At 45.0% G+C, this 72,089-nt stretch overlaps 1 protein-coding gene across 2 annotated transcripts; it reads left to right on the top strand.

Annotated features, from left to right (window-relative positions):
• The first annotated feature begins 12,690 nt into the window (after positions 1-12,690).
• HRH3 (histamine receptor H3) lies at positions 12,691-60,061 on the top strand. Of its 2 annotated transcripts, none has more exons than XM_053313293.1 (3): positions 12,691-13,628; positions 29,055-29,221; positions 56,304-60,061. In XM_053313293.1, the coding sequence occupies exons 1-3, from the start codon at positions 13,382-13,384 to the stop codon at positions 57,192-57,194; spliced, it is 1,305 nt and encodes a 434-aa protein (XP_053169268.1). In that variant the 5' UTR covers positions 12,691-13,381; the 3' UTR covers positions 57,195-60,061. The 2 variants fall into 2 exon arrangements, with proteins under 2 accessions (XP_053169268.1, XP_053169270.1); XM_053313295.1 differs by having other exon boundaries at positions 12,691-13,624.
• The last annotated feature ends 12,028 nt before the right edge of the window (positions 60,062-72,089 follow it).

The raw sequence follows: 72,089 nt of genomic DNA on the forward strand, positions 1-72,089 counted from the left end.
CTCCTTCACTCTGAGGGGCCACCGGAGAGAGGGGCAAGCACAGGCCCTCTCTCCCCTAGCTATGCCCTTGCTCAAAAGGTCCCCTCTGTGGAGCATCACAACAGTTTTAGTTTCCCCCCTGATGTATTCTATTTCAAAATCAAACTCTTGAAGGGCCAGGTTCCAGCGCACAATTTTTCCCCTTTTTGTGCTGTGCTTCCTACAACCATTGAGGGGAAGCATGATCTCTGGGCAGTTTGAACTTCTGGCCCAATAAATACTGTTGCAATTTCTCCAGGGCATAGACAAGTGCATAACACTCCTTTTCTAGGATGTTCCAATGTGCCTTTGCACCAGATCGCTTCTTACTTAGGAAAACAATGGGATGCTGCATTTTATCCGGTCTAATCTGAGTTAGGACAGCACTAATACCTCACTCAAAAGCATCAGTGGTTAAAATGAAAGGCTTAGTGTAACCAGCTGCTTGAAACATAGGGCAGCTACTGATGGCAGGTTTTAGTTGGTCATAAGCTGCCTGACGTTCCTCTGTCCACCTCACATCATTGGGGCTAGAAAGCTTTGTGAGGTCAGAAAGTGGGGTAATTACTCTACCATAATGAGGCACAAATGTACAGTAGTACCCTGCTAAACCCAAGAAGGACCACACTTGATGCTTTGTCTTTAGGGTGGGCCAGTCTAGAATGGCTTCAACCTTTGCCTCTAAAGGGAGATAGTTGCCTGTCCCATTTTATGTCCTAAGTAAGTCACTTAACTGAGTCCAGTCTGGCATTTCTTGGTCTTGATGGTAAGTCCAGCATCCTTAATGTGCTGTAGCACCACTTCAATATTTTATTTATTTGATTTTTTTTTAATGTCTTGGGTGATCATCCCAGGTATTAGAAAATAATAACTGGGCTAATGCAAAGTCCCCCAGTCCCCCAAGGAGTTGATTAAGCAGTCTTTGGAGATCTTTGAGTGATTAACCAGTCTTTGGAAGGTTGCTGGAGCATTCCTGAGTCCAAATGGCAAAAACAGAAATTCATATAGGCCTCAGCGGGTGATGAAAGCTGAGCGCTCCTGAGCTCCTTCATCCAATGGCACTTGCCAACAACCCTTGGTCAAGTCCAATGTGCTGATGAACTTAGCCTTCCCCAGGTGCTCCAGCAGATCATCAACCCTAAGCATTGCGTAGCTGTTGGGGAAAGTATTTTTATTCAGTTCCCTATAGTCCACACAAAACCTGATTTCACCCGCAGGTTTTTCTGCTAGAACTACAGGGGAGGCCCAGGCACTCTGAGAAGGTCTAATTATGTCTAGAGTTAACATGTATTCAATTTCCTTCTCTATGGCCTTGCATTTCCAATAGGGAGTATGGTAAGGACCTTTGTGCACAGGAAGTCCATCTCGAATGTTGATGGAGTGAGTTACCAGGGTTGTACACCTGGGTAAAGTGGGAAACTGAGTGGCAAACCGGGTACACAGCTGCCAGGCTTCCATTCTCTGTGACTTTTTGAGTTGTACGTATGTATATATTTCTCTGGTCAGCGACTGTAAATAAACTGAACTGAACATTCTCTGTGACTCAGATAGGGTAGGGGTCCAGGGCATTCCTTCCACTCCTCCCTGCTTTCGGTCCCCCAAGCACATATAATCAGGGACACTCATTCTATCCATTAGCTCAAAACTGACGTTGAACAAAATAACTTCCCGGGTGAAATATGGTTTAAGGATATTTGCATGATACATTCTTGGTTTAAGCTGGGACCCTGGGAACTCAACCAAATAGTTCACAGTCCCCAGTTTCTGCTTAATCTGGTAAGGCCCTTGCCATTCTGCCTGTGTTTTGTTAGTATGAACTGGTCAGAATACTTGATCCCCTGGCTCAAGTGTTCATTCCCTGGCATGTTCTCACCCTACCAGGCATTTTGTTCCTTTTGTGCCTTCTGGAGAGTTTCATGAGTGAGCTGTAAAGTCTCCCGCAGGGTGTTCTGTAGTTGGTCCATGAAGTCAAGGATGTTGTCCTTCATGGGAGTTCCTCCTCCTTCCCACTGGTGATGGATTAACTTGAGAGGGCCCTAGACTTCCTGCACATAAATAAGTTCAAAGGGGGAGAATCTGAGGCCGGGATGTGGTACAGCCCTGTATGCAAAAAAACAGTTGGGGCAGCACTGGGTCCCAATTATAAGAATGTTCATTGATAAACCTCCACACTATGGTTCCCAGTGTTCCATTAAATTTTTCAACCAGGCCATTTGGTGCTGGTACGGAACTGACACCAACTGCTCAATGCCATGAACAGCCCATAACTTCTTCATGACCCCGGCCATAAAGTTAGTGTTGGCATCAGAAAGGATCTCTAGGGGCCACCCTATTCTGGCAAAAAGGTCTATTAATGCTTGACTTACAATCTTGGCATCACTTACAGGTGACTTACAGGTGGCTCAGGGCGACCGCCTCTGGCCACCTGGTGGCATAGTCGACCAACATAAAGATGTACTGTTTGCTGTGGGGTGTCTTTGTGCTTGTTTGGGGGTGTCTGCCACTCTCATTCACTCAGGGTTGCCCTAGTGTTGTTCTTGTTTCTTTCCAACAAAAATCCCATTGCACTGCCAGTGTTGTCAACAATTCAGCTGAAACACAGGCCAGCCAGGAAAAAGGTAGCATATTATGGAGCCATTTGACATAAGAAATTGCCTTGTACAAAGTCAGACCACTGGTCCATCTAGCTCAGAACTGTCTGTTCCAGAGCTGGACAGACTTCAGGCTTGTGGGGTCCATTCTGAGTTTTACTAAACCTTGAGATTCATCAATCAGAGCCAGGTGCAGAGTTGTGGATGATGGAGCAGAGCCAGTTAACTTGCATATGAGATAAGCTGCCTATACAAATCCATATCTGAGTAACTACAGATCAGAGATTCACAACATCCTGAAAATGGCCAACAATCTGGTCAATGGCAGCTAATTAATACTCCTATTTTACAGATAAGGAACAGGTGAGGTTGAGAAAGCAGCAATTAGCACAAGGCCATCTATGATGGAAATCTTTTTTAAAATGCAATTTTACTTGCTATTGTTAAACAACTGGGGGTCAAAAACTACCTGTAAATTGCAAAGCTATCTTGCAGGAAATCCCACTCTACCTTTTGCCCACCTGGTCCACTCCGAATAGCGGCAGCTTCCCAAGGTCTCAGGCTAGGCCACTTAGTAGCACATGTCATGAACTCCTTACTCCACCAAGCAGGCAAAATTAAGTCAGTCACAAGACAGTAACGTTGGTTCCATAGCCATGTTCTTAAACTTTTCAAAACGTGAAGCAGTCTTGCAAATGCAAGCAGCTGTCAAGTCAGACATGAGCTGACCACTCACAGTTCGGTTTTCACAACTTTTGGTGGGGCCAGGAGCAGAAATTTTATTTTGGCTCATTTTGTGTTGCTTTTCCTTTCAGTACAATGTGACTAGGTAGAAATTGGCTAGATGAACTGCATATTCCCCACTCATTTTGATTGATGGGGATGTGAATCCAGATGATTGCCATGGAACAGGAAGCTGCCTTCTACCGAGTTAGGCCATTGGTCCATCTAACTCACTATGGTCTACATGGGCCTCTCCAGATAGGGCTGAGAGAGACTCCTGCCTGTAACTTTGGAGAAGCCACTGCCAATCTGTGAAGACAATACTGAGCTAGATGGACTAATGATCTGACTTGGTATAAGACAGCTTCCTATGTTCTTCCCGAGTAGGACAGGTATGAGAAGACTTATACTGCCAGACAGGCACTGGGCCTTTTGGTCTGGCTTCACCAAGACCTGGCAATGGCTTAAGAATGGCAACTTGAAGAAAGAAACAGAGGGTTTAATATTGTCTGCACAAGAACAGGCACTAAGAACAAATGCAACAAGAGCAAAAGTCGAAAAAATCAACAACAAACAGCAAGTGCCGCCTTTGTAAGGAAGCAGATGAAACTGTGGACCACCTAATCAGCTGTTGTAAAAAGATGGCACAGACTGACTACAAACAAAGGCATGACAAGGTAGCAGGGATGATACAATGGAACATCTGCAAAAAATACAAGCTACCTGTAGCCAAAAATTGGTGAGACCATAAAATTGAAAAAGTGGTAGAAAATGAAGACGCAAAAATATTATGGGGCTTCCGACTACAAACAGATAAACATCTGTCAAACAATACACCAGATATAACTGTAGTCAAGAAGACAAAAAAAAATTAAAATATTTGACATAGCAATACCAGGTGATAGCAGAATAGAAGAAAAAGAAATAGAAACAATCACAAAATACAAAGATCTACAAATTGAAATTGAAAGGCTGTGGCAGAAAAAGACCAAAATAATCCCAGTGGTAATTGGTGCCCTAGGTGCAATTCCAAAACAACTTGAAGAGCACCTCAGCACCATAGGGGCCACAGAAATGACCATCAGCCAATTACAAAAAGCAACTTTACTGAGAACAGCCTATATGCTGTGACAATAGGTACAATAATAACAGTAACAACATTGATAATAAAATTCAGCCATCCCAGGTCCTTGGGAAGGACTCGATGTCTGTATAAAACAAACCAGTCAATAACACCTGTCTGACTGTGTAAACAAAAATAATAATAGATAAGACACAGAAACACAGTAAGTGTTCGTTATGCAAGGAAGCAGATGAAACAGTTGAGCACCTTGTATGTTGCTGTAAGAAAATCATGCAGATTGATGATAAGGAAAGACACAATAAAGTTGCTGTGATGATCCACTGGAAATTTTGCAAGAATTACAAATTACCAGCAAGCAAGAATTGGTGGAATCATCTGATTGAGAAGGTCACAGAAAATGAGGAGGCAAAAATCCTTTGGGATTTTTGAATACAAACTGATAGGCATTTAGTGCACAATACGCCGGATCTAACAGTCATAGAGAATAATCGGATTCTGATAATTGATTTTGCAATCCCAGGGGATAGACGAGTTGATGAAAAACAATTGGAGAAAATAACAAGGACCTTCAGATTGAAATTGAGTGACTCTGGAAAAAGAAAACAATAGTAGTGCCAATAGGTGTTCGTGCCCTTGGTGCAGTACCAAAAGAACTTGAACACCATCTTGACACCTTGGGCATCAATAAAATCACAACACATCAACTACAGAAGGCCACACTACTCGGGACAGCACAAATACTCCTGCTAATCTGGCAAAGAGGCACCTTGTAACGTGGTGATACCCTTTATTTAGCAGGAGGAGAGTAACTGGCCCTCTCCACCCCCAGCACAGTACCTCCAGTGACTGTTGCTGGTGTCTATCTTGTGTTTTGTTTTAGATTGTGAGCCCTTTGGGGACAGGGATCCATCTTATTTGTTTGCTATTTCTCTGTATAAACCTTTTTTGAAGGGCAGTATAGAAATTGAACAAACAAACAAACAAACAAATAAAAAATGATGCTATCTTTAATTTTTCTTTGGTTATCCTAGACCCTTGGAAAGGGCCCGATAATTAAAGTACCAAATCCAGTCAATAACATCTGGTAGACTGTGTGTAAATAGCATACTACTACTACCACCACCACTACTACTACTACTACTAATAATAATAATTATTATTATTATAAGCAGCAGCAGCACCCCAAACAGCTAAATTCTGTGTTTTACGGATTGTGCAATTGTGCATCATTTATTCTGTTTCTGGCCATCATGAAGAGGAGCAAAGGCCAGAGAGGCAACCCCAAGACATGTCTGCCTAGTCTTTCCTTGATGAGAATTTAATGCTTGATACTTTTGTGAGTGTGTGTGAGAAAGAGAAAACTCAGGACCTTTCTCTGTCACTCCTAGTAACGTTTTGGGGGCGAAGATTTTTTCAACAAAGTTGAAAAATCCATCACTGTCACCACTAGTAATAGATTCTTTTTGGAGGGGGATAAAACATAGTTGAAAATCCATTACTGTCACTCCTGGTGTGTGATCTGATACTCTTGTATAGTTAATTCTATCAGTTCAAAGTTGGGCTGTCTTGACTTGTATGAGAAAAACGAAGCCTATAGCACTGAATCACTGGAATGTGCTGCTAACTGAGCTAAGAGGCACCTTTTAAAAGTGGTGATTCTCTTTATTTAGCAGAAGGAGAGCAACTGGCCCTCTCCAACCCCAGCACAACATCCCCCCAGTGGCTGTTGCTGGGGTCTATCTCATGTTTCTTTTTTTTAGACTGTGAGCCCTTTGGGGACAGGGAGCTTTATCTATCTATCTATCTATCTATCTATCTATCTATCTATCTATCTATCTATCTACTGCTTTGAGAACCTTTCTTGAAAACTGGTTTATAAATAATTGTCATCTTCATCTTTTCAGGTGTTCAGAGCAATATAAGTAACATAATAGCACAGGGAGAGAGTGTACAAGTTTTGCAGGAAGAGAAGGAAGAGTGAGGTCTACAAATCTGCACAGGGGCATGGGTCTCACTCCCTGCTTGCTGTGGGACCATTGACCAAGAGGTTTTAGCACTGACTGGTAACGAGCACAATCGAGAGATGGTGATATTTATATACTGATACTATTTCTATCCTGCCTTTACGGAGCTCATAACGTTGCACATGGTTCTCCCCCTGTCAGTGGCGGCTGCTGGTTTTGGGGCCGGGGCTGGGGGTTGCAGGAGCCAGGGGTAGCCATAGGCAGGGCTAAGAGAGCGTCTTCTTCGCTATGAGCCCCACCGGCCGCTGAGGTCACTTGAGGAGGTCCGTCTCCAGTTGCCACCAACTCGTTTTCGGCTGCTGCCCCGAGATTGTGGAATGCACTCCCTGCTGAGATACGATCCTCCCCATCTCTTGCAATTTTCAGAAAACACCTGAAAACACATCTCTTCAGCCAGGCTTTCTCAGCTTTTTAAAAATTTGTTTTTAAATTGTTTGATTGTTTAATTGTAGTTTTATGATGTTTTTAATTGTTAATCATTGTTATGTTTTATAGTTTTTATTTTAATTATTAACTGATTTTAAGGTGTTTTAATGTAAACCGCCCTGAGCCTTTTGGAAGGGCGGTATAAAAGTTTTAATAAATAATAATAATAATAATAATAATAATAATAATAATAATAATAATAGCATGCTGGTCCAACTCTAAGTAAAAAAAGAAGTGAATCACCAGCCCATGATTTTCTCCATGATCTGTAAAATTGTTTACTTGTCTCAACCAAAATCTCTATCATTCATACCAACACTTGGCAGCTAGCTATTTAGTGCTGATTTAGTGCTAAGTTCATCCCTTGGTTGTCACTGAGTAAAGGAATCGTGCCCTTAGAGTGGTTCATGGTGGGTGTCCATGTGGAAAGCCTTCTCTCTCTCTCTTGCTCTCTCTCTAAAGAGCAAGATGAGGGATAACAAACTGAGGTTGAATCCAAATAAGACGGAGGTACTGACTGTGGGGGGTCGGGACCCTAGAGATGGTTTAGATCTGCCTGTTCTGGATGGGGTTACATTCCCTCTGAAAGATCAGGTATGTAGCTTGGGAATGCTGCTGGACCCAAAGCTCTCCCTGGTTTCTCAGGTTGAGGCAGTGGCCAGGAGCACTTTTTCTCAGCTTTGGCTGATACATCAGCTAAGTCCATTTCTAGAGGTGAATGGCCTTAAAACAGTGGTACAAATGCTGGTAACCCCTGGACTTGACTGCTATAATGCACTCTACATGGGGCTGCCCTTGTACGTAGTCCAGAAACTACAATTGGTACAGAATGTGGCAGCCAGATTGGTCTCTGGGACAACACGAAGGGACTATATAACACCGGTTTTGAAAGAACTGCACTGACTGCCAGTATGTTTCCAGATGAAATAAAAAGTGCTGGTTATTACCTATAAAGCCCTTAACGGCTTGGGACCAGGGTATTTAAGACAGCACCTCCTTTGTCATGCACCTGCTCGCCTTTTACGATCTTCTAGAGAGGTCTGGTTACAGTTGCCACCAGCTCGTCTGGTGGCAACTCAGGACTGGGCTTTCTCTGTGGCTGCCCCAGGGCTTTGGAATATGCTCCCCGCTGAAATAAGAGCATCTCCTTCTCTGTTTGTTTTCAAGAAGACCCCCAAAACTGTCCTGTTCTCGCAAGCTTTTAATTAGAAATTTTAATAATTTGTTTTATATTGTTGTTATTGTGTTTTATGTATTTTAACCCGTGATTTTTAATATTAAAATTTGTACACCGCCTAGAGATGTACATATCAGATGGTATAAAATATGATATCAATGATATATTAAAATCAATAATAATAATAAAGTCCCCATGCCTCTTCTTCCCCTCAGTAGCTCCATCCTTTCTTCTATCAGCATTGTCTCCATTTATCCCACTCCTTGAAATCTCAGCCTCTCCTCCTCACCCATGCAGGACTGGTCTTGTGGTAGCATGTTTATCTCTGGGCTTCATGGAGGAAGGGCTCCACACAGGACTGGTCTTGTGGTCTTGTGGTCTTGAGAGCTGGTCTTGTAGTAGCAAGCATGACTTGTCCCCTTAGCTAAGCAGGGTCCGCCCTGGCTGCTTATAAATGGGAGACTAGAAGTGTGAGCACTGTAAGATATTCCCATCAGGGAATGGAGCCGCTCTGGGAAGAGAAGAAGGTTTCAAGTTTCCTCCCTGACCTGCAACCTTGGAGACTCCTGCCTGCAACCTTGGAGAAGCCACTGCCAGTCTGTGAAGACAATACTGAGCTAGATAGAGCAATGGTCTGACTCAGTATATATCGCAGCTTCCTATGTTCCTATGACTAGGCTAAGAAGATTAACTCAGTAGGACTGTGGGGAGGTTTTGAATCTTGGGTGCTGATTTGCAGGTAGCACCTGCTTATACAAGTTTTCCATAGCGTGAAAATACCACAGTCTATTTGGCCTGCCACAGACAGAGCTTACATTTGTGCCCGCCTCACAAGGAGCCCACTAGTTTCCTTTCTCCTCACAAATATGGACATGCAGACCTTTTTAAAAAGGCAAGCTTTATTTATCCCTTTCTCACAATATATTTCACCCTTTTGCACACTGAGGCTGTTCACACGTGTAGCCAAGAGCAGGTTAAGACAGCCAAGCCCACTCAAACCCGCCTGTGCAGCCACCCTCTTAAATGAGGTTAAGTGAGCGCTCATAGGAACATAGGAAGCTGCCATAACTGAGTCAGACCATTGGTCTATCTAGCTCAGCATTGTTTTCACAGACTGGCAGCAGCTTCTCCAAGGTTGCAAGCAGGAATCTTCTCTCAGCCCTATCTTGGAGATGCCAGGGAGGAAACTTAAAACCTTCTGCTCTTCCCAGAGCGGTTCCATCCCCGAGGGGAATGTCTTATAGCGCTCACACTTCTAGTCTCCCATTCAAATGCAACCAGGGTAGACCCTGCTTAGTTAAGGGGACAAGTCATGCTTGCTACCACAAGGCCAGCTCACTCCCTTAAAACCCCATTTGCCTGCTCATGTGCAGCGCCAGCTGCTTTTAGCTGGCACTGCAGCAGTGCCCATCGCTGCTGGGATACCCATAATGCATTGCTCACTCACGTAGTGCATTATGGGAGTTCGGAGGGCTGGGAGGACGCATCCCGTCCCCTGACCCTTCACGCTGCTGGGTGCTGCTGGCGATTGTCTGGGTGGGCGATCTGCCCTGCCCAGGGAGCAACGAGGGATCGTCTGCAGGGAAAGTGAGTTTGAGCAGCCTTCTTTGCCTCCCTCCACCAAGCCCTTTCCACTGATTGTGTGAAATGGCTCAATTTGTCCTTGGGCAGCAATCCCATGCACACAGCCGTTACTTGGAAGTAAGCCCCAAAAGGCTTTACTCGGAATAAACTGTATAGGATTGGCTGCAGTTCTAGGCAACATTTGCTTGAGAGAATCCAGTGGCGGTCCGTGAACGCGCCTCCGGGGGAGCAGCAGGAGGCACCTTGAAGAGTAAATTAATTCGGTGCTCACCTCTGCCGCTGCGGGTGTTCGAAGACGCAACATGATGCCCAGCAGCCCCTACGGCAGGGAAATGCCTCTGCCACTCACCTGGCTTCCAGGGAGCCGAGCCCCCGCCAACAGCCAGGTGAGTGTCGTGTTGCAGCTCTGAAGAGCATTCAGGTGCTGCAGAGGTGAGCACCGAATTAATTTACTCTTAAAGGTGCCTCCTGCCCCCCAACCAGAGGTGCGTTCACAGGCTGCCACTGAGAGAATCCTTTATCAGATTTGAAAATCAATCCATATAAAGCACAAAACTGGCCAAAGAACTCATGTTGAAGACCTCTCCTTTCAGTATTACTACCTTCCACCCTCCCTCCCTCCCTCCTCCTCCCTCCCACCCTCTCTCACACACATACTCTCACAGAGGTAAAACAGAAAATAACCAACCAACAGCAAACAAAAGCTAGTGTAAGGACCACAGCTGGTGGGGCTACTTGATTATTTTGGACTGGCCTGGTTTCCAAGCTGTGCCTGACAGATTGCTCATGAAGAGAAGGCAATAATCTCAGAAGTCTTTAAAAAAAAAAAAGATATAGAAACATATTTCTGCATTAAAGACACACACACATTTCAAACAGGATAAGTTTGAAGTTGTCCAATTAGTAATTTCAATTAAAATACCTTGTTTTATTTGGAAGCTATAACCCCCCTCCCTCTCTTTCATGCTCAGGTGAGAGAGTAAGAGAGAGATAGAGGAGCTAGGAAGAGGCTTTGCTTAAAGTCTCAGGAGAAAAGGGAAGGTGGGGAGGCTGCTGGCTTGTTTGCTTTTTAGTAAACAAACTACCTAGAGGAAGTGCCAGTCCACCATATCCCCCACTTTCCCCCTCATTCTTTAGATCTATGAATTTTGCCAAGATTTGCTAGTGGCATTTTAAAAAGGAAAAGAAAAGGGCTCTCAGCAAATGCAGCAGAAATCCAGTGCCTCCTGAGGCCTTGGTCGAGGTGCTGAGAGAAGAGAAAGGGGCTGATGAAGGGAGGACTGGAGAAAGGTAGCCAAGGCTCCTTCCTGTTTGAACTCCCTTTGCTTGCAGTCTGGGTGCTCCCATTCTCCTTACAGATCTCCAGAGAGTCTGCTCAGCCTGCCTAGAAGGGCCCTGGGAAATAAGATGGCTGGCCTGGCCTTGTGTGCTGGCTATTGGTCAGAAAAGGTATTCTGCTATTCTGATTGGTTAGGGGCTGGACTAGCCCCTGTCCACCCTTGAGGGGGAGGGGAGAGAAAAGAAAGCCACCTTCTGATTGGTGCTGAGGCACTAAATATGCAATTTGGGTAGTGACCAAGTATGGTAATTACTTCATTTGGGGGCAATGGATCCCACTGAACACCCTAAGAGGGAGGAAATGGCTTTACAAAGGGATTTAGAAAAAAGGACCAAGGGCCAGCACCATCAAGTGGCAAGCAATGAAAATGCAAAAGCAACATTCAAGTAAGAGAGAGACAGAGACAGAGGGATAGACAAAGAGGAAAAGATACGTCTGATGAGAGAATGGGGGGCTGGCAAAGGGGGCTGGCAAGGACCTCCCCTCTGCCCCAAATGAGTGCCCCCTGCCCATTTTACCCTCCCAACAACCCTTTTAGGTAGTTTGGGCTGAGATACAGTGAGTGATCTAAGGTAAGCTTCATAGTCAAGCACAGGCATGAACCAAAGCCTTCCTAATGTGGAGGAGAGCTGGTCTTGTGGTAGCAAGCATGAACTGTCCCCTTTGCTAAGCAGGGTACACCCTAGTTTGCATTTGAATGGGAGACTACATGGGGACCAGTGAAAAAAGTAGCTCTCATGCAAAGCCCAGCAGAAAGTTGTTTCAGGATTAGGACCTGGTTTTGTAACTAGAGCTTATGGAAGCGTTTCCAGGACACAGGATCAAAGTATGAATGTGGAAAGAGGAACACAGGAAAGGGAAATGACTGCTCATCAGACCCACAGCTGATGGGGAATTCCCAAACAGACCTGATGGGGCATCCCTCTGGAGTTGTTGAAGGGACCAGCTGGCTAGCTGTCACACACAGAGGTCATTCTCACAATCAAAAACTGTGTTCTACCCAGGTTTGAGAGCTGTGAGTGCTTCCGATTTGCGGTTGTGTGGAAGCGAGGTAAGAGGAAAACCTGGGTAGAAGTGATTGTGTGGAAGCAAGGTAGGAGGCAAAGTCAGCATGTGCTCTGCCACTGAGCTAAGTCTCTTTTAAACAAACAAAGGCTGGGCAACCATCTGCCAGGGATTCGGTAGCATTTTCTTGCACTGAGCAGTGGGTTGGGTTGGACTCTATGGAACTTCCATTGTCTCTTCCAACTATAAAACTCTATTATTCTATAATTGCACACTTAAACACAGGTGCAGACAGAGGGAAAGCAACATTCAATTCCTCAGTTTTTGGTGTGTGTGTGTGGGGGGGGTAGGTTTGGTGTGGGGATAGGTTTTTAGGTCCTCAAATACTATGGAGCGGGGGAGAATCTGTACTTCACAGAGGTAGTGTAAGACCAGATGCAGCAAAGCTTGTATGGAACTTTTGAGATCCAAGTGTTGTCCATGTAAGCGTTAGCACGGCAACAGGGCATCCTCATGCATACCTGTAGCACAGGACTCCGTCCCCGTGGAGAGGCATTCAGCAGAAATGGCACGTGCACGTGCCTGGGGGCGCGCGCACACCCCAGTGTCCCGTTTCCTTCGTGAATTTCGTCTCTGCCTGGTGGGCACATTGCCTCTTTGGGCAAACCGTGATGGACGGTATAATGGTCCCAAAACAAACAATGCCGCCCCGATGGCGAGGGACTCTCTGTATCCGCGCCCCTGCGAAGTTTCCAGGGCAGGGTCTGATGAAAGGAATCGGAAAGCAGGTGGACCAAAGGAAGAGCCGCGGCAGGTTTTAAAGGCTGGGAGCCAATGACCGAGTGCCCAGCTGGCGTGCCCTGCGCTGACGCTCTCCTCGCAGCGATCTTTTAGCTCCTGGCTTCGAAGACCTTTCGCGAGCGAGCTTTCCTTTTTGCCTGCTGCAGGCTAGTCGGTGGCGTTCAGGGCTGAGCCAGGCGCCGCAGTCCCCAGCAGAGCGGACTCGGCGGCAGAGTTGCCCCGTGCTCTCCCCTGCCGCTTCTCCCTCTCCTCCTGCTGCCTCTGAAAAAAGCAGGGATGGGGAGGGAAAGCTCAGTCTGCGAGGCAGCCTCGTCCAGAGCAAGAGCTGGAGAGCCACCGACCTAGCAGACCGCGTACCTGTTCCATCACCTGCTGCACCGCCAACGGGACGCGTAAGGAAACAGACGGCTTGAGATCGCTGCTGCTCCTGCTGCCTCGGGGGCGCTTCTACACCTCGGAGCCCGGTGGCGGCGGCGACAATGCACCGGTTGCTTCCTCAGGCTCTGCCCGCCAGGATCCGAACCCTGGCAGTGGTCGCGTCCCGGGCCCTGCCGGAGAGGGGGCGGACAGTCCCCGCCAGCCGGAGCCGCTGAGCCGCGTGGTGCTGAAATGGACAGCTCCTCGGTCGCATGGCCCCTGAACGGCTCCGGGGGCCAAGGGGAGGCAGCCGGAGACCAGCTCCCGGGCAGGTTCTCGACCATGTGGACCATCGCCTTGGCCATTCTGATGGCTTTATTGATCGTGGCCACGGTGGTTGGCAATGCCCTGGTGATGCTCGCTTTCGTGGTGGACTCCAGCCTGCGGACGAAAAACAATTACTTCCTCCTGAACCTGGCCATCTCCGATTTCCTAGTAGGTAAAGTACCTCACCTCGGTTTCACCTCTCTTCATCCACCGGCCATACGCTCATGTTGTGACCGCGTTAGAGGGGGAAGTGGTCTGGAGAAGGCTTAGCAGGATGTCTCTGGCGAAGATCTTTAGTTCTGCTCTGCAAATGGCTAGATAGGGCAGCGTCTCTACCCACCCCACCTTGGAGCACAACTGCAACACTTAAAATTGTGTTCAGAAAGACCAACACTTCTGCTAATGCCTTTCACAACCAGAGAGAGATTTCCCCCCTAAGTCAAAGCATATTAGAGGATGAAATGCTACAATAACCGAAGAAAGGAAGTGGGTGGGATCTATAACTATTGTTATCAAATTCAGTTTATATAACTGGAAATTTTCCTTCCACAATATTGTCATGATATAAGAAAAAATGCCATTGTTGTCAATTTCTCAAATGATTAAATCCTAGTAGCTTGGATTTAAACCAGTTAAGTTGATTTTAGTACATCAATGCTACATATTATTTTTAAGTAAGTGACATGTAATATCAAAGGGACTCATTTCCAAACAAGGGTACTTAGCAGCACAACCTGCTGCACACTTTCCTGGTGGTAAACCCCATTGAACACAATGGTACTTCCAAGTGTGGTAAACATGCATTGGAAATTCAAGAATGTTGGATTCATTGTGTTGCAGGTTATGTTTTGCAGCACTGAAATATCACATGTGCATATGTGTGTTTGTGTATATGCATGTACATACTAACAAGTAATTACCATGAATAATTTTTGAGAGGGCTCATGTGCCCTTGCCAGTACAGAGATCAAGTGTGTGCAGCGAGGTTGGAGGAGGAGAATTATATTCCTTCCAGGATCCTTTCAGTAGGGAGTATTCCTCACCACTAAAAGGATCCTTTGGTGGGGTGTGTGTATGTCTTTTGTGGGGTGGGAGGGTTGGGGGGATGAATTAGACTTGAAGGCCATACATTATGGGGCATGCATTCTCCAAGCCCAATCTCCTCCACTTTTTGCCCCATACTGGGGGAAAAAAATGCAAGCAATAATACACTTGCTTCCCTTCAACCTATTAAACTTGCTGCCCTAGGTGGCTGGGGATTTCCATTTGTATTTTGTTATCTGCTGCATAGCATGAGCACAGCATCTATGCACAGCCCTCAGTTCCTGCTAGTTTTTTTGGACTGGGGTGGAAGCACAGATCATCCTGACCCCTCATATTTTTCTGTAAGAGTAGGGTTTTTCTCACCTTGTTACCCCAGTACAGACTCCCTAAGTGTCTACCTAGGGGCACCTCACTTCACAAATACAGCAATGATGCCACATACACACATTTACATTTGACGATAGAAAACGTCGCTGGGTGTTGCCATTTTTTTAAAAGGAGCAGTTCAGGACAATATCTGAGCAGGGATTTGTGTTTTTTTGTGTTTTTTGTGTGTGTGTGTTTTGCAGAAGAAGGGTGTCAACTATAGGAGATTGGCTTTTGGAGAGGAAGAGAAATGGGAATTTAACCAAAAAGAGAGAGAGGATGTACCAGTAGCTAGTTGGATTTACAGTGCTAATGAAGTAAGAGATTGTACAGACATCTGTGACAGCCACCCCAATATTGTGAGTCACTGCTGGGGCGACATCCAGTACAGAGACAGAGATGGGCCACATGCCATTTCCCCCTCATTTCTTGCCAACCAAAAGTACAACAATTCTTTCACCGATAACACCCATTTGATTGGGTCAAGCCTAGATTTCCCTTTAACACAGCAAAGACTACTGGAGCACTTTTCTGTGTCTTTGTGCAAGACCAGTGAAATGTGGATTGATAGTTGTGCCAGACACCCTGGAGGGATGGAGATTAAGCAAAGCGCTGTCAGTGCAGATTTCTCCACTGGTGCCAAACTAGATAGATGGTGTGCCAGGGTGGATTATATGCTTACCAAAAGGGTGCAAGGTGAACTAGCCAAATTATTTACAAATATAATGGTAGTTCCAAGATTATTCCTCAGGAATAATAAACCTAGTAAAAGTGTGTGTGTGTGTGTGTGTGTGTGTGTGTGTGTGTGTGTGTTGCATGGAGAAACAGATAACAAGCATGGGTTAGATGCAAAATGGAAGACCAAACTCTCTTTCTGCAGGTTGTAAGGGCTGTTTTTGCAGGCTCCAGTGCCTGTAGGCAGAGCATTTTCTGTGAAACTGATTCCCTGATAAACCCATGCACTTCAGAATTTTGGATTTCTTGAGACTTTCCAGCCAGAAGTATTTACTACTAGATCACATAATATTCCTTTCCATGTGACTCCCACGTCTGCAAGTATATAATTGTCTCTGTGTGTATGTCTGTCTGTGTGAGTAAGAGAGAAACCATTAGAGGTAGACCAGAAAGTGAAAGAGTGTTTTGGGCTGCATCCTAGGGCACAGCCAAACGACTTAAATACCATGGGAATAAATAGAAATGGTGTGGCATTTCAGAGTTCAAATCAGTAGGAGATATCAGTCCAAAAAGAGGTGTATTTCAAGATCGCTGGTAATCCCACAAGTGAAAGAAGAACTCTCAATAATATTTTTTAAAAACTTAAAACATGTTGATCCCATCTTTCAGCAAAATCTTCCATGACAGTGAAAGCTTCCATTTAAACATACAATAAGAATAAAGTGTTAAAAGCCAAGGTGGTTTTGTGGTTGGAGCACTGGATTTGTGAGCTGCCCAGAGAACAAGTTGTTATAGGCTGGCTATATAAATAAAATTGTTGTTTTTGTTAGGTCTGGGGAGACTTTGGTTCAAATCCAAGTGTGAGGTTTTTACCTGAGGATAAAAACTGCAGAAAGGGGCACATGCAACACATCTGAAGCATCTTAGTTTAGAAAAAAGGTGACTAATGGGAAACATGGAGGTTTATATGAATGCGGCAAATATTTATATACCACTTTTTAACAAAAGGTTCCCAAAGTGGGGAGATACACACACACACACACACACACACACACACACACACACACACACGCACGCACACACAGGCTCCCTGTTACCAAAGGGCTCAGAATCTAAAAAAGAAACATAAGATAGACACCAGCAACAGCCACTGGAGGGATACTATCCTGGGGATGGATAGGGCCAGTTGCTGTCCCCCTGCTAAATCAAGAGAATCACCACTTTTAAAAGGTGTCTGCTCAGTTATCAGGGGCCAACAGGGACCAAACTTTAGCAGGGACTGTACTTTATAAAAATATGCATGTGGGGAGAAAGTGGACGCAGAGGTTTTCTCTTCCTCTCCCATAACACTGGAACCCAGGGTCACCAATTGAACTGACTGGCAGTGATTCAGGACCGATAAAGGAAAGCACTTTATCAGACACTGCACATACTTCATTGTCCCCTTTGCTAAGTAGGAGAGAAGGCATGCCCTCAGCTCTTACCTGTGGGCTTCCCAGAGGCGTCTGGTGGGCCACTCTGTGAAGCAGGATGCCGGACTAGAGGAGCCTTGAGCCTGATCCAGCTGGGCTTTTCTTATGTTCGAAAGAATCCACTGCCACAAGTTGGTCATTAGCCTAGGTAGTTTTAAAAGAGAATTAGATAAATTCATGGAAGATGTCCATGAATTTGGGAGTGAGGAGATAGTTCTGTGTTAGAGCTTCTGCTCTGCATGCAAAAGGTCCTAAATTATTATTATTTTACATTTATATCCCGCTCTTCCTCCAAGGAGCCCAGAGCGGTGTACTACATACTTGAGTTTCTCTTTCACAACAACCCTGTGAAGTAGGTTAGGCCAAGAGAGAAGTGACTGGCCCAGAGTCACCCAGCTAGTTTTATGGCTGAATGGGGATTTGAACTCGGGTCTCCCCAGTCCTAGTCCAGCACTCTAACCACTACACCACGCTGGCTCCCTGGCATCTCCAAGTAGGGCTGGGAAAGGCTCCTGCCTGAAACCTTGGAGTGCCACTGCCAGTCAGTGTAGATCATACTGATCTACACTGTACTAGTGATCTAGATGTACTAGTGATCTGATTCGGTATAAAGTAGCTCCCCAAGTCTATCAATGGCTTCCAGTCATGACAGCTGTATGCTATTGCTATATACCTCCAGATTCAGAGGCAGCTGCAGGGAAACATCAGTGGGGGCGGGGGGAGATATTTGCCTAGAAGTCCTGGTTCTGAGCCACCCATAGGTAAGGGTTGACTGTTGTGGGAAACAGGATGCTGGACTAGATGGACCTTTGGTCTGATACAGCAGAACCCTTCCCATGTTCTTATGCCAACCAAGAAGGGTGGAATAAAATGTAGTAAATAAAGGCTTGCTATTTCAAAACAGCAATAAAATAAGAAGTAAAGCCATCATCCACCACAAGTCTGAGAGAGTAAAATGGTCTTCTCCTGTCACCTAAAGCAAAGTTGAGGAGCAGCTGAGAGTTCCTGGGAAGAGCATTCAACAAGCAAGGTGTCACGACTGAAAATGCCCTATCCTGGGTCATCACCTGCCTTACCTCCAAGGATGGCGCACCTGGAATAGGGTTTCTGATGAGGATCTTCATGAATGGGGAGGTTTGGAAGGGAACAGATGGTCCTTCAGAAACTCTCATCCCAAGTCATTTAGGGCTTTAAAGATTAAAACCAACATTTTGAATTCTGTGAAGATTCTTTTGTTGTTGTTGTTACTAATGATTTATTAAATAAATATTTCCATAATTTGGCATTCAAAATAATACAAAGTATATGAAAGAACAGTAAATAATAATACATTGATTGGCCCTCTCCCCCAGTGTATTACAACTATTCACTCAAATCATGCATACAATTTATGCCCACATCCAATGCACAAATAAATAACCCCAATATCAATGACCCCCCCAACAAAATAATAATTAAAAAGAAAAAAATAAAAATAAAATGAGAGAGAGAGAGAGAACAGCCATGCCAGTGAGATCCATTCTATCCAGCCAGTTCCAGTCGTCCAATTCTATCCTGCCAGTTCCAGACATCCAACTGATGTTTCCGAGTCATCTTTGAGGGCAGGCCCATGTACAACATGATGAAATAATCAAGTCTGGGTGTCACCAGGGCATGGATAGCTGTGGCCAAGATCTCTCTATCAACAATGACCCTTTTAAAAAATAATAATTTGTGCCTCTGCAGTGCCTACCTCATGCATAGCCCCATTTAACCATTCATTAACTGACTGACTGACCATTCATTATCAAAGTCAGAGAACTGGCTAGAAATATACGTGATCTGAAACATCTATCTATCTATATAATTCTCTAAGATGTACCCGTGGCTAATCCCGTGTGTGGTAGCTCTCGTGAGAGTTCACAACCGAGGGGAGGGGAAAGCAACGGCGGCAGAGAACATAAAACCAATGGACAGGGTAGCGAACAGACAGGCAGGCAGAGAGAATGATGGTGGTGTGAGGAAGAGAAAGCGGGGGCAGCCAGGGGGGAGAGAGAAAATGGCCATGGCCCGAGGGGGGGAAGAGAGAGAGCAGCGGCGGCTGGCGGGGGAGAGAGAGAAAGCAGAGGCGGCCAGGGAGGGGGGAGAGAGAGAAAGCAGCGGCGGCCGGGGAGGGGGGAGAGAGAGAAAGCAGCGGCGGCTGGGGAGGGGAGGGAGAGAGAAAGCAGTGGCGCAGCGGTGGTTGGGTGGGGGAGAGAGAAAGTGGCGGCAGCCGGAGGGGAAGAGAGAGAAAGCATCAACGGCCGGGGGTGTGTGTGTGTGAGAGAGAAAGCAGCGGCAGCTGGGTGTGTGTGTGAGAGAAAGCAGCGGCGGCTGGGGGGAGGGGCAGAGAGAAAGCAGCAGCAGCCGGGCCAGCTAATTACCTATATTTCTTAGCCAGTTCCTTTGTTAGACTGTGATAAGGATTTGTCCTACTCTTCCAAATCCAGATGGGATTTAGGAAGCCTAGTGCAAACATGCAAATGTTGCTTTTTCCTATTATATAGATGAGTACCACACTTTGTTTTTTAAAATAATCCATGTGCACTCTTCACCTTGAAAATATCAGCCCATTTCTGTTTATTGGAAGGATCTGATTCTTGGAAAAGCATTCTAATCCCACATCCTCAAATGGGCACAGATCTCCCCTCCTCTTCTTTAGACTAGAAAAGCTTGACTCAAACATACTGGGTTTGCCCCCCCATCCAGATCTGCTCACCCAAGCATAATTACTTATTAGCCTGCTTGCTGACAGGAGACTGTCTAATAAATGTTCAGGGTGTACCCAGGTGAGCCTCAGGAACCTAGGAGCTTTTTAAATAACAATATATACTTTTGTTATTGGTCCATGCACTCTCCTCTGCAAAAGGTTAATAACTATAGTCTTTCGCAGACACAATCCTCGCCCTTGTAAGCATTGCACTGATGTTTTTAAAATGAGATCTGGGGTTTTGGACTGCTAGATCCATCTGAGAGGCCTCAAAATAACAATTCACAATACACTAGTGGCAAAACCCAGTGCCCTAACATGTAGGTTCCCAACTGGGTGGAGGACTTCAGAAGTGGGAAGGATGCTAAATGTATAATCCTGAGCATGTCTACCACATTGTAAGTCCAACTGAGCTCTTGGGGATTTGCTGCAGGGTAAGGAGGAGGTCCAGGATTGCAACATACGTCACCAAGTTGCTTGCAGAGGAGCCAGAACAGTGGCAGAACACGTGTTTTGCACACAGACCTCTCCAGGTCCAGTCTCTCATATTTCCAGTAGCAGAGCTGAAGACGGCCTCTGCTAAGAACTTGGAGAACTGCTACTAGTCGGAATAGACAGTACTGCACTTAGTGCAGAGAAGATAAAGAATGGAATGATTGTCCTGTCAAGTTGGCATTGACTCCCGGCAACCACAGAGCCATGTGGTTTTCTTGCTAGTAGGTGGTTTTCTTGTTTGTAGATAGTGGTTACTATCTCAACGTTGGGTCCCCAGGTGTTATTGGACTTCAACTCCCATAATCCCCAGGCCCAGTGGCCTTTGGTTGGGGATTATGGGAGTTGAAGTCCAATAACATCTGGGGACCCAACGTTGAGAATCCCTGATCTACACCACAGTAGACACTACACTTAAATTATCGACAACTTTATTTATTCAAATAAAATTCCTACACTGGGCTAGAATCATAAAACTTTACGGTTAGAAGGGAACTTAGAGGTCTTCCTCAACGTTGGGCCCCCAGATGTTCTTGGACTTCAACTCCCAGCATCCTCAGCTGCAGTGGCCTTTGGCTGGGGATTCTGGGAGCTGAAGTCCAAGAACATCTGGGGGCCCAACGTTGAGGATCCCTGTCTAGACCAACCCTCTGTTCTGTACAGGAAACTACAACAGCATCCCTGGCATTTGGCTCTCCAGCTTCTGCTTGGAAACCTCTGGATAGCACCACTGCATGACACAGATTGCTCCACTGTTGATCAACACTTAAGTGTTAGGAAATTCTTCCTAATATCTATAAGACATAGGCTAGACAGACCAGTGGTTTGGCTCAGTCAAAGACAGCTCTACGTATGAAATGGTGCTTTCTCCCTCTAATCAAGCTACCTCAAATCTGAAGATAAACCAAAAGAGCAGTGAGTTCCTCAAGAATCCTTTAGATGCTGGCCATTATAGTTTTATCATTATACTTACGCTTTTACCCTGCTTTTCCTCCAGAGCTCAGAGCAGCTTATAGATGGTTCCCTAGGCAGTCGTGCATCTGTGCAGCTTACTGGGCTAAACCAGGTTGGCGGTTCAGTAGCAGTTAGGCACATAGAAAGCTGCCATATACTGAATCAAAGTTGGTTCATTCAGCTCAGTATTGTCTACACAGACTCGCAGTGGCTTCTCCAGGGTTGCAGGCAGGAGTCTTTCTCAGCCCTATCTGGAGAGGGAACTTGGAACCTTTTGCATGCTTCTTGTTCCCAGAGAGGCTCCATCCCCTAAGGGGAATATCTTACAGTGCTCACAGATGTAGTCTCCCATTCATATGCAACCAGGGCAGATCCTGCTAGAGGCGCTCTTACCCCTGGACTTCCGGGCCGGTCCAGGGCTTTCACATCCCCTGGGAACCCCCAAATCCTCTTTAGTCTGTCCTGGGTGGTGTGGTCACCTGGTGGAGCATGATGATGCTTAATTTGCAGGGGAGGGGGGGCCTCCAAAGGCCTTTAAATCCAGGCTCCAGAATTACCTAGGTGGACCTCTAGACCCTGCTTAGCAAAGGGGACAAGTCATGCTTGCTAACACAAGACCAGCTCTCCTCCCTGTATCTTCTGAAGGCAGTTCTGTATCATCTGCCTTCAGACCATTTGAGGGGCAGGCCTGCACAACTGGTGACCCACTAAGACCATCAGGGCTGCACCACTTCGGACCTCCCGCAGAAGTTGAACTACAATTCCCATCATCCCTGGATACTGGCCACTGTGGCTGGGGATGATGGGAGTTGTACTCCAACAATAGTTGGAAGGCCAAAGTTCTGCAGTTCTGCATGAAGTCAACCACTAGTCAAGTATAAAGCCCCACCTGCTCAACACAGCTCCTCCTCTCATTCCTTGCCCTAGACTGTTGAAGACGTGGAATTGTCCACCGTCCCCTGTCAGGTCAGAATAGCTGGCTGCAAAGCCAGGCTTCAAAGTGGGCTTATGTGGGCAGGCAGTGCTGGGATCTGTCCAGATTTGTTCCTTAAGCCATGCGAAGAATTGGTAAGATGTCTCATTTTGAAGTGTGTTAACAGCATCATTGAGAATGCAGTCAGGAGAAAACCCTGGACTCTGTGCCACTTGACTGGTCCAAAGATGCCCAAGCCTGTTGCAGGCATTAGGCTGTAAAATGTTGAATTAGGCACAAAAGGGGAAAAAAGGACTGGAGTGATGATCGAAGTGATTACAGGCCAGGGTTCCCATTACCTGGAGGAAGTGGGCAATGCGGCAGTGGTGCATGTAGGTGGCAGGGGAAACAAGCTCCCCATCCTTCTGCAGCTGCTTGCACCACCCCAAAATATGTCCATGAGCCTCAGAGACACGTCTTGGCATGATGCTGGCAGCTGTGGAAAGAAGGGGAGGCCATTTTTCCTCCTCCCCCATGTGCGCTGCTGCAACAGCAACAAATATTTATACACGGCTTTTCAGCAAAAGTTTCCAAAGCTGTTTACATAGAGAAATAATAAATAAATAAAATGGATCCCTGCCCCCAAAGGGCTCACAATCTAAAAAGAACCCATAAGATAACCAGCAACAGTCACTGCAGGTACTGTGCTGAGGGTTGGATAAAGCCAGTTCCTCTCCCACTGCTAATTAAAGAGAATCACTATGTTTAAAAGGTGCCTCTTTGTTCAGTTAGCATAGGAACATAACATAGGAACATAAGAAGCTGCCATATACTGAGTCAGACCATTGGTCCATCTAGCTCAGTATTGTCTTCACAGACTGGCAGCAGCTTCTCCAAGGTTGCAGGCAGGAGTCTCTCTCGGCCCTATCTTGGAGATGCTGCCAGGGAGGGAACTTGGAACCTTCTGCTCTTCCCAGAACAGCTCCATCCCCGAGGGGAATATCTGACAGTGCTCACACTTCTAGTCTCCCATTCATAGGCAAACAGGGTAGACCCTGCTTAGCTAAGGGGACAAGTCATGCTCGCTAGCACAAGACCAGCTCTCCTCTCCCCAGCTCTCCCAACTTGGTCTAGCCTCGGTCTAGAATGCAGCAGTGCTGCAATAGTGTTTTGTTCGTCAAGTTGTCAGCCAGTAAAGCTGTTCTCGTGAGCAGCCTACCCCAGGCTAGGGCACCCTAGCCTGGGTTGCAGCACCGGGATCTGCACAGATCCCAGCACTGCCTGCCCCCATAGCCCCACTTTGAAGCCCAACTTTGCAGCCTGAGCACACACAGAGACAATGCCTAGAGTGCCTGTCTCATGGGGGTATCCTCCAATGCACTGTGCTTGACACGTTGTCCCAGCCTCCGGAGATCTGCACTACTTACAACAGTGCAGATCATGCGGGCACGCACTCATGCCCCAAAGACCAGCAGAGCAATTGTTGGGGGGAGGTAGGTTGAACCCTGCCTTCCTTGCCCCCCTCCACCCACTGCCCATCCTCCCCTCCCCAGTATTGGTCATGAGAACAACTTTAGTGTATTTTATCAATTCCATCTTATTTCTGGGTTGCAGCCATTCTTGGAGAGCAGGGAATGAACAACAGTCATCCACACCTATATAACGGCAGTACACTGTGTATAGGACTCCCTTTGAATTGACTACTGCAATACAGTCTGTGTGGGATTCCCTTTGGAACTGGTCGAGAAGCTGCAGTTGATCCAGAAAGCAGCAGCCCGTCTTCCAACAGGGCAGAAAAACATGAGCACGATTTCTTGCTTTGTTGAGAACTGCACTCATTGTGAATGGGGCTTAGTTCAAAGGACTGGTGGTTGCTTGTAATGCCCTTAAATGGCTTAAATGTATACAGTAATGAATACTTCCGCCTATATCCTCTCTTCAGTCTCCATTCATGCAGAGTTCTCTCAATACTAGATACATAAAGTATGCTTTATGCTGCCTTTTGAAATGATGTCAAGAAAACATCTTTTTAAGCAGCAATGCCCCAGGGTATTGCTTACTCACATGGTTACTGATGCAACTTTCATGACCAGATGCTTCCTGAAAGCATCTGGTTGAACACTGGTGGAAACATAATGCTGAATTAGATGGACCTTTGTTCAGTGGTGGAGCATCTGCTGTGCATGCAGACGGTCCCACATTCAATCCTTGGTGCCTCTAGATGGAAAAGAAAGACCCATGCTTGAAAGCCTGAGGCGCTGCTGTCAGTGGAGACCAGGGCTGTGGAACCTCAGCCCTGTTGGACTACAATTCCCATGATCCTCAACCACTGTGGCCACAGTCAAGAATGATGGGAGCTGCAGTCCAACAACAGTTGGAGGGCCCAGGTTGTGCAGTCCTGGTGTAGACAATACTGAACTAGATGGACCCAGGGTCTGATTTGGTATAAGGCAGCTTCCTCTGTTCCTATGAATTTGTGTAATCCTTAAAATAAATTGTTCATCTTCAAAACATGGGAGCAGATAAAGAAGAACCCATGGACTTCCAGAATAAATATAATCCTTTTGAAATGTTGTCTAAATTGGTGGCCATTAGCACAATGTATGAAATTCATTGCTGCAGGATAAGAGAAGGTAAGGCTGGAAAAGGCTCCTGCCTGAAACCCCGGAGAAGTTGCTGCCAGGCAGTGTAGACCAGGGATTCTCAACACTGGGTCCCCAGATGTTATTGGACTTCAACTCCCATAACCCCCAGCCCCATTGGCCTTGGGTTGGGGATTATGGGAGTTGAAGTCCAAAAGCATCTGGGGACCCAACGTTGAGAACCCCTGGTGTAGACAATACCAAGCTGGATGGACCAAGGGTCTGACTCGGTATCAGGCAGCTTCCTATGTTCCTGCGACCTTTAGCCTAATACAGCAGCACCCTTCTTATGAAGGATGTTTTGGTGTCTACTTCCTCCCCTGCCCAATCAGGATATCTCTGCAAGGCTCAGGTGGGGGAAGCCCTGCCCTGGAGCTCGCCGCATTTCTCCACTGTGGTCGGCTCTGCCTTGGGGATTCCCCAACATAAATATTGGGCAACTTCCATCATTCATCCCTCAAATCATTATTTGAAACTGCTTGGAGCTCCTGATGGTATGCATAGCTCCTGACAAGAAGAACTCCAAGGCATCATCCAACTCATCCAACTCTAAAATGCTATTATTCTTTCCTCAAATTTTATCCTCACAACAAGCTTGTGAGGCTGAGAGAGAGTGATTGACTTGCTTGAGGACACACAGTGAGCTTTATGGCCGAGTTGGGATTTGAAGTTGGTCCTAGTTTGACTCTAACCACTATGCCACACTGAGTCTCAATCACAGCTCTATACCTTTGCTTCAAAGACCGTCATGGCTGGAGACACTAAGGTGGCATTATATTTATTGGTGGATATATTAATTCCTGCAGCTGCCGCTTTAATCTTATTAGCAGTATGAATGATCTGCAGCAGCTCTCCAAAGTTTCAGGCAGAAGACTCTCCCAAACCTACCTGGAGATGCCAGGGAACGAACCTGTGACCTTCTGCAGATGCTCTACCACTGAGTTATGGCCCCATACCCTAACGGGAATATCTCACAGCTGACACCGCTCACGTGATCATCCATCCAAATGCAAACTGAGGAACCCTGCTTAGCAAAGGGGGCCATTCATGTTCAATTGGCAAGACCAATTCTTCTTCCATAAACCCTATTCTGCAGGGTTTGCTTCTGCTGGACAATAATAGTGTTATACACCCACTTCCCCAAGCAGTGAGAATTTCCGGGGTGCAGTGCTACTCAGATTCTGGTTCAAGTTGAGCATTGGATGGAGCTGAGTAGAATACTCCTAAAAGCAGCAACAGGTTACATCTGGTTCCCAAAGAGCAGCTCTACACCCGCAAGGCGCTTCAACTCCTTGCCTGGCTTCTTCATTCTAGTTTCGTCAAAACTCCCTCTGAGTCTCTCTCACACTGAGACCAAAACTGCTGTTTGTTATACTGACCACTTCAGACATCTCTGGCTGCTGCTGGTGGGGAAATAGGATGAGTTGATGTACACTCTCACGCCAGTCACTCCCATCCTATTTTATTTTATTTTATTTATTTATTTAATACTTTTCTATACTGCCCAAAATGCAAGTTCTCTGGGCGGTTTACAAAACAATAAAAACAGCCAACAAAAGATTAAAACATTTCAACAATTAAAATTAAAAAGTTAAAACTATTAAAACACAATCAAAACACAATTAAAACAGTATCTAATTAAAAGCCTGGGTGAATAAATGCATCTTGACTGCCCTTTTAAAAGTTGTAAGAGATGGGAGGGCTCTTATTTCAGCAGAAAGTGTGTTCCAAAGCCTCAGAGCAGCAATGGAGAAGGCCAGGGGCGTAGCTAAGGGAGAAGGGGTCGTGTTCATCCCTCTCTCTGGCATGCAGCTGGAGTATCAGCCAAAGCTGACAAAAGGTACCTCTGGCCACTGCCTCAGCCTGGGACACCAGGGAGAGTTTTTTGTCCAGAAGTACCCCCAGACTGCGTACCTGTTCCTTCTGGGAAAGTGTGGCCCCATCCAGAACAGATGTTTGTGACTACTGGAGAGCCAGTGTGGTATAGTAGTTAGAGTGCTGGATTAGGACTGGGGAGACCCGAGTTCAAATCCTCATTCAGCTGTGAAACTAGCTGGGTGACTCTGGACCAGTCACTTCTCTCTCAGACTAACCTTCTTCACCGGGCTGTTGTGAAAGAGAAACTCAAGTATGTAGTACACCGCTCTGGGCTCCTTGGAGGAAGAGTGGGATATAAATGTAAAAATAAAAATAAAAATAAAAATAAAATAATAATAATAATAATAATAATAATACTTGCCAAAGGGCTGCCATATGGAAAAGAGAATAGGTCTCCTGTATCTTTAAGAGATGCATGGAAGAGGGAATTGCAGCAGGTGCAGCCTCTCCCCCCGCCCCGCATGACAAGCTGCACCTGCTGAAATCTCTGCTTCTGTGAATCTCTTAAAATAGGACCTGTCCTCTTTCTCATATGGTAGCCCAATACTTGCCTTCTTGCAAGGTTTCCCCCCATTCTACTTCAGGGCTATTAACTCTCATTTAGAGACATCTGCTGGCTTCTTGAACTATTAGCCAGTGGTCTGCCAAACAAAGAGATGGCCAAGTAGGCACTATCTAAGCTGTAACAATAGCTTGATAAACATTTGAAACCATGATTCAAATGCAGACTCCATGTATTTGGAAGAATAGAATAATGGAGAAATGACATAATAATCTTTCAAAACATCAGCTCCATAATTCATGTGCGAATGAGAGAGGGGAGCAAATATTCTAATGACCAAAGGGAAGAGGTATAATTTTGCAGGAAAATGTTTGGCGCTTGGTATGCTATTCGGATCCCACTGTGACTGACTGACTGAGTAATTAATCCATCAAGGGATGCAGTCAACAACATTGGTATTTTCATAACTGTGTATCTGAACACACATGGTTTACTCAGCTGCTGTGTATGGGTACTCTGGTTATTATGCACTGCATTATTTATAAGCAGTGCATTTGAATGAGTGCATTTTTTCCTTCTCTTTGAATTATGGTTTGTTATACTGTATATCATTAAACATCTATATATTTAATTCTCTTGGGACATGCGTGCCCAGGATTTGGCAGTGGAACTCTCGCGACATGCTGCAAGAGTTCTGAAGTGAGGAGGACTGAGGAGGAGAGGGGGAAGAAAGTGCCGGTGGTGGCCGGCTGGTGGGCGGAGGAGGGAGGAGAGAAAGGCAGCGGCGGGCAGCAGACGGGGGAGAGAAAGGCAGCATCGGGCAATGGGCGGGGGAGAGAAAGGCGGCGGCGGGCAGCGGGAGGGGGGAGAGAAAGGTGGTGGCAGGCAGCAGATGTGGGGGAGAGAAAGGCGGCGGCGGGCAGTGGGCAGGTGGAGGGGGGGATATAAAAGCCACGGTGGCAGGCAGACAGCAGGGAGAAAAAGTGGTGGCGGTGGGGCCCTTCTTGGCCGGCCGCCGCAGCTCTGTGTGGGGGGAGGAATGGGAGGGTAGGGGGGAAGAGAGGAGAGGCCGGGCCGGGAGGAAGAGGAAGGGGGAAACAGCTGGCCCCAAAGCACCGCACAGATGCTTTGTGCGGGGTCGGCTAGTATATTATATATTGGGTGTGTGTATGTAGGCCAAATTTTCTCTTTTTAAAAAAATATAAGATTGGCTTTTTGAGACAAACACAGTTCCCAAAAAACCATTCTGTGCCGGAACCAGGAGGTTGGGGAAGTAAGGACTTGTGACAGAAATGGGCAAAAAGAGATCAGTGTCTTCTTTTTACTGGCTGTGTGCACCATTTTAGGCCCCAAAATGGCTAGTCTGCCATAGTGCCATCATGTCTCTCCACCCTATGCAAGTCTGGCACAGGGGCTTCTGCACTAGTGACCCGGGAAGAGCGAGCTGAACCACCAGACTTAAAATTATTGTGAAGAAAATGCTAAGGACAACTAACTCATCGACAGGGATGGTCCTTTCTTGAGGCCCATTGAGGCAGTTGCCTCAGGCAGCAGATTCTGGGGGTGCCAGCAGGTCAGCAAGATGCCATCAGAGCAGCTCTTTAGCACTTATCTGACCTTTGCGATCTTTGCAAGGGGAGCCTCTCCTCACACTCCTTGCACAGCTTGCAACAAGCAGGAGGAGAGAGGAGGTGGCTGCTGGCATCAACCTCCTCCTTGTCCCCGCCTCCCCGCAGCACCAGTTTCACTACTTTCAAAACCTGCAAGAGTTGATTTTGAAAGGGGACTGGACCCCACCTGGTGCCCAGCTATATATGACAGACCGTATATGACAGACATATCCTTGGGCTCTGCTCAGTCTCTGTACTTTCATGCTTCCATAATGTAACAGAAAAACACTTCAAAAAGATAAATCAAGCTCTTTCATTTCAGGTGCCTTTTGTATTCCATTATATGTACCCTACGTCCTAACCGGGAGATGGACTTTTGGGAGAAGCTTTTGCAAGCTCTGGTTGGTGGTTGATTATCTGCTGTGCACCACGTCAGTCTTCAATATTGTGCTGATTAGCTATGACAGATTCCTCTCTGTGACGAGAGCGGTGAGTACTGACTTGCTAAAGAGCCAACGAGCCATTTTGCCTGATGGGCTTCTGCTGTTCACCTGCCCACCCCTGACATCATTGCCACACATGCACTCCACTCATCACCTGCTCCCACTGTTCTCTGAAATTCTGTGTGAAATGCAAAAGGCTGTTCACTACGCAGATTCATTATTCCTGCCATGCTTGTCGGCAGCATTGGGTCAGAGGCTGTTGAGCGCAAGGGAGGCGATGAAGGACAGGGACTGGAGGCGGATGGACCTCGGGGGCATCTCTGAAGGAGGGCAAAGACAGAGGCAAGCATCCACTGGATTCAGATGCCGCGGCTTAAAAAGCAAATGCAATCTTAGGCTGCATTAACAGAAGTATAGTCTCCAGCTTGCAAGAAGTTATTAGCCCAATTCAGACGTTATGCTGTACAAGTGTACAGAAGGCTGTACACTCATACTTGTGTTTGTGAACAACTGTACCTGTGCTCATTTTAAAAGTGAACCTGGACACAGGCCCTTTAAATGCATGGTACAGACTTCTGTACCTGCATTCAACATAACCTGTGCATGTCTGTTCCTGTGTACAGATCTGTACCTGTGTATGCTGTACACTCATTTTAAGAGTTATAAGTTATAAGTTTATTTGGTCATTGACCAGCAAACATTTACAATAAAGCAGTACGTATTTTACAAATAATATAACAAAACTTGGCCATAACAGAAATAATATCAGTGTCCTCATTAATTAAAAGATAATTTAAATAAAATTCATCAGACCGGCCAGGCAAATTGTCTAACATAGGAGATAAAAGTCTAAGCTTTCTCCTGATCCTACTGAAATGTTTTCAAAGTCTATTGAGGAGCTGCATTCTACTTCAGATTTCCATGTGGATACTGCAAACGATCTTGTTGACCTGAGTGTGGACAAAGCCTCTGGACAACCATCTGTGGGTCTTCTGAATTCTTCCTTTTTGCTTCAGGACATAACTTCAGTTTTTACATCTAACCTGAGCTCGAAATTACAACCTTGTGAGAGGCTTGGCATTAGCAGTGAAGTGGTGGAGTTGTGTAAGATGGCATTGCAGGACAGTGGTCAAATTTTGGAGGTCAAGGGGGCTGGACTATCTAGTGACTTTCATCCTGAAGTTGTCCATGCCCACTGCCATTCTTCTGCGTCTAGACCATCTTCTCCTGCTGGATTAAATTGACTGATGCAGTCATCATTTTCCCTCTCTTTATTAGTCTGGAATGTTGGGACACTTAATCCCAAACTCCAAGATCCAGACTTTTTAGCCTTTATCTCGGGTTTTGATTTGTTGGCTTTCCAGGAGATTCGAATGAAGGGTGATATTTACTTACCTGGTTACTCTTCCTTTATTTTGAATGCTACTCTTGGGCCAGGGGGTGTTAGATTAGTTGGGGGTATTGCAGTTTTGGTGTCCTCTACGCTCTGTTATAAAGCTAACATAATTGAATCTCTAGAATCAGAGGCCTTGGCTGTGTTTTTTAATGTGGGCAATTTTAAATTTATTTTGATAAATGTTTATGTTCCTCCAGCTAGCTCTCATTCTTATAAGGAGAACTCATGGACCAAGTTGGAGAAATTTATTGCAAATATTCGAACCACTTTTAGTGATATTCATCTGATTTTGGTGGGGGATTTTAATGCGCGAGTGGGTCCAGATGACACCACTATTTTTGGGAAATATCATCATTTTCCACTTCTTCCCCCAACTCCTCTTTCGCTTTTGGTTAGACAATCAAAAGACACTAGGTGTGATTTTCGGGGATTCAATCTCTTGCTACTGGCCATGAAGGAGGATTTATGGTTGCTTAATGGCTCAGTTCCTTCAGATTTTCCGGCGGAATATACGCATTGGGTGGGGGCCAAACCATCTTTAATTGATTATGTTGCTGTTTCATCCAGTATGTTGTCCAGGGTTTTGAATTTCCAGATTATCCCCAGACTTGAAAGCGATCATCACCCTATGCTTTTGAAGTTTTGGTTGGGTGTTGGCTCAAGAGGTGCAGCTGGACCGGTGGTAGGAGATTTTAGGAACGTTAGTTACCGAAGATTGAGGTGGTCTGAGGAACTTGCCACGCGAGTTGCTAATGTACTTGGGTCAGCAGAGGCGTGTAGTTTACGGGAAGCAATTATAACAGGATCTATTGGCTCCCAGAGGTGTTCAATGTTAGATCATTTTTCTTCAGTCTTAGCACTGTTGTGCCCAGTTTTTGTCACCTCAGTATATCCAAGTAAAAATTCAAATCACGCCAAGTCCTTTTCTCGTTCCTGGTTTGATCGGGATTGTTGCATTGCCAAAAATAACACACTCAAGGCTTTCTTAACTTATAGAACAGCACCCTCTTTGGAAAATAGGCAAAGGGCGCTCTCGATGAAATCAGCCTATAAGAGGTTGCTTAGTGAGAAGAAGGCACAAGCCGTTAACAAAAACCAGCTTAATTTAATTGAGGCTGCTAAGTCTAACAATCAGTCTAAGTTCTGGAGGCTTGTTTCACCTGCCCTGTCGAAAACACCTACACTTCCAGCTTCTGTGATTCCAGCTCAGGTTTGGGAACAACATTTCCTACAGCTTTATAGTAAGGCTGATAATATGGTTTATAATGCTGAACAACTAAATGGAGATACTCTTAGGTGGAACCCAGTCTCCTGTTCAGAGATTGAAAAACTTATTCAGAAATTTAGTAATGGTAAAGCCCCTGGTAGTGATAACATTTCTATTGAGGCTATCAGAGCCAATCTTGATTGGTGGGTCCCCGTTTTAGCCTCGCTATTTACTTATATAGATACAACTGCTAACATACCCAGTGAGTGGGGCCTTGCTATAATAATTCCTCTTTATAAAAAAGGTAGGCGTGAGGACCCAGCCAACTATCGTCCCATTAGCTTACTTAATGTTATTAGTAAAATTTACGCAAGGCATCTTTTGATAAAACTTCTAGACTGGATTGAGACAAATAACATTTTAGCTATCGAGCAGGCAGGCTTTCGGGAGGGTCGTTCCACCATGGAACATGCTTTTACCCTTCAATTTCTGGCAGAGAAGTATTCTAGGTTCCCAGGTTCAGCACTTTATGTAGCATTCATTGATCTTAAAGCTGCATTTGATTCAGTTTCTAGAGAGAGACTGTGGTCTAAACTGGAAGCCCTTGGAATAGATAAAAGATTACTCGAACTTATTGTTAGTCTGCATAAGCATACTTGTTTGAAAGTTCGTTATGGCCCAACTGGACAGTTAACATCGGAAATTCCAACTTTTAGAGGAGTACGTCAGGGCTGTATACTTGCTCCTATTCTGTTCAACATCTATGTTAATTCTGTGGTTTCTTGTTTGTCCACCCTCTCTATTCATCCACCAAAGTTAGCCGATAGGCACGTCTCCATATTATTATATGCGGATGACATGGCTATTATGTCGCAGACACCTGTAGGCCTTAAGCGCGCCCTAAGACTCTTCTCATCATTTTGTAACCAAGAGTCTATTGAAATAAATTATAGTAAGACTAAAGTCTTAGTGTTTGCCAAGCGAGCTAGGCGTTATAATTGGTCTATACAAGGAAACAAGATTGAGCAGGTTAATTCCTTTAAATATCTAGGAATTACGTTTCACTCTGTTGGCTCTAGAAATGCCCATTTTAACTCCATCAGACAATCTGCTCAAATGGTTGTAAATAAGATCAAATCTTATCATTTTACACATGGTGCTGCTTTTATACCTGCGACAGTGAGACTTTATACAGCCAAAGTACTGCCTTTGCTCTTATATGGAGCCCAACTGGGACCGGCAAGTAATTTTGCCTTACTGGAGGCTATCCAGACTAAGTTTATTAGATCCATTTTGCAGGTTCCATGTTGTGCTCCGAATGCTGTCATCAGAAGGGAAGTTGGTCTTATTAGGGTGGAATCCTTATACTGGTGCTGTATCTTTCGATTTTGGTTAAAATTGAGTTTTGGACAGGCGGGTTTAGCCTCTTTGGCTATGAATGATGGTTTTAATTCAAGCTGGAAACGAGCTGTGTTGAGCAAATTTTCCTCTTTTGGCCTCTCCATAGAGGATTTGCATACTGTAGGAATTGAGCAAGCCAGGAAGTTAGTTAAGCAACGTGTCCTGGATATAGAAGTTCAACAAGAAGGTGCATGGCTCAAGCAGGGCTTATACTTAGGGAGTCAAGCTATTAATCTTAAACCAGCTAAATATTTTGATGTGGTGCTTGTCCCTAAATTTAGACGAGCCCTCACTTTAGCACGTTTAAATGTTCTTCCTACAGCAGTATTGGATGGCAGGTTCAAGGGAGTTCCGCTATTTTTACGTCTTTGCCCATGTGGAAAAGGGGTTATAGAATCCACCTCGCACGTTATTCTTTATTGTGATTTTTATAGGGAACCCCGTTTAAGACTTTTATCTCCTATGTTAGACAATTTGCCTGGCCGGTCTGATGAATTTTATTTAAATTATCTTTTAATTAATGAGGACACTGATATTATTTCTGTTATGGCCAAGTTTTGTTATATTATTTGTAAAATACGTACTGCTTTATTGTAAATGTTTGCTGGTCAATGACCAAATAAACTTATAACTTATAACTCATTTTAAGAGTGTTGGACATTTTATTTTATTTATTTATTTATTTATTTATTTATTTATTTATTTATTTATTTATTAATTACACATTTATACTGCCCCAAACTCGTGTCTCTGGGTGGTTCACAATGATAAAACATTTAAAAACACACATAAAAACACATAAAAACCATTAAAAACTCACAATTTAAAAGTCAATCACAGAATTAAAAACCTATTAAAAAGCTGAAAAAGCCTGAGTAATAAGATGGGTTTTTAGTATTTTTAAAAAATTGTTAGAGATGTGGAGGATCGTATCTCAACAGGAAGCACATTCCATAGTCCCGGGACAGCATAACATTGGAACATAACATTGTTCCACTCTATTCTGCATTCAGACCTCACCTGAATGCAGAACAGAGCATTCTTAATGCTGGAACATCGGCATTAGGGACCCACTGAGGCTGCTGCACCATGTGAGAGGCAACCCCTGTAGTGTTGCTGTGCAGAGGCAGGAAGTTGTAGAATGGCCTAAAATGCCATGCAGGCACTTCCACAGTGCTACTTCCATTGGGATTTTGGGGGCAGAGAACTGAATAGTGGGTGAGAAAGAGGGTGAGGACAGGAGAGTCATTGGGAATAAAAGGGGGGAAATAATGGAACCATGAATAAAGTACCCTCTGGTCATAAAGTCTTTGGTTTGTGCTTGCCTGTTTTCAAAATTGTTTACATAACAATGAGGTCTAGAATGTTGCCTTAAATCCCCCAAAGTTGGGAAGAACAGTATTGTAGGCAGAGGGTGGGAACACCCAATTTTGTACAAGGAAGCATATGTCATATTTTATAGACAACAGAAAAATGCCTAAAGAATACATTATTAATACTTCGTTATTTTTGTTATTGTTATTATTTACATTTTCTATCCCGTTCTTCCTCCAAGGAGCCCAGAGTGATGTACTACATTTTTAAGTTTCTCCTCACAACAACCCTGTGAAGTAGGTTAGACTGAGAGAGAAGTGACTGGCCCAGAGTCACCCAGCAAGTCTCATGGCTGAATGGGGATTTGAACTCGGGTCTCCCCGGTCGTAGTCCAGCACTCTAACCACTACACCATGCTGGAATCCCCAACTTACAAATAGGTTGTGTCCCCACAGTTCATTTGTAAGTTAGATGTCCATAACTTGGAACACATATAGCTCCTGTAAGAGATAACTTGTTTGTATGTGCGGGTTAGCATTTTAAAGTTGAGGATGTCATTCATTTAATCTGTTATGGAGCTTTCTTTGTAAGTACAGGCTGTTTATAAGTTGGGGAGAGCTTGTATTAGATGGCATGCCAACAATAAGACAACATAAAAAGAAGGCAAATACAGGCGAGGCATGACTGTAACTTTTCTTTTTACTACAAGTCCCATGCTACAGAGAAATTTGATGGAAGATTTAAAGCAGTAAATATGATATTTAAGATGGATTACTGTGCACAGGTTAAAAACTCAATTATCTCACCAGGAGATAAGTAGAGATATCGAAAAGCATAAAAAGAGCTATTTACAAGTGAAAGATCTATTATCTGATCAAATGTTCGGCTTTCACTAGATTTTATTCATCTGTTTGTATCCTGTCCTTGGCTGGGGTTGCTTGGAGCTGGATTTTAGCCTCATGAAGACTTTGTAGGGTCATTTAAGGTGGCAGAGAGTGTCTTACCCAATGAGAATAATATGGCAGAACTGAGAATCAAACCAGGGCTTCCTTCAAGGAGGAGGATTGCTGGTTTTGGGGTAGGAAGCATTTATTGCCCTTTGCTAAGCAGGGTCTGCAGGGGCGTAGCTAGGGGAGAGGGGGCCTGTGTTCATCCCTCTCTCTGGCGGCCCCCCAGAGTGAGGGAGATAATGAAGAAAATAGAGAGGAATGAAGCTGGGGGGCCTTCAGGAGCTGGGGGCCCGTGGTCTTTGAACCCTTTTGCTCAATTATAGCTACAACCCTGAAGGTCTGCCTGGTTTGTATTTGAAAGGGAGACTACATGTGAGCACTGTAAGATATGGGGCCACTCTGGGAAGAGCATCTGTATCCTTGTATGCAGAAGGTTCCAGATTCCCTCCCAGGCATCTCCAGATAGGTCTGGGTGAGACTCCAGCTTGCAACCTTGGAGAAGCCGCTGCCAATTTGGGTAGACAATACTGAGCTAGATGGACCAATGGTCTGACTCAGTATATGGCAGCTTCCCCCTGCATCAGTGGGCATCTGAAGCCAAACTAGGGGCATGGCAGGTGCAGGTAAATGGGGGTCTGTCCCTGGGTGCCCACCATGCCCGCTATGCCCCTGGCCTGAACCTATGCTCACTTTTAAAATGATTTCACCAAAAATGTGTACACACATGCCAGGGTGGCCAACCTGAGACTCTCCAGGGTGCTTTCCAGATTAGACCCTGCAACGGAGTCACGTCAGAAGTGTGCTTTCACACTTCCTGCGTTGTGACATCACAGTCCCTACGCAGACAGCAGGGTGCCATTCACATTGCCAATGCCTTGTCTCGAATTTAATCGCTGCACTATAGAGCTAGGACGTCGTATATCCGGCGTTGAAAAGTTGCTGTTTTTTCAGGTTGTTAGTTTCCGCAAGACTGCTCCCCCTGCTGTTTACGTTTTCAATGCCACTTGCCTGAATGGAGCAGCTAGTCTGGAAAGCACCCAGCTGTTGTCGGACTGCAACTCTCATCATCCCCAGACACATAAATTGCAACAAATTGCAGGTGGGGATGATGGAGGTTGTGGTCCAGCAACAGCTGAAGAGCTTCCAGTTGGCTACCCCAGAATATACAATCTAGTGTCTTTGGGACAAATAGCCTTCTTGGCTTTGGATCAGTGAAAAGTAGCCTGTTGTAGAGATAAAGAGTACAGCAGGCAAAGCTGAGCTTTCAGAGATATGCAGTAATGAGAGGGGTCTCAGGCAGTGACCCCTGTTATGCAAACAGGGGTGTTTCAAACATAACCCTGTTTTCATATGTGAACTCTTGGATTTTATGTAGTAACAGGGCTGGGGGTCAGCATCAGTGTTCCTTCTAACAGGGATTCCCAGATGTTGACCACAACTCCCAGAATCCCCAGCTGCCGTGGCTTTTGTTTGGGAATTATGAGAGCAGAGCCGTATCTAGGGAAAATAGCGCCCAGGGCAAACACTGAAATTGCGCCCCCTGTCCAAGCATCTGACACCCATCTTTCAGATAACTTTACCATAATATCAGCTGAAAAATACGAGTCAAGCTCATTAATCTTTTAATAGTTCAAAAACTATTTAGCAGTGGACGTAGTAGCCAGACCAAAAAATGCTGGGAAACTACAAATTTCAGTATTCTGGGGCTCATGAAATACCCAAGTACTATGTGGAGGTGTACTTGGAAAACTAAACAGAAGTGCCTGTCTAATTTCAGGCAGCGCTTGCTCAGGCAGTGCTTTCTCCAGCGAGGGTGAGAACGAGAAATGCATGCTGTCAGGCAGCAAACATTGCCTGAAAAGGACAGGGGAGAGCTTGCTTGGGGCTCTCCAGAGCCTGGGTGTGGGTGGGGGGAGTCCACTCGGGGCTCTTCCGGAGCCCGAGCCATGCCCCTGGGCACATGACATCATGCGCACGGGGCGTAACTAGAGGGGCCGCTGAGTGGAGCTGGACACAGGCTGCCATTCAGCTGGCTCTGCACCTGGTTGGTGTACCAACCACCCTCCTGAAACCTTCTGCTCTTCCCGGAGCGGCTCCATCCCCTAAGGGGAATATCTTACAGTGCTCACACATCGTCTCCCATTCATATACATCCAGAGCAGACTCTGCTTAGCTAAGGGGACAAGTCATGCAATGCTCCCCTAGTTCACCGTCGCCGTCTCACCCCTGCCACTGCCACTTTTTTGCCTGCCAGCCTGTCTTCTTCTCCCCACCCGCAGCCCACCCGCAGCCGCCTTCTTCTTGTTCTCTCCATCTCCTTCTTTTGCGCCGCCTGCCCCGCTTTCTGGCTGCCCATCTGGTGGCTCGCCAGTCAGCTGCCACTCGTGGCCGCTTGCCCGCATGGCTGCTCAGCCGCCCACCCACCCACTGGTCGCGGCCACTCGCCTGCCCGCTGCCACCACTGCTATATTCTTTCTCTGGCCCCGTGGCTATCTGAACTCTTGTGAGAGCTGCCACACATGAGCCCCTGGTGGCGCAGTGGTAAAACTGCCACCCTGTAACCAGAAGGTTACAAGTTCGATCCTGACCAGGGGCTCAAGGTTGACTCAGCCTTCCATCCTTCCGAGGTCGGTAAAATGAGTACCCAGAAAGTTGGGGGCAATATGCTAAAATCATTGTAAACCGCTTAGAGAGCTCCGGCTATAGAGTGGTATATAAATGTAAGTGCTATTGCTATTGCTATTGCTATGGGATTGGCCATGGGTACTTCTTAGAGAAATAAAGATAAATTAAGAGCTAGTGCAGACAATTTAAACCAGGCGATTAGGAGTTGGGATCACACAGAACTGGAGAGTACTGTTCCCTCTAACAGGGATTCCTATATATTTTTCACTACAACTCCCAGCATCCCCAGCTGAAATGGCCTTTGGCAGGGCCAAGGGCATAGCTAAGGGAGAGGGGGCCTGTGTTTTCCCCTCTCTCTAGCGGCCCCTTGGAGTGAAGGAGATAATGAAGCAATTAGGGAGGGGTGGAGTGGGGGCCCCTCAGGAGCTGGGGGCCCGGGTTCTTTGAACCCTATCACTCAATTATAGCTACACCCCTGGGCTGGGGATTCTGGGAGTTGTAGTCAACATCTGGGAATCCCTGTGAGCGGGAACACTGCTGGGAGAGGTCCCCTTGACACCAGAGGGGAGGAGAAAGAGAGGCACGAGCTCCCCTCTCCACAGGCCAAGGGCCAGCATTCTGGCCTATTTGACTGAACTCATCCCTAGTATCATCCCCCGCCCCCTCGTCTTCTCCACCTGAGCACTTTGGTGGTGAAAATGGGAAGGATATTTCAGATCAGCTCTAATTTCAACACAATACCTAATGAACTAATTGACTTAGCTGGAAAATGGCAAGTGTTAATAACTGGTATGTAGGAGACTTAGAGGAGGCTAAAAGCATTTTTGCATTCGTGATATAATTAAGATTGCTTTTATGTAAATACCTCATATTGATAATTTATTCTGAGTACAGAACATGGAACTTCTTGGAGACTGCCATGCTCCAAAAATGCTGGGATTTCAGCAATGAGGAATACTATAAACAGCTCGGCTTATAAGCCATTTGCTTTTGGTCATAGGAACATACATAGGAAGCTGCCTTCTACGGAGTCAGACCCTTGGTCCATCTATTTCAGTATTGTCTGCACAGACTGGCAGCAGCTTCTTCGAGGTTGCAGGCAGGAACTTTCTCAGCCCTATCTTGAAGATGCCAGGGAGGGAACTTGGAACCTTCTCCATGCAAGCATACAGGTGCTCTTCTCAGAGCAGCTCCATCCCCTAAGGAGAACATCTTGCAGTGCTCACACATTGTGACCACTGTTCCTTCTAAGGCATGCACTTGCACATTTCTTGATGTCCGCTCAGTTAATTGTAGATCCTGCTCAGATGGAATTAGGAAGATCTCACTCCAAATGCTGCACACACATTGCCTTGATACTGCCACCCAGAACAAAACTCATTCCACACACAAATTAAAAAAAAAAAAAAAATTAGAGAGAACACTGATAGTTATCATCTGACAGGCACACTGCTAGTGAATGGGATCTGTACCCAAAACTGGAGAGGTTAACATCCTAATACTGATGTGGACCAATATTACCAAGAAATATGTATTTATTTCACTTCCCTTTATCTAGTCTTTGCTGCTGCCACCACCAAGCTCTTCCTGCTTGGGTTTTTATCCTGACAACCCCTAGTAGAGTAGCTGAGGGCTGCGTGAGAAGAAAGTATAACACGCTGGACACAGGATGAACTTCTAAATAAAACCAAATCAAGTTTATGTATGTACAAGCAGCTTAAAGGTTCCTCTCTACCAAAGCAGGGCTTTACACGCATAATGGTTTCCTTAATAACAATAACGAGTCTGGGCTACAGTTTATAGATGGCCTGATGTAAGATTTGTGACACACACAGACTTCACCCACTGGCTGACATGCTACACAGTTTACATGAACAGGTAGATAACAATCTGACTGAGGTAGCCGCAGCCAGATCCCCTATCACCTATTGACACAGATCCTGTCTTACCCAGTCCCTCCCTGGAACCCCACTAGCCCCTATCTCTCTAGAGATACTCTCTCTTTTTGTTTTTAATACTTTTAATTCAATTTTTCACAACATAAGATACATACACGCACACACAAAAAGAAAAAGAAAGAAAGAAAAAACACAAACAAAACAAAACAAAAACATGAGGACTTCCATCTCATCATTAGAACAAGTATCAGTTACAATACCCAAGTCTTGCTTGTAATTTAATCATTCTCCCCCTGATAAATTGTACGCCTCCTAGGGCATTTTAAAAACATTTTTGTTAGCACTCAAAAGCCTGATAGAAATCCATTTTATAATATGTTTTTAGGTAAATAAGAAGAGGGTCCCACTCCCGTTTAAATACTTCAGATTTATTTCTTAATAATGCTGTTAGCTTTGCCATTTCTGCCAACTCTAAGTATCCAATCCTCTTTACTCGGGCAATGGATGTCTTTCCATCTGTATGCAAATGTCAATCTTGCTGCTGCTGTCAGATACATAAAGAGGGTCCAGTATTTCCTAGGCAATGAACTGTTATCAATACCTAATAGTATTGTTTCAGGGCTCTTAGGGAAAGTCATTTTAAATACTTTCTTAGGCTCATTGTATATTAAATCCCAATAGCCTAGACTTATTACAAGTCCACCATAAATGTATATAGGGACCCTCCTCTTTTTTACACTTCCAACATTTGTTTGACATGTTCTTGTAAATTAAAGCGAACTTCTTAGGAGTTAAATGCCAACTGTACATCATTTTAAGATTATTTTACTTTAAATTAGAACAGGCAGTGTATTTCATGTCTTCTATCCACAGTTTTTCCTATTTCTCCAAGTCTATATTGTAACCAAAATCCTGAGCCCATTTAATCATTGAAGTTTTCACTACTTCCATTCTTGTATCTTCCAATAATAACATATCGTACATCCTAAAAACTAGTTTGTCTTCCTTGTCACACAACTGTTGTTCAAATTCTAACTTGGATTGATTAAAACCCCTTTTGCAATCTTGCTTGAATAAGGTGCTAATCTGGTGATACTGAAACCAAGAAATATTCCAATCTTGCATAAGATCTAGTTTTTAAAGTTCATATTTTGCACCTTGGGGAACAAGCAGTTGTCGATACGTAGGCCATGTCTGTTGCATATTTTTCTGTTTTCTAAATATAACTTCCAGTGGAGATACCCAAAGTGGAATTTTTGGTTCTAACACAAGTTTGTTTTTCATCCATACCATATATAAGCTTTTTCTAACATAGTGATTTAAGAAGTCTTTATTTACTTTTACCTTATTATAAAATAGATATGCATGCCAACCATATCTTATATCAAATCCTTCCAAATCTAACAGTCTTGGATTTTTTAATGTAGTCCATTCTTTCATCCAGCTTAGGCATATTGCTTCAAAATATAACTTAAAATTCGGTAATGCAAACCCTCCTCTCTTCCTGTCGTCCGTTAGGTTTTTAAAATGTATTCTTGGTTTTTTGTCCTGCCAAATAAAGTTCTTTACGTCTTTATGCCATTGATCAAAAATTGACATTGTATTTATTATCGGTATTGTCTGGAAGAAATATAACATTTTAGGAAGAACATTTATTCTGATAACAGAAATTCTTCCACTTAACGATAAATTCAATCTATTCCATCTACATAAGTCTATCTTTATTTCCTTCTAGATTTTAATATAATTGTTTTGAAACAATAAGGCATTATTTGTTGTAAGTGTAACTCCTAGGTATTTTACCTTCCCCCCCACATTGAAACTAGATCTCAAGACAAATTTTTCAATATCTTCTTTGTTCATATTTTTAATTAATACCTTTGTCTTATCCTTATTTATATAGAACCCTGCCAAATTCCCATATGATTCTAATATTTCCAATAATGTATCAATTGACTCTAAAGGATTTTGTAAAAACAACACTATATCATCTGCAAAGGCTCTTTGTATCTTTGTGTCCCTATTTACAGTCCTTGTATTTTGGCCTCTTCCCTTATCATCCTGCACATAATTTCCAAGACCAATATAAATAGTAATGGAGACAGGGGGCAACCTTGTCTAGTACCTTTTTGAATACTAAAATAATCTGTCAATTCTCCATTAATCTTAATGTTTGCTTTTTGTTCAGAATATATAGACTCAATCGCCCTTATATAATTAGCTCCAAACTCTACAATTTCCTGGGTTTTCAACATGAATTGCCAGGAGATGTTATTGAAAGCTTTCTCTGCGTCCAAAAATAACATCGCCAGTTGTTTATCATTATGCTTTTCGTAATATTCTAATACATTTAAAACAGTTCACACATTGTCCTTTATTTGCCTTTTTGGTAGAAATCCAGCCTGATCTTCATGAATTAACTCTACCAAGATCCCCTCCATTCTTTTAGCAAGTATAGAAGCAAATAATTTATTATTAATTATTATTATTATTATGTAAGGAGATTGGTCTATAATTTTTAACCAGAGTTTGATCTTGGCCAGGTTCTGGTATTAATGTAATAGTCGCCTGCCTCCATGAATCAGGGAACCAACCCTTCATCATAATTTCATTCATTGTCCATTGTAATGGCTGAGACAATACTTCACTAAAAGCTTTGTAGTATATAATAGAGAGCCCATCTGGTCCTGGTGATTTCCTCCCCTTTGCTGGCTTAATAGCATCCTTAACTTCTTCATTGGAAATTGGAAGATTCAATATTTCCCATTGTTTAGGGTTTAATTTTGGTAAATTCCTTAATTGTAAGAATTGTTCTACTTTATTTATATCAACCATTTTTTTTTATAAAACTCCTTATAATATTTATAAGATTCTCTTTTAATTACTGACTGTTGATTAATAATACCACTGGACTCAAGAGATCATCTTTTTAGCCCTGTTCGTCCCCATCTCCTGGCTTCTCCGAGCCCTGTCTGAGATAGTCCCCTCTCATAGGAACATAGGAAGCTGCCATATACTGAGTCAGACCATAGGTCCATCTGGCTCAGTATTGTCTTCACAGACTGGCAGCGGCTTCTCCAAGGTTGCAGGCAGGAATCTCTCTCAGCCCTATCTTGGAGATGCTGCCAGGGAGGGAATTTGGGACCTTCTGATCTTCCCAGAGTGGCTCCATCCCCTGAGGGGAATCCAGGGCTAGGAGGGTGAGGAGCTGGGGGCAAATCAGCATGTGCAGGGCCTCCTTAACATTTAATATGATTACAGAATCAACCCGACTGATGACATACTATGTAAATAGTGTGAGTAGTGTGTGTGAGTGAGTGAGGTTTTCGGACATGTCCAACCAGTTTGGACATATAGTGCATTTGCAAGGGGGGAAAGTTGAGAGCACAACACATGCCCCTTGCTTCACAATTCTCACTCAGGCCTTCTGGGCTGCAAACCTGGCTCCCACCATCCACCCGTTCTCTCATTCCCTATACACTACAGGGTATATGCAGTGTATATACAGAGCCAGCATAGCATAGTGGTTAGAGTGTTGGACTAGGACTGGGAAGACCTGAGTTCAAATTCCCATTCAATCATGAAACTCACTGGGTGACTCTGGGCCAGTCATGTATCTCTCAGCCAACCTACCTCACAGGGTTGTTGTGAGGATAAAAACAAACTCAGCTCCTCAGAGCGGGATGTAAGTGTAAAAATAAATAAATAAATAAATAAATAAATAAATAAATAGTGTGTAAATATACTACAGAAGGAAAAGCCACCAATTTGATTTCAAAGAGGACAGCAGAAAAAGACAGTATGTACGCTATTTATATATGAGCTACTGTTACAAGTACAAAGCAAATAAAATTATATTTAAATATTTATTCATTCAATTTTTATACCACCCTTCCAAAATGGCTCAGGGTGGTTATAAGTACAAACATGTTGAGAAAGAACCATTTTCTCATATACAGGTGAAACTCGGAAAATTAGAATATCGTGCAAAAGTCCATTAATTTCAGTAATGCAAATTAAAAGGTGAAACTGATATATGAGACAGACGCATTACATGCAAAGCGAGATAAGTCAAGCCTTAATTTGTTATAATTGTGATGATCATGGCGTACAGCTCATGAAAACCCCAAATCCACAATCTCAGAAAATTAGAATATTACATGGAACCAAGAAGACAGGGATTGAAGAAAAGAACAATATCGGACCTCTGAAAAGTATACAGTGTACTGTGCTTGATTGGCCAGCAAACTCGCCTGACCTGACCCCATAGAGAATCTATGGGGCATTGCCAAGAGAAGGATGAGAGACATGAGACCAAACAATGCAGAATTGCTGAAGGCCGCTAATGAAGCATCCTGGTCTTCCATAATACCTCATCAGTGCCACAGGCTGATAGCATCCATGCCACGCCGCACTGAGGCAGTAATTGCTGCAAAAGCGGCCCAAACCAAGTACTGAATACATATGCATGCTTATACTTTTCAGAGGTCCAATATTGTTCTATTCTTCAATCCTTGTCTTCTTGGTTCCATGTAATATTCTAATTTTCTGAGATTGTGGATTTGGGGTTTTCATGAGCTGTACGCCATGATCATTACAATCATAACAAATTAAGACTTGACTTATCTCGCTTTGCATGTAATGAGTCTGTCTCATATATCAGTTTCACCTTTTAATTTGCATTACTGAAATTAATGGACTTTTGCACGATATTCTAATTTTCCGAGTTTCACCTGTATTTTGCTATTTAAGCCATTTTGAGAACTTTGTTGTTAAAGTATTTTAATAAGGAAAACCAACCAACCACACCCAGAGACCAGATTAGAGCTATAAGCAACACACAACGACCAGCACATGGTAAACCAAGGCAGGAACAAGAACAAATCAATTTTGCTAGAGCATTTTTCTTCCCTGTTATTCTTTTTGAAGTTTTAAATACTTTTGTACTGACTGATTTCCTCACAAGAAGGTATATTGTTGAAATGGGGAGGGTTTTTCCTACAAGTTTGTACTCAAATCGTTTTGACTTATACTTTGAAAATGGTTTTTTAAAAATCTCTCTCTCTCTCTCTCTCTCTCTCTCTCTCTCTCTCTCACACACACACACACACGGAGATTTTCAAGCGGGGGTGGGGCTTCTGCTTCTCTCACAGCGGAAACAAATCATACACAAACAAAAGTCAGAAAAAGGCTGGGTTTTAAAAAAAATGTTTTGCTTTCCTGGAGGAAGACAAGCCCACAGCCAGCTTTTTTCTACCTCCCATTGCCGTTCAGCTCCCCAGTCCTCCTCCTGGCTTCTTGCTTGCTCTAAAATTACAGTACTGTACTTTCAATGCTTGACTAACAAGCAGAAGTTTGCTGGTTCAAATCCCCACTGCTACTATATCCTGCAGCAGTGATATAGGAAGAAGCTGAAAGGCATCATCTCAAACTGCGCGGAGGCAATGTTAAACCCCTCTGTATCCTACCAAAGAAAACCACAGGGCTCCATGGGAGCCAGGAGTCAAAATCAACTTGATGGCACACTTTACCTTTATCTTTACTTTCAAATGCTGGCCTGAGCAGGGAAGGAGCACAAGACTCCAGGAGAATGTATCAGGTGGCTGCAGCTGCTCCTGCTGGACAGCAGGAAGGGGAGTTAATCTCTTTTTAAAAACTCTGCTAATAGAACACCTGAAGTGGCACAGCGGGGAAATGCTTGACTAACAAGCAGAAGGTTGCTCGTTTGAATCCCGGCTGGTACTATATCAGGCAGCAGTGATATAGAAAAGATTCTGAAAGGCATCATCTCAAACTGCGCGGGAGGAGGCAATGGTAAACCCCTCCTGTATCCTACCAAAGAAAACCACAGGGCTCTGTGGGTGCCAGGAGTCGAAATCGACTTGACGGCAGACTTTACCTTTACTTTACTGAGATATAAATCCACAGCAGGATTTATATCACAGCAGGATTTACTTTACTGGGATATAAAGCCAAGGCAGGATCCACAGCAGAACCCTTGCACCCTGTTTCGGTCCCTGCTGCTTGCTCTGTATTTGCTGGGCTGCTGGAGCTCTTGAGTGGGAATCAGAGCTGGGGGGAGCTTCTACAGAGGAGAGCTTCAGGAAGGCCTGCAGGCAGGGAGGCCTCTGGAAGCCCCGCCCACCACCAAACAGCTGAGAGTCGGAGCAGTGAGGGAGCTACAACAGCCTGCATGGATGGAGCCTTTCAAAAGCAGGCAAGACAGCACAGGGATCCTGCAGCACTATAGGTCGGCCGGGCAGGGGGAGGAAGATAATTTTTTTGCAGGGCAGGCTGCTCCAGGGCGGGGCCTGTCTGAGCTGTGGATCGCCCAGGTCGCCCTGCCCTAAGAACAGCCCTGGGGGAATCTCTTTCAGTGCTCACACATCAAGTATCTCATTCATATGCAACCAGGACAGACCCTGCTTAGCTAAGGGGGCAGGTCATGCCACTCACTGCTCCATTCTAAAGCACCCCCTTTAGAAAGGTGGTTCCTTGAGCAGTGGCGTACCTAGGTAATTTTGGAGCCTGGACCGAAAGGCCTTCGGAGCCCACCGAGACCCCCTCCCCCTCTGCAAGTTAAGCATCATCCCCCTACACACACAGAAACATGTATGCTGGCCTTGGGCCGAAATAAACAAATACATACATACACACATAAACATGCACACACAAAACTGTGACACACACAGTATTTTTAACACATGGGTTCTTGAGGGCACAAACAGCAACTGAACTCACAAGAATGTAATAATATAAAACAAGTATGTTTATGTAAATATGCATTAGCAGAAACATTTCGATACACAACTTAACATATTCCCTTCCCACATATTTCTTTACCCACTCCCCCCTCTGTCTCTAAAAGGAACCAATTTAATTTAATTTAATTTAATTAATTGAATTTAATTTAATTCAATTAAAGAGCAACTGAATTTGCAAAAAAAGATCTAAAGTAAAAGGGGGACTTGGGGGGGGCAGAAGACTTCAGGATTTTTGTTTTGTTTTTGGATTTTGTTTTTTTAATGCAACTTGGGGGCTGGGTGGGAAAGAGGACCCATCATTCCGAAAAGCAGGCAAGAAGTTGGAGCTGCTTCGCTGCCCCCACCCTTGCATTCTTTCCCTTGGCAAAGCAGAGTGCTTGGAAGGCAAGCATTTTTCTCCCTCTCCCAGCTTCCCTCCTGCTTTTGCTTTTTCAGAATGTTTGCAGAGTTCAGGAGTTCTGCAAGCATGGAGAGCAGACACTTGTACATAAAGCAAAGCAAAACATACAGAGACAGACATATTCTCCACACCCCCACACACGAAACTCTTCCCCTTCCCCTTTTGCCTACGAGAGAGAGAGAGAGAGAGAGAGAGAGAGAGAGAGAGAGAGAGAGAGAGAGTTTGCAATTGCAACCCAAGCTCTTACAAGTGCTTTCTGTCTCCAAGTGCTCCACAATTTGTCAAAAACAAGACAAAACAAAATCCAGAAGTTTTATCGAGCAAGCGGAGGGTGGGGGGGGGCTTACTTTTTCTTGTCTGACTTGTGGTGCCTCCCACCCACTTTGCGGCCTCCAGTGATAGAAGACAGATAGAAACACCTCCCTCCGCCACGCTCAAGCAAGAGAGAGCTCGACAGCAACCCAGCAATCTCAGCTGCGCTACCGAGGAGGAGGAAGCTTCCTTGGGGCACAGGCGGCATTGTAAAGTTTTGCTTTGCTGAGGGGAAATTGGCCTCTATTCCCTCTCGCTCTCACAGGCGTGCTGCAAAGGCAGGGAAGCCGGGAGCTATTTGGCCAGCCACTGTGGAGGCAGGCAGGTGGCCTGCACTCGGCCTCCACGGCTCACACTTGCAGCAGCCTGCACACTCTCTTGCTCTTGCAGCTGTGTGCGCTGCATGGATGGGGAAGCCGGGAGCAATTTGGCCAGCCACTGTGGGGGCAGGCGGGCTGCCTCAGCCCACACTCTGTGCCCCCCCACTTCACACACAAAAGATTGGGCTGTTAGCAGCATGGGCGTAGTGTCCCTTGGACAAGCAGGTACCTATGTCCCTGGGCCCAGAGGGTCAGGGGGCCCCCAAGCAGACTGCCTGGCTCCCGCCTCTGCCCTGACCCCTTCTTATCCTGGCCTAGGAGGGGTGGGGGGTGAGCCAAGATGGGCAGGCCACCCGCTGTGGCTGCAGTGGCAGGCGCTGTGGCTGTCGGGCCTCTCCGGCAGGTCTGCACGCCTCTCCGCCTGAACTGCATACCTGCGCAGTTCAACTATGGACGTCGCATGCCCGTGACATCATGGGCATGTGACGTCCATAGTCAAACTGCACAGGCCTGCAGTTCAGCCGGAGAGGTGCTCAGGCTGACTGGAGAGGCCTGACAGCCACAGTGCCCACTGCTGCCGCCGCCACGGAGGCCAAGATAAGAAGCGGCGGCGGGGCGCAGACAGCGGCAGCAGTGGGGGCGGTCAACAGGAGGTGGGAGCAGCAGCGGGGAGATGTTGGTTGCCCTGCCCCTTGCATCTGACACCAGATGCAGGGGGTGCTGGCGATAGGGGGGGCCTGCCAAGATTTTGTGCCCTGGCCCCCAGGGGTCTTGCTACACCTGGTTAGGAGTACTGCTAGGCTGCTCAAGTTTTGCAGATCGTGCAATCGGTCGCCCGACAGCAGCACAGCACAAGCCATCGGTGGCCATCACTAGAGCCCCACAGAAAGACATTTTGGAGGGCCCCCTACCCATGGTGGAGGAATGGGTTTTGACCTGGAAATCTGGTCCAAAGAGCACCAGTGCCCTTGGGCTTCAAAAGTTGATTGTCAGGACTGGAGCTGCTGCCAAACATCACACACATCTCCCATTCAAATGCAAACCAGGGCAGACCATGCTTAGCAAAGGGGACAATTTATGCTCGCAAACTGGGGTTTGCAAGGGTTTGCAAGCACTGTTCCCTCAAACAGGGGTTCCCAGATAGAGGGGTTCCTTACTCCCATAATCCCCAGCCAAAGACCATTGCAGCTGGGGATGCTGGGAGTTGTAGTGAAAAACATCAGGAAATCCCTGTTAGAGGGAACAGTGCTTGCAAACCCCAGTTGTGTTGCAGTGGGAACCTCTGTATCCCTGTTCTATAAAACTCCTGTCCTATAAATGTTTAGTTGCTGACATCCAGCCTAACAATAAGCTTGTGCAACAAAGTTGCATACATACATGCATAAAAGTCACGTACTGTGCTATCACAGGGATGTTTGAGCAAATCTTGAGCAAATGATCCCTAAGGGAAAGGTTCCACAGAAGGATGTACAGCACCTTTTTGGACAAGAGGAAATACATTTGAATTTCTCCTCCTCCTCCTCCTCCTTCTTTCTTATTTACACAGTCAGACAGGTGTTATTGACTTATTATTTCTTGTTTACACAGTCAGACAGGTGTTATTGACTGGTTTGTTTTATCCAGACATCGAGTCCTTCCCAAGGACCTGGGATGGCTGAATTTTATTGTCAATTGTTATAGATATCGTTGCAGAATATAGGCTGCTCCCAGTAAAGCTGTTTTTTGTAATTGGCTGATGGTGATTTCTGTGGCCCCTATGGTGTTGAGGTGCTCTTCAAGGTTTTTTGGAACTTCACCCAGGTCACCAATGACCACTGGGATTATTTTGGTCTTTTTCTGCCACAGCCTTTCAATTTCAATTTGTAGATCTTAGTATTTGGTGATTTTTTTCTATTTCTTTTTCTTCTATTTTGCTATCCCCTGGTATTGCTATGTCGATTATTTTGACTTGTTTTTCTTTCTTCTCGACTACAGTGATATCTGGTGTATTCTGTGGCAGATGTTTGTCTGTTTGTAGTCGGAAGTCCCATAATATTTTTACATCTTCATTTTCTTCAACTTTATCAATTTTATGGTCCCACCAATTTTTGGCTACAGGTAGCTTGTATTTTTTGCAGATGTTCCAGTGTATCATCCCTACTACCTTGTCATGCCCTTGTTTGTAGTCAGTCTGTGTGATCTTTTTACAACAGCTGATTAGGTGGCCCATGGTTTCATCTGCTTCTTTACAAAGGCGGCACTTGCTGTTTGTTGTGGATTTTTCAACTTTTGCTCTTATTGCATTTGTTCTTAGTGCCTGTTCTTGTGCAGCCAGTATTAAACCCTCTGTTTCTTTCTTCAAGTTGCCATTCTTAAGCCATTGCCAGGTCTTGGTGATGTCTGATTTTCCACTTATATTGTGCAAATATTGACCATGCAGGGGCTTATTTCTCCATTTTTCTGCTTGGTTCTTGACTTGTTCTTTCTTGTAGGCCTGCTTTCTTTCATTGGTGTTGAATAGTTTCACGTTATTGACCATTTTAAGTGCATCTTCTTCACTGTCCCTGATATATTCTTCAAGGCCTCTTTTCTCCTCCTCTACTGTTTGATGGACTTGCAGCATTCCTCTTCCACCTGAGCTCCGAGGGAGGTATAGCCTATCGACATCACTGCGGGGGTGCAGAGCATGATTGATGGTCATGATTTTCCTGGTCTTACGATCCAGAGTCTCTAGCTCTGCCTGGGTCCAGTCTATTATTCCTGCAGTGTATCTGATAACAGGTATAGCCCAGGTGTTTATGGCTTGTATGGTGTTCCCGCCATTGAGTTTGGACTTGAGGATTTTTCTAACTCTCCTGATGTATTCACTTCCAATTTTTCTTCTAACTTCAGTGTGCGCGATGTTATCAGCCTGGAGAATGCCCAAGTATTTGTAATGTTCTTTCTCTTCCAGGTTCTTGATCTTGCTTCCATTGGGCAGTTCTATTCCTTCTGTTTTTCTTATTTTTTCTCTGTTCATTATTAATGCAGCACACTTGTCTAGTCCAAACTCCATTGGTATATCGCTACTGAATATATGGACAGTGTTTAGCAGTGATTCGATTTCTGACTGGGACTTTCCATACAACTTCAGATCGTCCATGTACAGCAGATGGTTGATTTGACTTGATGTTTTAGATGTTTGGTATCCGAGGCCTGTTTTGTTTAGTATTTGTGAAAGTGGGGTCATGGCGATTACAAACAACAGAGGGGATAGTGAGTCCCCTTGGAAAATGCCTCTTCTAATGCTAACCTGTCCAAGTGTCTTGCCATTGATTGTTAACTGTGTACTCCACATGCTCATTGCTTTTTAAAATAAATATCTGAATGTTTTTGCTGACACCAGTTGTTTCTAAACATTTTAGTATCCATGTGTGAGGCAATGAATCGAAGGCTTTCTTGTAGTCAATCCATGCAACACTTAGAATGGTTTTTCTTCTCTTGCAATTTTCTAAAATCATTTTGTCAATCAGCAGCTGGTCTTTTGTGCCTCTGGTGTTCGGGCAATTTCCTTTCTGTTCAACTGGAAGCTGTTTGTTAGTTAATAAGTGTTGCATTACTTCATCTGCTATTATTCCAGTTAATAATTTGAACATGGTTGGCAGGCAGGTTTTCGGTCTATAATTACTTGGAACTGCACCTTTTGCTGGGTCTTTCACTATGAGATGAGTTTTCCCAATTGTTAGCCATTGTTCAATATCACCTCCTTGCAAAATGTGATTGAACTGTTTTGATAGTTGTTTATGAAGGCTTGTTAGGTGTTTAAGCCAAAAGTGATGCAGTTCACCATTGCCTGGCGCAGTCCAATTTTTAATTTTCTTTGCTCTTTCACTTATTAATTCTGGTGTTATTATTAGATCTTGCATTTGTTGGTTACATTTTTTGACCTCTTTCATCCAGCCTGCTTTTTGATTATAATCGATTGGATTGTCCCATAATTTCCCCCAGAATTGCACTGTTTCTTCTTTATTTGGTGTTTCTACATTTCTTGCAGTTTCTCCTTCTATGCTTTGGTAGAAACGTCTCTGATTTGACTGGAATTGGAGATTCTGCCTGTGTTGTGTAATTCTGGCTTCATACCTGCTAATCTTCTTTGACACTGCTGTTATTTGCTGCTTTATTATTTCCAGGACTTCTCTAATTTTCCTTGAATCTAGGTGGTATTTTTGGATCAGATACTGTTTGGTGTTTTCATTCTTCAGCTTCTTGTCTTTCATATCTTTCAGTTTACTAGCATCTGATCTAAGCCTGGAGATTTTATTTTCTAATCTAATCTTCCATTTAGGTGATGTACTGCTTTCTTTTTTTACAGACCCACTGATCTTATATCCGAGCTCTTGTGTTGTTATTGTTGCTGCACTGTACATTAGTTGGTTTGTTTCTTGCAAATTATTGGTTGTTATTTCTGCAAGTGCAGCATTGACATCTTTTAATGCCTGAGTGAGTTGTTTTTTGGCAACTGTTTTTAGAGCTGGAAGTCGAACCCTGGTGGTTGTTTGGTTCATATGCTCAGTTATTTTTTGCTTTAGTTCTTGTTGTTTTTCTGTTAAACGGCATTTGGGTTTTTGCAGTGAAGGCAAAGGGGAGGTTGCCTGGTTTTGATTTTGAAACAGTTCAGTAACAGTGGCATCCTCTATTTCCAACAGCTCCTCCACCTGCGCCTGAGCAACTTCTTCAATTGGTGGTAATTCTTCTTCCATATCTTGAGCCTGTGTTGCTCTTTGCAGTTCTTCCAGCTCAACTCCTGTGAATACTTTATTTGTTATTATGTATCTTCTCTGGTCTGCTAGCCTTTGTTCTGTTATTTCTGTTATTTTCTTCTTCTTCTTCTTCTTCTTTACATTTATATCCCGCTTTTCCTCCAAGGAGCCCAGAGTGGTGTACTACATACTTACATACATACTTGCGCAACCACACTAACTAGGAATACAAGCTCCTGACATAGTGCATCGGATAAGCCCAATATCCTTGCATTAGTGCAACAAGATCATGCAAATGCAGTGCTAGTCTGAATTCCGGCCTCTGTGTGGCTTTGGGCAAGTTGCAGTGACCTACCTATGGATCCCCAACTATGACATTATATTAATAAGGAAAACGACAGGCTAATGGCTTGGGCACTCAGCAGACCTGCTTTGCTGTTTCATCTGCCTGCAGCTGAGTTAATAAAAAAGCACTTTGTATTCCGAGGACATTATATAACAATTGTGCTGATGAACTGGATCAAAGGTCCATCTAGTGCCGGAGTCTGTCTTCAACAGAAGCCAGCCAGATGCAGCTGAGCTCACAAGCAGGGCATGTCAAAGATAGCCACCTCTAGTTTCTTGCCTCAAGCATTCTGCAATTAGGGGCATGCCATCTCCAAATGAGACTATTCACTGGTACTCAGTATGGGTACTAGCTGTGATTAGATCTACTCACCATGAAGCTCACAAATCTGTTTACTGAGCCGCCTTAACTGGAGGCTACCACCACATCTTGTGGAGATGAATTCCATATAAGCAGTAAAGGCTTGTCCAGATGATAGCAACCCAGCTTTGCAGGTCAGAGCTGAGATATACAACTGAGAGCATGAGTAATGTCTCCGAGAAAGTTTGGAACTTTCCCCCTTGACTCACCATTGCACTCAGCTTGGACAAGTGCCAGCCAGACCAACTGTATGTCATACCTTGGCCCTGCACTGGTCTTGCCCCACTACATGGGCCAGGAAATACCATGAAGGGATGATGATAATCACATTCTAGTTCCTAGATGCCTTGGCAGTGACTCTGAGGCTGAAGCATCCCTGCAGATATGGCAGAGGAGTCTGCCTCAGGGACACCTCTGATCGCGCAAGCCAGTCCAAGGCCCATTTCTGCAGGCTACCCAGAGAAAAGGGGCAATATCTGACTACCCTTGACCAGAGGCTTAGATAAGTGAAGATTCCAGATTGATACCTCTTCTGCTACCAACTAAACACCCAAGACCCCTGGCTCCAGGGGTGTAGAAATAATTGAGCAGATGAGTTCGAAGAACCCGGGCCCCCAGCTCCTGAGGTCCCCCCAGCTCCTCTTGTGGTAGCAAGCATGACTGGTCCCTTTAGCTAAGCAGGGTCCTGGTTGCATATAAATGGGAGACTATACGTGTGAGCACTGTAAGATGTTCCATCCAATCCTTAGTGGATGGAGCCCCTCTGGGAAGAGTAGAAGGTTCCAAGTTCTCTCCTTGGCATCTCCAAGAGAGGACAAGATTTTTTTTTTAATAGGACAAGATTTTTATTGAACCAACAGAGATTCCTGTCTGCAACCTTGGAGAAGCCACTACCAGCCTGTAAAGACAATACTGAGCTAGATGGACCAATGGTCTGACTCAGTATATGGGAGCTTCTATGTTCTTCATTATCTCCCTCACTCTGAAGGCCCCAATCCCCAAGCTACGCCTCGGCCTGGCTCCCTTGTATGCTTCTGGCAGAGAACACACTTGGGGACCACCTAATGAGGTTGGAAATGCCTCATCCAAGACAGGGTGCTGTGTGTTGGTTCCTTTAAATACTTGCTTGTTTGGGGCAAACAGCCTGCTTGCCTATTTAGATGCTGAGTGGAGCTGAGCCTCAAATCATCATAGAGGCTTGACCTCTCTCTGCTTTCTAGAGCCTCCTGAGATCTGTTGCTCTGTATATGCTGACCTGTGTTATAAATGAGCCTCATTCTGGCTTTGCTCAGTACTGTGCAAGCTCTGAACCCAACTGCTATAAGGTGCTTGTAATATTAAAAGCAAATATTACTTTTGCCTTTGGCCTGTAGGGAGAAGGACTACCAAAAGAGTAGCCCCTGTTCTTAAAAACTGGGTCCATCCCTGCGTGTTCTAAAAGTGCTGCAATAAGGGATACCAACCATGATTTATAAAAGCAATTAATATACCACTGAGATGTCTTAGTTTCCATCCAATATCTATTTCTGGATCAGTGTTTTAGCTAGTTGCTGGATGTCCCACTGGAAAGGTAGATCAGCTGGAGCAGGGACCCTCCTGCAGATATCAGCCTACAAGTCACATCATACCTACTTACTGGCCTTTGTGACTGGGCATGATGGGAGTTGTAGTTATTGGAGCTAGGACCCTGGCAGCATCAGCTCTCAGCTGCAATGTCTCATAGTGACCACTGGGGTTTTTTAGGGTCATGGATAAAAGTGTTGTACCCCTCCCCTCTCTGTTCTTCCAGTGTTAGTCTCCATTTTTAGCCTACTTTCCAGTAGGCTTATGAGATCACCCGGCATTCTGCGTGTGTGTCCGTGTGTCCCTGTGTGTGTCCATCCATGTGTATCCCCCCTCAACTTCACAACACCTGGACCAATATGAACCAAATCAGGTACAGTTGTAGGGACACCTCAACGACATAGTTTGTGATGATGTCCTCCACCCCAATCTATGATGGCAAATGTGTAAACTTTTGAGGTGCAAGTGGGCTAACTTGTGAACCACTTAACCAATGCCCAAATGGCGTAGTGTGTGATGATGTCATCTACTCCAGTTCAAGATGGTGGCTGCATGAACATCTGAGGCGCAAGTGGGCTAGCTTGTAAACCACTGAACTGATTTGTCCATAGCTACAGCCCAAGGGAGGCAGAGTCGGTCTGCTTTGGAGATTGAGGCTGAAGGGGGAGCTATGATAGGATGTAGGAACAGATGGAGTTGCAGGCTGGAACTGGAGGTCAGGATTACAGAAACAGAGAGCTGAGACTGGAAGCAGAAACAGAAGCAGGAAAAACCAAGGCAGTGTCTTGAGAGTAGGCATGAGAGAAGCTCTTGGTATAAAGCTGTTGCACCAGCAAGTGCCTGGCTGAGGCCGAGGAGCTTGTAAAGAGAGCAGAAAGCCACATTCCTTCCTGAACTCAGCTAGATCCCAATCCAGGCCTAAGTCTGGGCTTGCTTCACTCTCTTTCTGAGTAGGCCTATGGGAAAAGATGCCTCTGGCAGTCAGGTGAGTGGTCCCCACCCCAGTTCAGGGCCCCAGCCCTGGTTCTGTCACAGTTCTTGGGGTCCTATCAGGGGATGAAGAAGGATCTGGAGAGGGGTCAAGAGTGCAGATGAGGTGTTTGAGGTCCCCTTGGATCTCAGGTTCCTCTTAGAGCAACATCCACAGAAGGAGCAAACTCTACGTTTCCCTCCAAAGCTATGGTCACCACAAGATCTTGGTGGATGCTAGGGATTCCTGCAGGGGCTGCATCCTCCTGCTGCCCAATGAAAGAGGCATCATTGGGGTATTGGCATGACTGGGTCCATCAGACCCCACCCACTTCTGATGAGGCCCATCCCTTAGGTCTCACACTCTCCCTACTGAGTCTCAGGATCTGAGATGCAAGTGACCTGGCAACCCTCATGTTGAGGAATCAAGAAAGTCTTGAGGTTGTGGCAAGAGGACCTGATCTAGGAGGGCTGCGGTGATGAGGATGGCAGTAGTGATCATGTTATCATTGGCGTTTATTTCTCTGGGGTTCTCCTGGTGAGTGGTGCTGTCTAATGAAAGTCCCTCCTGTCCCCCCTTTGCAGGTCTCATACAGAGCTCAGCAAGGGGACACCAAGCAAGCCGTGTTCAAGATAGTGACCGTGTGGGTCTTAGCCTTCCTGTTGTATGGACCTGCAATTATCAGCTGGGAATACATATCAGGTGGAAGCATCATACCCGAGGGGGAATGCTATGCTGAATTTTTCTACAACTGGTATTTTCTCATCACTGCCTCCACGATTGAATTCTTCACTCCATTCATCAGCGTGACGTTCTTCAACTTGAGCATTTACCTGAACATCCGGAAACGCACCAAAGTTCGCTTGGATGTCCTTCATGAGACGCAGAGCCAAAACTTCATAGAAGAGACAGAAATGAACCCAGAAGCCAAGCTCTCCCTGAAATGCTGTAAGTGGGAGCAGAGAAATCCAGCAGAAACCCTAGATGTTCCGAAGTGGGATGCTCAAGAGGAACATACCAAAGAGAATACAAATATAAAAGACTCACAGGCCTCCACCATAGAGAGCTTGGGACCTCCTGGCAACAAGCTAAAACCTTCCATTAGAAAGTGCTCTAAACACTCGATGTCTACTCTCTCTTTAGAGAAACGGATGGTCTCCCAAAACATGTCTCAGCGCTTTAGGCTCAGTAGGGATAAGAAAGTAGCCAAATCACTAGCGGTTATTGTGGGCATTTTTGGCCTCTGTTGGGCACCGTACACACTTCTCATGATTATCCGAGCTGCTTGCCATGGCCACTGCATCCCCGAGTACTGGTATGAGACCTCCTTCTGGCTCCTGTGGGTCAATTCTGCCATCAACCCTGTCCTTTACCCACTTTGTCACTACAGCTTTAGGAGAGCTTTTGTTAAACTCCTGTGCCCCAAGAAACTAAAGATCCAGCCACATAGTTCTCTCCAGAAATGCTGGAAGTAACCTGATCCATTGTAGGTTAGAAAGGACAGCTCCAATTTTGTTACTCTCTGGTAGTCTGCTTCTCTTGAGAGGTGTGAAAATTCTGCTGTCATAGGGGCTAGGAACATGACAGTGTTAATTTATACTGTGTAGTGGGATTTAGATGGAGGATGAAAAAGTACACTCAGAGGAGCTGATGCAGGCAGGCATGCTGCTTAAATCTGTGTTCTCCAAACCCATATGCATGATGAAGAAAGCTCTGCTCTGTGCAGCTGAGCTGGTATTCACACCTACCAGAAACAAGAGAGGAAGTCAATATCTTATTAGCAACGACTCGACAAAAGGTCATGGAGAAATATTTTTCAGACTTTGCTACCTGAGTTGTTTTGGCCAGTGGTAGAGCCTGAGATGTCCTACATGCAACATTCATGATCCAAACAGAGTTAGGGTCCCTATAATCCTTCCATTATGCCCACGCAGACCAGTCTGGCTCAGTCTGTGCCCTGGAATGGGGGGGGGGGCAATTATTGCAAGGCACTAGAGAATCTCCCAACCCAAGGCTTCTTCATCATTGCCATAGCTTGTCCATTTGCAAAGGAGAGAGTATGGCAACACAGCCTAATACCGGGATTCTCAAATGTGGATCTTCAGCTCTTGGACTACAAGTCCCATCATCCCCAGCCACAATGTCCAATGGGATGATGGGAGTTGGCTGGGGATGATCATCCCGTTGGACATTGTTGTAGTACTACAACAGCAATTGGGGACTCAACTGTGAGAAGCCCTGGCCTAAAGGCTTTGGTATAGTTTCCACCTCAGGGATGCTTTGCCACACAGTTAAAGACACCCCATCCCTAGTAATGGCAACAGGCTTCAAATAATAGCTAATCAGAATCATCTGCAAATTACTGTGTTCAAAGATATACACAAGCAACTAACAGAAAATTCCATGGGCAGCCAGAATCCCTTTGAGGGCAGAGATGAAGAGAACAATATAGTTGCTTGCAAACTGAACCCATTCCATGGTTCGTGCATCCATCCATCCAAACAATTATTTGCTTCACAGTGTTTCAAAAAGGTTCTGATGAAGTGATGTTATTACTACATAGTACAATTTGGGAGTGTGACAATGACATCTTAATTTTGCTTTGTGTAAACAGGACGTATTAGTTCATGAGCCAGGCCCACACATTGTGTCCATGGGTACCATCTTGGGGGATCAATACTCATAGTGATTTCTGGCAAGGTCGAGCATGGTTGCACTTGCACTTTCTGTGTGTTATCACTCCTTCTTTATCCCTATCCATAAATGATTAGGGTAAAATTGCAGGAAAGGATTAGGATAAGGCTTAGGGTAAGAATGGAGTAATCTTTGGAGAACCTTTGTGCAATTGTCATTTCCATTCATCTGACAGCATTAATAAAGAGTTAGAGTAATTTTGGATTTTAAAAACTTATTTAAAGCTTTCAGAACACCATTGCAAATTTGACTGCTGGGTGTTATTCACACTTGCCTTCATGCTGCGGGGTATCTGAAGAGCGAAGCTGCTTTGCAGCAGATTCACAAGAAGTTTAATTTGGGGGATTAAATTGGCATTCCACATAGCTGTTGGCTCCTCTCCGCAATCCCTGGCAGATCTTTTTCCTGTGCATTCCCACCTACTTGCTCCGGGTTTTTCCTCCAACCAATCTCAAATCACACCACAGAGGAAGAGGCAAGAGAGTGGGTTTTTTTTAGTTTGACAGCCAAGCTGGATCAAACAGCTGGCCGCTTAACCCTTGCCTTTGTGAGTGACTGCCTTCATCACCTCATGTTTCCCGCCCCCCTCACCGACCAAATAGAATCAGCTCAGACAAAAAAGGGCCCAGGTTACATCCATTCTGAATATGTAAAGCCTATGTAAAACATAGTAAGACGCACATTTTGCAGTTTGTGCTTGTGTTTAATTCAGGAATTTTTTCCTCCCACTTCCCTTCTGGACTCCCTCCACAGAGTATCACCGATCTGCAACAACACCTCTGTGCCCTCAGCACTTGCAATTGCAAATCACTTAGAGCAAACTATACCCCAAACCGCTGTCAAACTCCCTTTCACTGAGTTTTGAAAAACGCCAGTTTACTGGCACATGTTACAGAGAAACTACGGGGCATGACAGAAGCCCTGGTCCCGCCCCACGCAGCCACCCCCAGCCTCAGAAACTAGAGGATTTTTTTTTAAGCCAGACATACTTTGGGCTAAGCCAGAATGTGCAGCCTCCATTCAGGGAAAAACAAAGTCATGTCTGTCCTGGTCCCTGATAGCCTGCAGGGACTTTGAGGTAAATCAAGCTAATATGTGGACTGGCACACACCAATCCAGAGTAGATTTGAAATAAAAGCCCTGTCTGTAAAGCCTCCTGTAGGACCAATGGTCAGGACAACAAAAGCATGATAACACACTGAAAACTGAAAGAATTACAATGCTATTAACTATTTTCCATCCCTAGGAGTATAGGCCTTGTAAAAAATCACAATGAGTATTCGTACCCTCAGATGGTACCAACCACCCCAGTTGGCTCATGTACTATATGCAAAGTTGCATGTTGAAATCCCATTGATTTCTGTTGGTGAGTTATTAAGTACCTACTTAATTATCCTTCCCCCTACTGAAATCAATAGGATTGCAAAAGTGCTTAAACCCTGGCTGGATTTTGGCCTACCTATAGATAGGACAGGCTCCTGACCTGTACACAACTGCTCAGAATCAGCTTTGCTATTCAGAGATCTAAAGGTCGGTTTGAATGATACGGTACCTCCCCATGCACTTTGAAAAGGGATGCACCAAGGTGTACCCATTGGGACATCCATGGAAGCTATCCTGATGACCTCCTGGCATGTCCTTTTAGTGTGTGTGTTGGTTGTGGGGGACATTTATTGAAGTGGTCCCTTTACAAGCACTCCAATTACTTGTTTAAAGAACATGTAGAACGGTCACTCAGATGAGCAGTTCCTACATGTGATAAAGGGTCATTCCAGGAGGCCACCGAGATATCTGCAGAGGATGTCCTGACGGGAACACTTTTGGTGTGTCTCCTTCCTAATTGCGTGGGTGGAGATGGTATCGTCCAAACCGGCCTTGAGAGCTGATCACATGTAGCAGCTCTCCAAAGGCTCAGGAGGTGACCTATTACTTGATTTTAAAAAACAAAAAACCAAAACCTGGAGATGTCAGAGATTGAACCTGGGACTCTCTGCATGCATACCACATGTTCTGGCACTGAGCTATGATTCCTCCCAATGGTTCAAGCACCAGCTCTTAGCCATTACATCACACAAATGTGTGAGTTTTAAGAAGAAGGCAGTCTTCTTCATAAGGGACATTGAGATTAAGGGACAAAAAAACCCAAGAGGTGTTACTTCTTAACATGAGCCAAAGGTTTTCATTGCATAGTCTGCTTCTTATATATGCATGGGGAAGGATCAAGACTATCAGACTGATCAAACATATCCTTTTGGGATTAAAAACAACTCCAGTTCTCATTTGCCAACATTAATAAGTGTTTCCCCAGCATCCAAATGGTGTTTTGCTCTGGCTAGTCTGCTTTGATCAGACAAATATGCATGCTTTCTTTCTATAAAAGGTGTCTTTTAAGAGAGGCAGTTTCACAAGGGAGGCACTTTGATTACTATTAATTTTTTTTAAGAAAAGCTCTTGTTCTTTATGTGATATATTACAGCTGACCCTTACAAAAACAAACATCAATGAAGGAAAATTGTTGAGGCAGCTGCTCAGTCCTATCAGAAAGCATTGTGCTGCTTGAACATTTGGGCTGCTGCATCTAAATCCAACCCCAAGGAACAAAGCTGAATTGGTCCCTTTTGCTCTACTTGTCAGGCAAACTTCCAGGATACCATAATAGCACTAGCAATAGCACTTACATTTATATACCGCTCTATAGCTGGAAGCTCTCTAAGCGGTTTACAATGATTTAGCATATTGCCCCCCAACATTCTGGGTACTCATTTTACCGACCTCGGAAGGATGGAAGGCTGAGTCAACCTTGAGCCCCTGGTCAGGATCAAACTTGTAACCTTCTGGTTACAGGGCGGCAGTTTTACCACTGCACCATAACCCAGGGGTTCTCAAACTCGGATCTCCAGATGTTGTTGGACTATGATTCCCATCACCCCCAGCCACTGGGCCTCTGTGACGGGATGATGCCTTCATCTTCAGCAGATACCATAACCAAAGCATCTGATAGGATGCAGTCAGACACCCAAATTGGCCCCTCGAGTGTTGACCTGTGCAACCACTGTGGTGGGAATGAAGTGGAACTCATTTGTCTTAAGAGGTCCAGTGAGTAACGGACTCCACAATCACAACACCTGGAACAAGTTATCATCTTGTCTAATGAGTGGCATCTGCAGATTCCAGCACTCACTAGACTGCTTTGGGCAACAGAGTTTCACTTTATTCCCACTGCTTGGTGGCTGCAAGTCCATGTTCTTCGAAGCAAAATAAAATAGTTAGTGCATCCTTCATTCATTTACCTGTCTAGATATGTCCATCATGGAAGCTTCTGCTGCTCCCAGCAATGCTTGAATGTGCAACTCAAAATGTGAGGGGCAACGCCAAAGAGGAAGGTCTTGTTCAGCCCCAGTTCTGCTTGTTTGCCATGCAGAGAAGCCGACCATTGGAGTACACTGTACATAGGCACCATGTGGACAGTAGATCATGAGTAGGTGGAATAAGTGTACCTAAGACTCAAAAATAAATTCCATGTACAAGTGCCCTTATATTGGTACTGTGAATTTAAATGAACATTTGACCAGCACTTCCTGCATAAGTGGATGATGCTTACTGGAAAAACAAAATCTGCTTTCCTACTTCTCTGGTATGCTGTAAATAAAGCTAAGTGACCCTACATATTATTCTACTACAGACTGATAATAATGAGCACAGTTTGTACTCAGATCTGAAGAGCTCCAAATAAATAGCCTTTGGGAAGGAATTAAGGGTTCCTTCATCTGATCATTGTAAGTACGTATATATGTGATAAAGAGTGTTCTTGCTTTGAGTTATTTTTAATCCACAACAACTCTGTTTGATCACAATGAGCATAACTGTGTTCCTCTATCTTTACTAGCAATTAAGGCAACATTACAATAATCACATTCTCTCACCACTGAACTTCGTTGGTTAGATAAATATGCCATTGGCAGTGTCATATCTAACTTTCTGTCTTGTGTGTGCAGTATTTGGCTGTGGTAATGGGATCAGTCCACTGACTAATTGCATATGGAAAACAACAACATGCCTTTTGTAACAATGTGATATCTGTGAAGATCTGTCGTCTTGCCTGTTTGTCCTATCCGCGCTTTTCTTGCAATGCCATTCTGTGAGAAACTCAATAAAAATATTTTCGTAGACTACGGTTCTGCTGCATGCTTTGTAGAAAAATGAGGTGTAGTTTTAATGTATATTTAAACTTTGGACCCTGTTTATCCCTGAATATTCTTAAGTGTTTTTAAAACAATTTCTAAAACAGTTCCTTCCTTCCTTCCTTCCTTCCTTCCTTCGCAACAAGTAGAAATCACAAACTAATTTAGGGCATGATCCTGCCAAAATTAAGTCCTTAAAAATCTAATTGATTGCATTATCCCTCTATTTGTATTGTGTCAAAAACCTGCAAAAACCTGTTTGCCATGATTATGGGTCGAAAGAAACACACATGTATACCATGAGTTCTTCCAGACAGCAATAAAATGTAGGAACTGCAAAGGTTTTGTGCAAGTTCCAAGTGCAATCTTACTCACTGTACAGATGCTCCTGCAGACTTCCATACTCCTTCCCAGAGTGATCTTACCTTCTGTTCACACGCTAAGCGGGGATCTTGCACAATTTACACAGCACCACCTGCTGGCCAGCTCTTGCATTTCAAGAAGAACCAGTCCTTTCCCCTACACATAAGAAAAGTAGTAATGAAAAAGGAGGCCGGTTCACACATGCACTTTAGCTACAGTTAAAGCTGCCAGAGATTATATCTGTAGTATGCCCAAATGTGCAAACCCATGATTAAGGGTCTAAAGTTTATTTTATTTTATTTATTACATTATTTTATTTATTACATTTATTACATTTCTATACCACCCAAAACTTGCATCTCTAGGCGGTTTACAATTAAAATTTAAAACATCAAATCACTTAACAATTAAAATCATTAAAAACATTAAAAAAATTAAAACATTTAAAACCCAGTATTTTTTTAAAAAGATTTTTCTTCCCCTTTTCTTTCTAGAACCATAGACCTAATTAAAAGCCAGGGTGAATAAATGCGTCTTCAGTGCCTTTTTAAAAGTTGCCAGAGATGGGGAGGCTCTTATCTCAACAGGGTGCACATTCCAAAGTCCAGGGGCTACAACGGAGAAGGCTTGTTCCCGAGAAGCCACCAGGCGTGTTGGCGGCACCCGCAGATGAACCTCTCCAGATGATCTTAACAGGCAGTGGGGCTCATGGCGAAGAAGATGTTATCTTAAATACCCAGGGCCTAAGCTGTTTAGGGCTTTATAGGTAATAACCAGCACCTTTTATTTTGCCCAGAAACGTATCGGCAGCCAGTGTAGTTCTTTCAACGCAGGAGTAATATGGTCTCTCCTAGATGACCCAGAGACCAACCTGGCTGCCGCATTCTGAACCAACTGCAGTTTCTGGACTACATACAAAGGCAGCCCCACAAAGAGCGCATTACAGTAATCCAGCCTAGAGGTTACCAGCATATGTACTACCATTTTGAGGTCGTTCATCTCAAGAAACGGACACAGCTGGTGTATCAGCTGAAGCCAGTCAAAATCACCTCTGGCCACTGCCTCAACCTGGGATACCAGGGAGAGGTTCGGGTCCAGAAGCACCCCCAGACTGTGTGCCTGTTCCTTCTGGGGGATCGTGACCCCATCCAGAACAGGCAGATCAAAATCATCTCCCGAGTTCTGACCCTGCACAAGAAGTACCTCCGTCTTATCTGGATTCAGCCTCAGTTCTCCACCTAACAAGTCCCTCACGAGAACATCAGACCATGGGTGCTCCGAATAGAGCAAGGATGGTTTCTGGCCCACAGCTGCAGAAACCGTTATTCTGGGGGACACATTCCTAGTCTTGGGGACTGGGGACAAGCTCCTGAGATTCCATGCCCCCTCCCTCACCGCACGTCCATGTGCACAGCTGTACCCTTGTCAGCACCCTGGAACGGCCACACCGCTCTCCAGCAGTGTCTGGAGGTTAAGTGGGCGGCTCTGATCATGAGCCCGCAGTCCGTGTGTGTGTGTGGGGGGGGGGATAATGCCTGCACAGACAAGTCACATCCCCAGTAGACTGGCCCTCTCACAAGGGTGTGACCCTACCGGGCAGCAAGCTGCTTGTAGCGGCTTTGTAAAGGGCCTGGCTGGAGTGCTCTGCCAGGGTCTCCCCTCACAACATCTTCCCTGGTCATGGTGGGGCAGACCCCACCAGCTCCCTTTGCCCTACCCCCATCTGCATATCCCATTCTAGCGAATGTGAGTTTCCCCCTCTCATTCAGCACTGGAAGCGGGATCCTTCCACCCTGGGCCCCCAAACCCCTTGGGAATTGGAGTTTTCATGGTGCTTCCAGGGTGTGGGGCCCCTTAGGGTGGAGGTGGCATGGTGGTGGCATGGCTGGCAGAAGCAGCGCTGGCATTGCAGGGCATCAAAAGAGCTTTCGATGTGGTTCCCCTGCTGAGGGTGGGCAGAGCACTCCAAATATGCACGGTCACACTCAGTACACCCTGCTGGAGATCATAGCCACTGGAGATTGGTATGCCCCGCTGGAGATATTTGCCCACAGTTTGGCCAAGCAGCTGATGCAGTGGCACTTTGCCCACAGTCGGGGCGCGGAGCTGGCTGGCATCGGGCTGGTAGGTCAACCAGCAGGGAGTGGCTCCCCTCTCCTTCATTTGGGCTAACAGTGGTTTTCTGTACGTCTGCAGCACAAATTGGAGCTAGGATTTTTAATTCCGGTCAGGGTTAACTGCGGTTATAGTGTATGTGTGAAGTCAGGATGTATTTTTCTTGGAATGCAAGAGCTGGCCAGCAGGGGGCACTATGACAATCACATGAGGTTCCTGCTTGGCATGCAAACAGAGGGTAAGATCATGGCAGGAAGGAGTGCAGAAGCCTGAAGGAGCATCTATGTGTAGAATCATGCTTGAAACTTTTATGAAAGCCCACATTTTATTGCCATCTGGAAGAGCCCCATGAGTAAGAAATGCTTCAATTCACTTAACCTAAAAGCATAAGAAGAACTCAGATAGTCCAACAGTAATCGACTAGCTGCTTCTGGGAAGCTTGGGCATGAAGCAAGAGTCCTTCCCCATTTTATTTTCCTAGATCTGATATTCAGAGGTATACTGTTTCTAAACATGTTAGTCCAGGAGTTCTGAAATGTCCCCACACGTCGTAGGACTCCAGTGGCCAAAGGTGCAATCTTACTCACTGTACAGATGTTCCTGCAGGCGTCTGCACTATTTCCCAGCACGATCTTACCCTCTTGATATTCATGAGTTCTAAAAATGAATGCACATCCCTGTTGAAAAGAGTTTAGAAGCTTTGTGCTGTTCAGAATGCAGTTGCCATTATCTGGTGCAAAATATTCTGATCATATTGCTCCAGTATTATTCTAACTAGACTACGTTCCAGTTTCCTGGCCCAGTTCAAAGTGCTGTTCTCTCTTTCTCTTTAAAGTCCTTAATGGTCAGGAACTAGGATATCTTAAGGGATGCCTTTCCCCATATGAACCTGCTCAGGTGCTCTGTTTTAATAACAAAGGCCCTGTTGATTGTACTGTTGCCAGCCGAGATCATTTTTCTTTAGGGCAGGGGTTCTCAAACTTGGGTCCTCAGATGGACCCAGCGTGGTGTAGTGGTTAGAGTGCTGGACTAGGACCTGGGAGACCTGAGTTCAAATCCCCATTCAGCCATGAGACTAGCTGGGTGACTCTGGGCCAGTCACTTCTCTCTCAGCCTAACCTACTTCACAGGGTTGTTGTGAAAGAGAAACTCAAGTATGTAGTACACTGCTCTGGGCTCCTTGGAGGAAGAGCGGGATCTAAATGTAATAATAATAATGATGATGATGATGATGATGATGATGTTGTTAGACTACAACTCCCATCACTGACCACTGTGGCTGAGAATGATAGGAGTTGTAGTGTAACAGCATCTGTCTACACAGATGTCGATATATGGCAGCTTCCTATGTTTCTATGGGGACGCCAAGTCCAAGAATGCTTGAGACTCCAAGCTGAAGCTGTGCTAGCACCCATGCAGGAGTGCAAAAAGGGGTTGCTTTCTGCTGCTTGCCGCCGTAGACTTGCACTGAGCACCGTATGGAACTTTGCAAGTTGTCGGTAATATTCTGTCATCAAATTGGCATCACCCACCGGTAAGGGTTTCACAGTGAAAGAAGACATACGCTTGGCTGGTCTGAGCTCAGTTAGATTGGAGATAGAAGAGGAACAAAAATTGCTACCGCTGCTCTTCTGTGGGCATGTGTACATGCCGGTGTGCATAGGTACATCCAATACTTCCGGTTTATCCAGTAAATGGGGGCAACAGGGCAGCAGAGAGGTACGCTGCCGCCCTGATGAACTTTAGAAAAAATGAGCGCCAGAGGGGGAAGAGCGGAGGCAGGGGGAAGTGCACCCCCCCGCCATCAAACCATCCCTGCCTGGTTCCGTGCACACCCCTAGTTTAACTCCAACACAGCAGACAGACAATGGAACCTTTTGAGAGTCCCTGGAATTGCCCTATTCAGGAAAGAAGGGCAACTGGAATGTTGCCTCAGGACATAGTCTAGGCTATAATTGTCCCTGATTTCTTGAACCAGTCTGCTCCATTTGGTTTCTACACCTTGGAGTCACCCATCTTTTGGATGCTAGACCTGATACCCACTATAAAATCTAGTTGTGTTTGCACTGCGTGCCAATCACGCTTCCAGCCTCCAGATTGGCCTTCTTGCCTGGGACTTTTACGCATAGCACGTTTTACTACAAGTTTTCAGGGAAGCTTTACTGCGAACTTGAAGTTGGCCCCCCCAAAACACACCACAAATAGTGGGTTTTTTAACCCTGTATATAAACCGGGCTACACTTTAACGTGCAGTGAAAAACCCGAATTGTGTGTGAAGTGCTCCTCAGTAACCACACTTGGAGTACTGAGTACAATTCTGGTCACCACATCTAAAAAAAGGACATTGTAGAACTGGAAAAGGTGCAGAAGAGGGCAACCAAGATGATCGGGGGTCTAGAGAACCTTTCTTATGAGGCAAGGCCACAACACCTGGGGCTTTTTAGTTTAGAAAAAAGACAACTGCGGGGAGACATGATAGAGGCCTATAAAATCATGCATGGTGTGGAGAAAGTGGATAGAGAGATATTCTTCTCTCTCTCCCATAACGCTAGAACAAGAGGTCATCCCATGAAATTGATTGCCGTGAAATCTAGGACCAACAAACAGAAGTACTTTTTCACACAACGCATAATCAACTTGTGGAATTCTCTGCTACAAGATGTGGTGACAGCCAACAACCTGGATGGTTTCATGGAGGAGAGGTCTATCAATGGCTACTAGTCGGAGGGCTATAGGCTACCTCCAGCCTGAAAGGCAGGATGCCTCTGAGTACCAGTTGCAGGGGAGTAACAGCAGGAGAGAGGGCATGCCCTCAACTCCTACCTGTGGCTTCCAGCGGCATCTGGTGGGCCACTGTGCAAAACAGGATGCTGGACTAGATGGGCCTTGGGTCTGATCCAGCAGGGCTGTTCTTATGTTAATAATTCTCAGGGACTTTGGGGCAAATCTAGCACCCCCTCCATTCTGAAGGAATAAATCTAGCACCCCAAAGATTTACCACCTCGGGGTAAATCTAGCAACCCCTCCATCTCAAAGGAGATGTGAGTCAAAGGGCTTCAAAAGCCCCGTGTGAAAAGTTTCCTGGCCTGATCCATCTAGCTCGCCTTGCTGCTAGAAGCTGGCTACACGAAAAAAGGCGCCTTTTGGATTTACTCCTGATACCTAACCAAGCTGTCTTCAGTTCTTCATCACCTGGTTCCATCCCTGAGGAAAGAGGTCCTTTGGTTGCCCCAGAGCCATGAGAGTCTAATTGCCACTAAAGGAAGGATGAGGTTGTATGATAATCGCTTTGCTCCTCTGGGCTCCCTATCCCTGCTCTCTTCTTAAATCCAAACACCTGTTTCTCTCAAGCCTCCTCTCTCTAGCCACCCTGGAAGTTATTTTAATTTGGAAACTAAGCTAAATTTCCTCTTTGCAGTTATCTGGTTAGTCTTGTACTGTATTTTTAGTAGTAATATTGCTTTAATCAACTTTCTTATTCCACTGTACCCGGGAACCCCAAATAAAACCTTTCTTTGTTTTTGAGCTCCCACCTCTCTGTCAGTTCATTTCCCCATAAACAAAGCTTTGCACAAAAATTATTCCAATGTGGAACTGCTCCACCCCAGCTCACTAATTCACCACACAAAGCCCAAACACAATTTTGGGGTGTTTGCCAATCACCCCGGGACAATTCAATTAACACAAACATGCTCCCTGAAAGCTCCTTCCTAATAGACAGATTGCTAGTAGACCTTTGCCTTTCCAGAATATGTGTAGAAAAGCAAGATTATAAAAAGCATTTGAAACACACAAAGAGATGCTTTCTTTTTCTTTTTCGTACACATGTAACTTTGCCACTGCCAGTCTGTGAAGACAATACTGAGCTAGATAGACCAGTGGTCTGACTAGGTATATGGCAGCTTCCCATGTTCCTTTGTTTGAGTACAGAAAACATTTGCCAAGTCACAATCAGTAGAGCCCCTAGGATAACGTGACTTCAGAGAGCTACTCTCAGTCGCTCCAGATCTGACCACTGCTCAGTTATAAATAATACATCCAAATTAACCAGCATAGAAGATATCAGTCTTTGTGAATCCTCTCTATCTTTCTGTTTTTCTTTGTGAAATTAGCAAACTAGCAATAGTTTAGACACAGCAGGGTTTAGATTAGTTTATTGGTCCAGCAGCATGGTCCTAGACTCTTTCACTCATCTCAAGCAGTGCTTTAATGTCTCTGTAATAATAAGATTAACATGACTTATTATAGTTTCCATGGTTTTTACTGGAGGGGGGGAGCACTGGAGGCCTCAGGTATAGATCATAAACTTTTTCATCAGTATAGTAAGAAAAAAAACACACACAGCTGTTTTCTCCTTCTGTCTTCCTTCTCAAGTGATTTATAGCATCTGGCATTCTTCTTGGCTGCTGTTCCAGTAAACCAGAAAGCAGGCAGTTTTTCCATAAAACTGATCCTTTGGAAGGTATTTCAAAAGGGGGAAAAAAGAGGACTTTAGTAGCAACATGAGATGGTATCAGCAATGTAGCCTTGAGGCAAGTGGGAAATGGATGCCCACCAAGAAAGTCACAGTGATATTGTGAATGGAAAATCAGGGGTAGATTTATTATTATTCTAGGTAAGTTTCAGCCACAGTGGAAATGCTTGATTTCTAAAAGGACAAGATCTGAGGCACATATCCACTGGGACGGCACTCTCTCAACCTCAAAGACCTTCTACTGATCCCAGATGTGTGGAAGTAGGAAAACAAGACAGGGGGGTCTTTCTGTAGCTTTTCGAGTGCATTTTAGGTTACACATTCTGTTCAGATCCTCTGATCTCAGTCCTTGACTGAGGCTTCAGAATCCATGTGAGTAATACAGGTGAAACTCGGAAAATTAGAATATCGTGCAAAAGTCCATTAATTTCAGTAATGCAAATTAAAAGGTGAAACTGATATATGAGACAGACGCATTACATGCAAAGTGAGATAAGTCAAGCCTTGATTTGTTATAATTGTGATGATCATGGCGTACAGCACATGAAAACCCCAAATCCACAATCTCAGAAAATTAGAATATTACATGGAACCAAGAAGACAAGGATTGAAGAATAGAACAATATCGGACCTCTGAAAAGTATTCAGTGTACTGTGCTTGATTGGCCAGCAAACTCGCCTGACCTGACCCCATAGAGAATCTATGGGGCATTGCCAAGAGAAGGATGAGAGACTTGAGACCAAACAATGCAGAAGAGCTGAAGGCCGCTAATGAAGCATCCTGGTCTTCCATAATACCTCATCAGTGCCACAGGCTGATAGCATCCATGCCACGCCGCATTGAGGCAGTAATTGCTGCAAAAGGGGCCCAAACCAAGTACTGAATACAGATGCATGCTTATACTTTTCAGAGGTCCGATATTGTTCTATTCTTCAATCCTTGTCTTCTTGGTTCCATGTAATATTCTAATTTTCTGAGATTGTGGATTTGGGGTTTTCATGAGCTGTACGCCATGATCATCACAATTATAACAAATTAAGGCTTGACTTATCTCGCTTTGCATGTAATGCGTCTGTCTCATATATCAGTTTCACCTTTTAATTTGCATTACTGAAATTAATGGACTTTTGCACAATATTCTAATTTTCCGAGTTTCACCTGTAGAGACTATTCACACGATTGAGGAAAACTAGGCTAAGGGAGCTGGGCTGGTTTTCCTCCATCATGAGAAGAACCACTGGGCTTGCGGGCGAGCCCGGTGGTTCAACAGCGGCTAGCCCGCCAATGTAGCCCTCCCCTTAAACGAGATTAGCAGAGTGAGATTATTTTTCTGTTGAAAATTTTCATCTTTTGTTGCAAAGCGGGATATAAACAGTAGTAGAGGTAGTAGTAGTGGTTCTCGAACTGGGGATCTAAGTTTGAGAACTCCTAAACCTTACAGAGGAGCAACCATACTATGAGGCTCTACTGACAATCGGTGTGTAGAGCTGGGAGGGGTTTGGCGGGCCGCCCACATGGATCGGCCGCCCACACGATAACCGGCTCCATCACGGAGCCGGTTGGGGTTGCAGGTTGGGGTTGCCTGGCCCGCGGAAGTCCCAGAATGCCCCGTGTGAGTGCACGGGGCATTCTGGGGAGACCCCGAGGCCTGGAGACTTGTTCTAATCTCCTGATCAGAGGGTCTCCTCGCAAGTCGCCACGGCTTACACAATTTTAAAAAACGGGTTTAGCAGAGCAAGCAGCAGCCCCTGATCCCCGGCCGCCCAAGGCTCGACTACTGCTCGTGTGTGGGGAGAACGGGCTTGACCCACTCTCCCCACCAAACCCCTCCCAGTTTTATACACTGATCGTGTGTAGAGCCTCATTGTATGGTTGCTCCTCTGTAAGGTGTAGGAGTTCTCAAACTTAGACCCCCAGTTTGAGAAGTATTACTACTACCACTGCTACTATTTATATACTGCTTTTCAACAAAAGATTAAAAGTTTAAACAGAAATATAATAAATATGATGGTTTCCTGTCCCCAAAGGCTCACAATCAAAAAAGAAGCAGAAGGTAGACACCAACAACAGCCACTGGAGGGATGCTGTGCTGGGTTTGGATAAGGCCAGTTGCTCTCCCCCTGCGATATGTTAGAAAATGAAAGGTGCCTCTTTGCTCACTTAGCTGGGGATAACTCCTGGTATCATGAAATGCGCTCACTTACTGCCATTTTTGGAACAGACTTAGAGTTGCCATGTCCCCCAGAATTCCAGGTTTCACCCAGATGCATCTCAGCCAGATTGCTTTGCCCAACCAGATTCGCCTGGATTTCAGCTTTCATTAAAAAAAAAAAAAAAAAAACTAAGCTCTAGCCCTTGTAGGGGCAGAGTTGTGGAGCAAAATGTACAGTCACTATTCTGCTCAACTTCCGGGTGAGAGGAAGAGCACAGGAGTCTAGCTGGGAGGGTTTCACTTTTACAAGTACAGTAATCCCCTGAGGAATGTTGCCTTGTTTGTTATCAGCAGGGGATCCCTTTCGGGCAGTTGAGAGGACAGCTTACT

Source organism: Hemicordylus capensis, chromosome 4, assembly GCF_027244095.1.
Source record: "Hemicordylus capensis ecotype Gifberg chromosome 4, rHemCap1.1.pri, whole genome shotgun sequence".
In the NCBI taxonomy this organism is placed as follows: domain Eukaryota; kingdom Metazoa; phylum Chordata; class Lepidosauria; order Squamata; family Cordylidae; genus Hemicordylus; species Hemicordylus capensis.

Excerpts from the sequence above, each read along its gene's own strand:
- HRH3 (XM_053313293.1), top strand. The coding sequence starts at position 13,382 with ATGGACAGCTCCTCGGTCGCATGGCCCCTGAACGGCTCCGGGGGCCAA. Across the intron at positions 13,629-29,054 it reads CATCTCCGATTTCCTAGTAG|GTGCCTTTTGTATTCCATTA; the intron begins GTAAAGTACCTC and ends CTTTCATTTCAG. Across the intron at positions 29,222-56,303 it reads TCCTCTCTGTGACGAGAGCG|GTCTCATACAGAGCTCAGCA; the intron begins GTGAGTACTGAC and ends CCCCCTTTGCAG.